Below are 72089 nucleotides of genomic sequence, written 5' to 3'. Positions count from 1 at the left end.
TGTTTCAAAATTTCATCAACGATATCTTCTCTGATTTTCTTGGTCGTTTGTGGTGATCTAGCTCGATGACATTTTGATTTATTCTGCCGATAGAGATACGCATATTATGCATGTTCGCTCAGTATTACAGAGATTACGTGATAACCATCTGTTTGCCAAGCTTGAAAAATGTGTTTTCTCTGTTCAGGAAATAGCCTTTCTTGGGTTACTCCTTTCTCGTGACGGTTTTAAAATGGACCCAGGAAAGGTGCAGGCTATCGTGGATTAGGTGCAACCCAGGGATATCAAGGCGCTACAACGCTTTTTGGGTTTCGCAAATTATTATCGAAGGTTCCATTAAGGGGTTCTCTCAAATTGCCAAGCCATTGACTGACCTTACATGGAAAGGGGCAGATCTGCAGAACTGGTCGCAAACGGCTGTCCAGGCCTTTCTTGAGTTAAAGGACCAGTTGATGTACGCCCCGGTCCTGGTACAGCCTGACCTCGAGGCGCCGTTTATTGTGGAGGTGGACGCCTCAATGCTGGGGGTGGGAGCTGTTCTCTCTCAGGGCCCTGCTACTCTGACTAATCTGCGACCATGTGCGTTCTTCTCCAAGAAATGCACTCCGGCTGAGAGGAACTATGATGTGGGTAACCGTGAATTATTGGCGGTAAAGTTGGCATTCGAAGAATGGAGGCATTTCTTGGAGGGTGCTGTTCACCGTATTACTGTCATCACTGATCATAAAAACCTCGCGTATATCGAGTCCGCCAAGAGATTGACGCCTCGACAAGCGAGGTGGGCTCTTTTCTTTTCTAGATTTCATTTTTGTATTACTTTTCGGCCGGGGTCTAAAAACGTGAGGGCAGATGCACTGTCTCGTAGTTTGGACCCGGTGTCACCTCCAGAGCCTCCTTCCTCCATTCTTCCGCGATGGGTGGTGGTCGCTGCCTTGTCATCCGAGTTGGAAGCTGAGGTCAGGGAGGCCCAGTCCTCAGCGCCATCTTCCGCTCCAGACACTAAACTGTTTGTCCCTTTGCACCTCCGGTTACGGGTACTTCAAGAGTTCCATGAGTCCGTACTTAGTGGCCATCCTGGAGTTACAGCCACTCGCAGGGCTGTTGCTCGACTGTTTTGGTGGCCATCTCTTCACTCAGATGTTGCTCGGTTTGTGTCTGACTGTGCTACATGTGCCCATGCTAAGGTATGTCGTAACCGGCCGGCTGGGGAACTGGTTCCATTACCTGTTCCTGAAATACCATGGACCCACTTGTCCATGGATTTCATTACGGACCTCCCTGTCTCAAATGGTATGACTGTGATCTGGGTGGTGGTGGATCGTTTTAGTAAACAGGCACATTTTGTTCCCCTCTCCGGTCTACCTTCTGCTGCGGCCCTTGCCAACCACTTTATTGACCAGGTGGTTCGGTTACATGGGTTGCCCCTGAATATTGTGTCTGACAGGGGGGTACAATTCATTTCTCGGTTTTGGAGGGCCTTGTGCAGGCGGTTGGGAATTGAGTTGTCCTTCTCGTCCGCCTATCATCCCGAGTCCAATGGGCAGACAGAAAGGACAAATCAGACCCTTGAGCAAATCCTGCGGTGCTTGGTTTCTGCTCAGCAGGAGGATTGGTGTACGTTTTTGCCCCTTGCAGAGTTTGCATTCAATAGCAGAGTCCATCAGTCTACGGGAACTTCTCCCTTCTTCTGTAATTACGGGTTTCACCCTCACTTCGGGACCTTCTCTAGAGTGGATTCGGGGTGTCCAGGGGCCAACTCCATCGTTCAGCATCTGGGGGAGGTGTGGAAGGAGGTACAGCGGTGCATCGTGACGGCTCAACAGTCCCAGAAACGCCAAGCGGACAAATGCCGTTCTCTGGGACCCCCTTTCAGGTGGGGGACAAAGTGTGGTTGTCCACTCGGAATATCAGGCTCAGGGTTCCGTCTGCTAAGTTGGGTCCTAAGTTTATAGGGCCCTATGAGATCATCGAAGTGATCAACTCGGTGGCCTTTCGGTTGCAACTGCCCCAGACCTTGCGTATTCCCAATGTGTTTCATACCTCCTTGCTTAACCCATTTGTTCCTTCGGTGGTGGATTCTCAGACCCCTCCGGCTCCGATACTGGTGGACAGCGAGGAGGAGTACGAAAATCAGCGTATTATCGACTCTCGTTGGGTTCGTAGTTCCCTCCAGTATCTGATTCATTGGAAGGGTTACGGTCCGGAGGACCGGTCCTGGGTGCCGGCTCGATCCGTGCAAGCCGATCGGTTAATTGCGGATTTCCACCGAAAGTATCCTGGGAAGCCTGGGGGTCCGGTGGCCCCCCCTTGAGGAGGGGGTACTGTCATGGTTCGCCTCCCTGTCCACATGGCTAGGGGGCGGAGCCTTCTCTCGAGGCTCACTTCCAGACCCTGGATGCCTTAAAAGCTGGCATTTCCAGTGAACCAGTGCCGGCTATAAGCTTAGCACTGCTTTGCCTGTGATTGCTGGTCCTGTGAGTGATATCCTGATCTGTCTGTTCCTGTGCCCCCGTGCCCTTGTCTGTGTTCCATCCCCTGGTCGTCCCTCCTGTCCTCTGTCCCCTCTCCTATTTCCCCACTCAGTTGCTTCCTCGGTACTGACCTTGGCCTGACTTTGACTCCGCTTTTGCTCGTCCCTCCGGTCCTGCTTCTGCCCGTACGGTGTTTGACCCAGCCTGTGTGACTATTCCTTGCATGCTCTGCAGCTCTGCTTCTCAGCTGTGCTTTGAGGTAATGCATGAGAACGCTGTGAATTCACTTCCTGGTTCTCATTGCTCTGTGTAGTGTATTATGCTACAGAGCTCTGGCTCCCCCTGGTGGCAGCATTACACCTGGATTTTCCATTGACAGTGAAGGTAACACCAAGCAGTGGGGGTAAGCAGCCAGTAGCTGCTTGGGTTACCCTTATCTAGCAATACAAAAAATGCAGCGGGAGCCCATATGTTTTTTTTTTTTATTATTTATTTAAATAACTAAAAAAAAATGGGCTTCCCTGTATTTTGATTGCCTGACATGACAGTGCTGTAAAAATAAATCATTAAAAAAAATGACGTAGCTCCCCGCAGTATTTTTGATTCTCAGCGCAGTTAAAGCAGACAGCTACGGGATGCCACCCCCATATGCCTGGCGATACCTTGGCTGGCAATCAAACTACAGGGAAGCCCATTAATTTTTTTTATTTAAAAAAATAGTTAAAAAATAAAATGACGTTGGGTCCCCCCATTTTTGATAGCCAGCCAGGTAAAGCAGACTGCTGTAGCCTGCAAACCACAGCTGGCAGGTTTACCGTGGTTGGGGATCCAATGTGGAGGTCAGCCCAGGCTCTTTTTTTATAATTATTTTATAAATAATAATTACAAAAAAAGTAGGGTCCCCCAAATTGGATCACCAGCCAAGGTAAAGCAGACAGCTGTGGTCTGGTATTCTCAGGGTGGGAAGGTCCATAGTTATTGGCACTTCACAGCCTAAAAATAGCAGGCCGCAGGTCCACTAGATGCGCCAATCCTGGCGCTTCACCCCAGCTCATCACGTGCCTTGGTGTAGTGGCGAATGGGGTAATAAATGGGGTTGATACTAGCTGTAAGGTAACCTGACATCAAGCCCAGCAGTTTGTGATGTTATGGCGTCTATCAGATACCCGACATCACAAACTGTCAGTACTAACAAAAAAAATAAACCAAAAGAAATGTATTTCAAAAAACATGCCCCAAAACATTCCCTCTTTCACCAATTTATTGTAAGGAAAAAAAAATAAGGGGGTCCCACGACGACTTTGGACCATCTAGAACAGGGGTCTCAAACTCAGCTGGGTGTATGGGCCGCATATAGAAAAAAAAAATGAGGGGGGCCGCATTATTTGCAGGACAAAGTGAACATTTTTAATGAATCCATGGTTTTTTTTCTATACATCTTGGATCACTTTTGTAAACATTTTTCGCTTGTTTATTATAACAAACGTGCACTTTTTTTGTTAAGTTTATATACAGAAAAGCATTTTTAATGTAAATAAAAAAAATGTCATGCTTTAGGATTTTTTTTTTTTTTTACATTTTATCACCTTCTTGTAATTGTTTTACAATTAGCAGCATCATATAGTAATCTTAGCCAAAATCTTGTAGTAATGTGCCCATGCTGCAGTAATGTCCCCATCCATGTGCCCTGTAGTAAGGTGCTCATCCTTGTGGTATTGTGCCCAGTAGTATAGTGCCCATCCTTGTGCCCTGTAGTATTGTGCCCAGTAATATTGTTCCAATCCTTGTAGTATTGTGCCCATCCTTGTAGTATTGTGCCCAGTAATATTGTGCCCATCCTTGTAGTATTGTGCTCATCCTTGTAGTATTGTGCTCTGTAGTATTCTGCCAATTCCCGTAGTATTGTGGCCATCCCCGTAGTATTGTGGCTATCCCTGTAGTATTCAACCCATCCCTGTAGTATTCAGCCCATCCCTGTAGTATTGTGGCCATCCCTGTAGTATTCTGGCCATCCCTGTAGTATTCTGGCCATCCCTGTAGTATTCTGCCCATCCCTGTAGTATTCTGCCCATCCCTGTAGTATTGTGGCCATCCCTGTAGTATTGTGGCCATCCCTGTAGTATTGTGGCCATCCCTGTAGTATTCTGCCCACCCTTGTAGTATTGTGGCCATCCCTGTAATATTCTGCCCATCCTTGTAGTATTGTGGCCATCCCTGTAGTATTCTGCCCATCCTTTAGTAATACGCAAACAAAACAAAATTTCTCCCCACCTTTCCTTCGTTCCCTGTGTGCCCACGATCAGTACTTGCAGAGTTTTGGATGCAGCATGCTTCAGCTGCGTCAAAAACCCTGCTATGTATGGTAAAAGCACAGTGGGCATGGGATTTCTAAAAACCCCATGCCCACTGTGCGTGTACAGCCCGCAGTGAAAACGGAACTGCGGTGTGGCTTCCAGAGGCCGCAGCATGTGAATTTATGCTGCGGAGTCGGAAGCGTCCTTCCTAGGCAGAGCACAGCGAGGAGACCGCAGCGGCCCGAACCCCTGATCGCAGGCACGGGTAGCTGCGGTCTCCTAAGGAGTAGACTTGTGGCCCCGCCGATCAGGACGCGCTGTGTCCAGCACGCAGCGGGTCCTGATCTTGAGCACGTACCTTACCTGCTTGTTGCGGCCCGTGACGATCGCGGCTCTGTGCTGAGGGTTGGCGCCGGCAGGAACTTCATGGCGGTGCAGCGCAGAGGAGCTGTGTCTGGACCAATGGCTGCTGCCTGCCAATCAGTTGCAAGGAAGTGACGTCGCTGTATGACGTCACCTCCTTGCATCTGATTGGCAGACAGCAGCAGCAAGTGGGATAGAACTGACAGCTCCTTGCGCGGCACCGCAGATGGATTCAAATGCAGTAAAGTTCCTGCCGGCGCCGACCCTCAGCATAGAGCCGCGATTGTCACGGGGTCTGCGGGCCGCAACAAACAGCCTCAGGGGCCGCATGCGGCCCGTGGGCCGCGTGTTTGAGACCCCTGATCTAGAATATGGGGGGGACATGCTCAGGGAACGTATCCCCCATTTTCTAGGAGTGCAGACCCTCCATGTCAGGAGTGTGGGTGCAATGAATCTGCACCCACTCTCCCCGGGTCCACAGCAGCAGAGTCCATGTCGTAACTGTTGCTACCAAAGCTGCAATGCCCTGCTCATGAGGTAAGGGCATGCCTAATCAGGAGAACTATTCTACATTTCCAAATATTGGTATTTGCTGATAATATTGCTATTCCACCTACAATATATTGGGGATGGGATCTTGGAGATGGAATACCCCTTTAAGTCCAGTTATCCAGTTGAATGAATACTAAACAACAGAGCTCGCTATTTAGACATGTTTTCTTGTGGCGTATAACGGACTCTCATGTTTGGTAGTTGTTCAGCAGGGCAACTATAAAATCAAATACCTCCATTTGGAAATATAGTATAGCTCTCCTGATCAACTATGTTCCTTACCTCATGAGCAGGGCTTTGCAGTTACTTACAGATGCATGGTTACCGCCACTCACTGTGTCTGAACACAGGAAGCTGAGCTGACAGCCGCTCTGTGCATGCGGCAGCGTCTATTGTGAAGGTTGTGAAGGAGGGTCCACGGGGGATCAACGCTGCACAGGTACCATGTGACACCGGGGAACACCGGTGGGGTTATAGGGGGTGACCTGGCAGGGCCTGGGGAGGAGTTTTCTGAATGCGGCCGGCGCGCTGCTGTGCGCGCGGCCATCTTGGATTTCCGGGAGAGGGTCGGGGGGGGGCACTTTGGTGACACCGGGGGACCGGAGGGGACCGGGAAGGAGATTTATCTCCCATCTGACATGTTTGTTCATGCCAGATGGGAGATAAATAATTTTTTACCGGCGCTGTCATTTACTGTAACGTGATCGTCGGTATACGGTGTATACCTGTGATCACGTGAGCGGGGACCGGAAAAACCGGCCTGGATTATGATCTCCAGGGTCTCCGCTACCCCTGGAACCCTGGGATTTTCTGACGCTGAGGGGCGCTATTCACTTATTTCTGCCTGCTGTTTATAAAGGGAAGATTAGAATAAGGCTACATTCACATGACCGATCCGTTTTTGCGGTCCACAAAAAAACGGTCCATTTTTTTCACGGGTGCATCCGTGTGGCATCCGTTTCCGTTCCGTATACGGTCCGTATGTCATCTGTTTGTCATCCATGTGCCTTCCGTTTTTTTTGCATACTGCAAAAAAACTGAAGGAGGGAAAATACATAAATTTACCCAGGATCCATAGCTTCAACCTACATGACGCGGTCACATGTTCACTCCAGTGCCATTTTCTATTGCTTTTCTAAGCGTAGAGTGCTCTGGTGATTTTCCTGTGCTTGTACACTTCATATCAGTCTTTTCTGTCATTATAATGGCAGAAAGACACATCATGTCTCACTCTCCTGCATTTTGTAATTTTGCACCCTTTGGTGCCTTTTATGTAGCACTAAGGGGTGCTTAGCATATGTATTTAGCCAAAAAAAAAATTAAAAAGAAAAATGACGTAGGGTTCCTCCTATTTTTGATAGCCAGCTAGGGTAAAGCAGACGGCTGCAGCCTGCAGACAACAGCTGGCAGCTTCACCTTGACTGGTAATCCAAAACTGAGGGAACCCCATGCTGTTATTTTAAATTAAATAACTAATTAAAAAAAAAAAACGTGGGGGTCCCCCCAAAATTGGATCACCAGCCAAGGTAAAGCGGACAGCTGGGGTCTGATATTCTCAGACTAGGGAGGTCTATGGTTATTGGACTCTCCCCAGCCTAAAAATAGCAGGCCGCAGCCACCCCAGAAGTGGCGCATCCATTAGATGCGCCAATCCTGGTGCTTCGCTCCAGCTCATCCCGTTGTCCTGGTGCGGTGTCAAACGGGGTAATATATGGGGTTAATACCAGATGTGTAATGTCACCTGGCATCAAGCTCTGGAGTTCGGGAGGTCAGGCGTCTATCAGATACCCGACATCACCAACCCAGTCAGTAATAAAAAAAAATAGATGACAAACACATTTTTATTTGAAAAAACACTCCCCAAAACATTCCCTCTTTCACCAATTTATTAGAAAGAAAAACAAATCCAGGTCTGCTGTAATCCAAGGGGTTCCCATGACGATCCATACCATATTCACTGTCCCAGTCAATGAAGAACAGAATGTTCCCTATTGGCTGGGAGAGCAATGCAGTGACCTGAGCTAACATCAATAGGTCAGCCCAGGTCACTGCAGGGGATGACAAGTGCTGCTGTCAGGAGCGAGGTACGTTACCTGCGGTGACGATCTCCTGCACTGCTGATAACAGAGCTGTCACTGACTTCAATGACCGCCGCCTTCACAGCCAAGTATCGCGGGAGCCTGACGTCACCGCTAGTCACAGTCTCGGGTGGGCAGCGAGAGGAGGGGATGTGATAAGCGGCGGCCGTGGAGGACAGTGACAGCGCTGAGGTCGTGAGGGCACGACTTCATCACCGCAGGTAAGCCGAGCGGGGTATTGTGTGCGGAGTGCGAGGTGGGTGGAGTCAAGCGGGGTAAAGTGTGCGGAGTGCGAGGTGGGTGGAGCCAAGCAGGGTAATGTGTGCGGAGTGCGAGGTGGGTGGAGCCAAGCAGAGTAATGTGTGCGGAGTGCGAGGTGGGTGTAGCCAAGCGGGGTAATGTGTGTGGAGTGCGAGGTGGGTGGAGCCGAGCTGGGCCATGTGTGCGGAGTGCAAGGTGGGTGGAGCCTAGTGGGGCCATGTGTGCAGGCAGCGGAGTGCGAAGTGGGTGGAGCCTAGCAGGGCCATGTGTGCAGGCAGCGGAGTGCGAGGTGAGTGGAGCCTAGCGAGGCCATGTAGCGCTGAGGACGTCAGTGTCGGGGACTGCATGGCTGGGGACAGGTGAGTGTGAGTGTGTGTGTGCGTGTACATGCCAAGTGCAGGAGGAAGCGGAGCCGAGCGGGGAAGTGTCGGCTCCCTGCACACGTAACCAGGGTAAATATCGGATACCCGATATTTACATTGGTTACCAGCTGACGCAGGCTGCCAGCAATGGCTCCCTGCACACTGTAGCTGTAAAAGCCCTGCTTTTGGTGATCGAACCGTTCTCGAACGTAACTCGAACTGTCGAGCTTTTAGCAAAAAGCTTGGGTTCGAGTTCGATCTTGAGCACCCCCTAAAATCACTCGAACATGAAATTGGCGAACCTCGAACATCGCTCAACTCTATTAATTAGAGACACACCTGTCTTTAATTAAAAGACCTGGATGTATTTTAAAGCACACCTGAACCAGACTGCTTCTTTGTGTAGCATTGTGGAAAAGTCAAAATAAATCAATCAAGATCAAGGAAGAGAATTCTGAACTTGCACAAGTCTGGTTCATTCTTGGGTGCAATTTCCAAATACCTGAAGGTACCTCATTCATTTGTACAAACACGTATATGCATGTACAAACAAGATGGGAATGTCCAGTCATCATACTGCTCAGGATGGAGACAGGTTCTGTGTACCAGAGATGAATGTGCTTTGACCAGATATGTGCATATCAACCCAAGAACAAAAGCAAAAGACCTTGTAAAGATGCTGGTGGAAGATGGTAAGAATGTGTCATTAATTATCCACAGTGAATAGAGCACTGTATCAACATGGGCTGAAAGGCCACTCTGCCAGGAGGAAGCCATTACTACAAAAGAAACATAATAAAGCCAGATTAATGTTTGCAAATGCACCCACAAACAGAGACCTTAATTTTTGGAGACATGTCCTGTGGTCTGACGAAACTAAAATTGAACTGTTTGGCCATAATGACTATCACTTCGTTTGGAGGTAAAAGGGAGAAGCTTTGAAGCCTAAGAACACCATCCCAAATTGAATCATGGGGATGGCAGCATCATGTTATGGGGTTGTTTTGCAGCAGAAGGGATTGGTGCACTTCACAAAATAGATGGCATCATGAGGAAAGCAAATTATGTGGCAATAATGAAGCAACATCTCAAAACATCAGCCAGGAACTTAAAGCTTGGCCGGAAATAGGCCTTCCAAATTTACAATGATCCAAAGCATACTGCCCAACTAGTTACAAAGTTGTTTAAGGATAAAAAAAGTCAATGTTTTGGAGTGGCCATCAGAAAGTCCTGATCTCAATCCTATTGAAAATTTATGGACAAAGCTGAAAAGGCTGGTGCGAGCAAGGGGACCTACAAACATGGCTCAGTTACACCAGTTCTGTTAGGAGGAATGGGCCCAAATTCCTACCAACTATTGTGAGAAGCTTGTGGAAGGATATCCAAAATGTTTGACCCAAATCATACAGTTTAAGTGCAACTGTACCAAATACTAATAAAAGTATATATGTAAATTTTGACTTTGCAGAAAGTAATAAAAATGCCTTAAAACATTCTATTCTCTCTCATTATTCTGGCATTTGTCAAATACAGGTATAAATAATTTTGGCAATCCTAATTTACCTACATCTGGAAAGGTTTATTCTGGTTTCTTAAGTACACGAAAAGAGAGGAGTGCATGTGAACTATTTCAGGAATAAGATGTTAAGGAGGCTATTTAAACCGCTCACCTGGAGAGGTTGTGCAACCTTCCACAAACTCGGTTAGAGCATTGGTTGTGGAGCTGGGCAGTACACCCAGACGCCAGTATGGAGATCTCCTCCTTAGCGCTCCCCAGGACCGTGCAATTATTCAGCCTATTCTGATTTCTTGTCAGATAGTGAGTAAAAACACGCATATGTGTCTTTTTAGATAGTGTATGTAAACTTCTCATTTCCACTGTATTTATATATAGTGGCATGTAAAAGTTTGAGCACCCCTGGTCAAAATTACTGCTATTGTGAACAGTTAAGCAAGTTGAAGATTAAATGATCTCTAAAAACCATAATGTTAAAGATGACAAATTACCTTTGTAATTTAGCCCCCACAAAAAAACAAAAATAATCTTTTAAATTTTTTACATTTTTAAATTAATAAAAAAAGGAAAATGAGCAGAAGTTTGGGCACCCTGCATGGTTAGTACTTAGTAGCACCCTCTTTGGCAAATATTACAGCTTGCAAACGCTGTTTGCAGCCAACCAAGAGTCTTTCAATTGTTGTTTGAGGCATTTTCCTCAATTCTTGCTTAGAAAAGTCTTCTAGTTCTGTGAGGTTCCTGACTCGTCTTGCATACACTGCTCTTTTGAGGTCTAGCCACAGATTTTCAATGATGTTCAGATCAGGGGACTGGAAGGGCCATTGTAAAGCCATCAGTTTGCGCATTTTGAAGTAATCGCAGCAGACCCGGAATTTCTTATACGAATTCCAGATCAGCCTATGACCAGCAATGACATATGGAGTCTGATTCTGAGAACGTTCTCAGAATGAAGCTCCATAAGAATCAATGGTCGTCAGATTACATTACACCATTGGATTACGCTGGAACTTCTAGGATTTTATTTAATCAATAAATTGGTGAACGAGGGAATGTGGGGGAATCTTTATTCCCTAACTGGATTACGTCAGACCTTCGGAGATTTTTTTATTCAATTAACTGGTGAAATAACGCTACATTTACCAGGTTAGTAATGGGGGTGTCTCATAGATGCCTAGCCATTACTAACCTCTGGGCTTGATGCTGTCAATTTACAGAAGACATCAACCACAAAAGTATTAGGGCATATGTGCATGTTGCATTTTTTTCTTGTGTTTTGGCTGCGTTTTAAACTGCACCGTGTCAATGACAAAATGCATGCGTTTTGCTTCCCCAACAAAGTCTATGAGAAGTCACAAAATTCCATTAACACGTTGCTTTTTTTTCGGCAGCGGTTTGTTTGACAAATATTTGTCAAAATGGTTGCATAAAAATAAGCAGCATGTCACTACTTCATTGCGTTTTGGTTGCATTTTCCACCCATTGAAATGAATGAGGTGTGTCAAAACGCAACCAAAATGGTTAGCTGAGCATTTGCACTTCATTTTGGTTGCATTTTGAGTGCGTTCTTGTTAACAAAAACGCAGGTCTCTCGGTCTCTCTCTCTCTGTCGGTCCCTCTCTATCGATCTCGATCTCTCTCTCTCTGTCTGTCAGTGTTGGTCTATCTCTCTCACTCTCTCTCTGTTGGTGTCGGTCAGTCTCTGCTGGTCTCGGTCTCTCCCTCTCTACCCCCTTCTCCCTCCTTCATACTCACCGATCTTTGATCACCAGCGCGGCACTACGTGACTGTCACACTGCTCCCACGGCTTCTCCTGCTTGTGAAAGTGCCAGCCGCTCATTAGGCTCATCTCGTAGTCACTGCTTCCCCCGCCCACCGGTGCCTATGTTGAAGTCAGAGGGACCCCTATGCTGAATAACAGCTGTCTCACTGCAACCAATCACAGTCGCCAGTAGGTGGCCTATATCGTGCAGTAAAATAAATAATTAAAACAAACGACGTGCGATCCACCCACAATTTAAACCCAGCCAAGATAAAGCCTCACACCTTCTGGCTGGTATTCTCAAACTGGGGAGGCCTATCATATTTAAGTTGCCCCCCTAGTCTAAAAATTAGCCAGCAGCCGCCCGGAATTGCCGCATCCACTAGATGCAAAAGTCTGAGGACTTTACCCGGCTCATCCCGATTACCCTAGTGCGGTGGCAATCAGGGTAATAAGGAGTTAATGGCAATTTTTTAATTATTTATTTAAATAATTTTAAAAAATGAAGTGGGGTCCACTCTATTTTTAATAACTATTCAAAGTAAAGCTGAAAGCTGAGGGTTGCATCATGCAGTTGTGTGCTTTACATGCGCTGGTTATCAATAATAGGGTGGACTCCATGTTATTTTTTTTTTTATTCTCTATCCACATTTATTTTCAGGGTGATTGCCCGAATTTTGCTTAAATTTGCAGCTCCTAGCCCTTACTACGACCATTTTACAGCCATTTTACAGCACAGAAGTTTGGGTCTCCATTGACTTATATGGGATTCGCAGTCCAGAGTCAAGTTCGGGTAAAGTTCGGGTTCTGAACTGAACTTTTAGCTAAAGTCCAGCCAAACCCGGTGAACCCAAACTTCTGTGGGTCTACTCATCCCTAGTGGAAAATCTTTTTCTTCCAATATACTACAAATTACAACCTGTTGCTGGATTCTAATCGAAAGCATGCCACCAAGGATTGAGGCCAGGTTGAAAGACAATGGTGGATTTACAAAATACTAACAAAATAATACAAACTAAAATTTAGATTTTTTTAGGAGCAAAACAGTAGCAATGCAGAAACATGACAAGAATCTGCATAACTAATAATTTGCTAAATAGGTGCGAGTCAAATTTTTGTATGCGATAGCCAAGATGATTGTCTATAAAATGAAGGCAGACTCACTTTTGAAACTGTAGTGGATGGTGAGATTAGGAGCCTAAAAGTCAAGAAAGCTCAAAACACTGTTACCCATTTGTAATTGTGAAATAATCTAAAATTATTTAAAGGGGGGGGGATAAGAAAAAACTATAGCTAAAATAATGTGGCTGCAAAAGTGTGAACACTCCCTTATAATTGTGAATGTGGTAGTATTCAAAATAAGCCAATCACAATTACACTCATGTTAAATAGTAGTCAGTACACAGCTATCAACATTTAAAATAATTCTGATTAACCCTAAATAAACTTCAGCTGTTCTAGTAGGAATATTATTACATTTTTTTTTTTTTTTGCTGTATTATACAGCAAGAAGCATGGTCTGTTAACAGCTTACAATACAGAAAAGGGATCTCATTGCTGAAAGTTATGTCCTGACACGTTGAGGACTCAACAGGATTCAACCTGTCAGGAGGATTTATGTCCCACTACAAAATCTGAGGAGTCTGTTCCAGAGACTGCTAGGGCACCATGCCTCTGATCTTAAATGGATATTGGGACAATAAACCTTTCACACAGCTAATCAAAGTTAATTAAGGATTCACTCTCTAAGCTCAGTGTTTGTTTATTTCAATGTCCTTTTATTATGCCATCCCTCTGCTCTGTTTGTGCATATATTTGTGTTTCTTCAGATATTTTTTCATACCATGCCTGAAGAAGGGACCTGAGATGTCTCGAAAGCTTGCTTTGTAACACCATTTTATTTTATTTTAGTTAGCCATTAAAAGGTATTACAACTACAAATTTCTCTCACTCAGAGCAATCAATCATTTTTCAACTGGCTAACGCGGTACCCAAACTTTTTCCCTTGTAACTAGTGTAGGGACAAGACACTGCTTGAGAAAAGGGCAATCCTAGGTTGCAAAGTGGGTACCCTTAAAAAATGCTCTGTGTCCACTCTGCACCATGGAGGTACTTGTTAAAAAACCTCTGCGTGACCACTCTCCACAAGGTTCTGATGGTGTACTTTATTTAAAAAGGGTCTGTGTAGCCACACTGCACCAGTCTTTGTGGAGGTATTCTAATAAAAGGGTTTGTGGGAGACTTTTAGTAAAGGGTTTGTGTGGCCACTCTGCACCAGGCTTTGTAGGGGTATTCTAATGAAAGCCTGTGATCGGGAATTGTAATAAAGGGTCTGTGTAGACCCCTGCAACAGGTTCTGTGGGGGTACTCTAATAAAAGGGTCTGTGGGCGAAATTTTAATAAAGGGTTTGTGTGGCCACTCGGCACCAGGCTCTGTGGGGGTACTCTAATAAAAGGGTCTGTGGGCGGAATTTTAATAAAGGATTTGTGTGGCCACTCTGTACCAGGCTCTGTGGGGGTACTCTAATAAAAGGATCTGTGGGCGGAATTTTAATAAAGGGTTTGTGTGGCCACTCTGCAGCATACTCTGTTTTGGCACTCTTAAAATTTTGGCTCTGTGGATGAACTCTTAAAACAGTCTTTGTGGGGGCACTCTTGAAAGTTTGGCACTATGCAGAAACTCTGACATCAGTCCCTTTGGGGGCACTTTTAAAATGTTGGCTCTGTGGGGAACTCTAAAAACAGGCTCTGTGGGGGCATTCTTATTCTCATTTACTTTCTATTTAACCATGATTTCTATGGTGACAAAACCCATTTAAGTAATTTCCCTTTCCAAATTCGTTTGCGGTACAATTGTCCTTTTAGTATCCCCATTTTACTTTGTTTTGCAGCCCCCTAGTCCTCACTACAATCATTTTAGAGCACAAAAGTGCTGGAACCATACTTTTAAAGTTAAGGTGTCGCAGGTTTTATTTAATTCTAGTATTACTGAAACACTGGGCGCTGCCATCTTTGATCTGCTGTGTGTAACGATAGTTACTCACCGCATTTATGGAGTGCCCAGGGCATTGGATCTCATAGTCGCGATCTGACCCCTAGAGTTAACACGAAGATCACCCTACTGTGAGCTGGACACGGCCCCTAGGCTGTCAAGATCACAGCAGAGGGAGGAGATAGGTGCCATCTTTGTGGCGCTTACTGTGTATGCTGCACTTTCCCTCTGTCACCAGGGATGTGTGAGTACTGGTAATGGGCCACCGCTGCTACCCTCCCCCCTGCTCTCGCCACCGCAACCCTCCTCCTGCTCTCCCCTCCGCCACTACCTTCCCCCCTGCCCTCCCTGCTGGTTCTGCTACTCTCCCCCTGCCACTCTCCCCGCTGCCGCCACTCCCCCCACCTCCACCTCTACCTTCCTCCCGCCGCTTCCCCGCAGCAGCCTCTCCCCCCGCTCTCGTGTGCTCACCTCGGGCCTCCGCTCAACAGAGCAGAATATACTGAGGAGCGATTTATATACGGGCGTGCGTGCGGCATAGCATTGCAGGTGTGAGGCAGAGCATTGCGGACGTGTCGTGGGCGGGGAGGACGCCGCCTCTGCTGCTGGTGGCTCGCTAATGCTCGGGTCCGGCGCTGCTGTGGCTGCTGCTGCTCGGTGGCTCGAGCGGTGGGCCGGATCCGGGGACTTGAGCGGCGCTCCTTGCCCGTGAGTGAAAAGGGTGGTTGGTTTGGGGGATTTAGTCCGTGACGCCACCCACGGGTTGTGGTGAAGATGAGCACCACCGCTGCTGGTGAGGGGGATCCCGGGAGTGATGGTAGGGAGCAGCTGGGATGTTGTTTTCCCCCTCCGTGGGTAGGGGTTGGTGGTCCCGGGGCCCGGTGGTGTGACAGGGAGGCAGGGTTGGTGAGGTGCAGGGTTGCAGGGGCAGCGGGGCGCGGTGCCGGATGGCACGGGTGTACTCACTCAGCAAGAGATGCACAAAGTCCTCGGTAAACCAAACGGCTGGATGGATGGGTCCCGCAGCTGGCTGCAGTGTCTCTACCTGGACAGGTGATGGCGGCTGTCTTTCCCTGCACCTTGATGTACTTGTTTGACTACGATGGATCCCCAACGGTAGTCCTCTCCCCGGTGTATGGATACCAGAGAAGCCCGTTTGCCCACAGGCGCTGGCCCTTGGATCTCTAGCCTTAGGCGGTAGCTGTATACCCTCACGGTGTGGGCGGTTGCCTTCTATCGGGTCTTTGGCTGTTAGGAAACCCCTGGGGTTCCGGTCACACTCAGATTTGACTATTATCGGCGGCTCCAAGCCTGGTCGGGGTCCGATGGCCCTGCCTGTGTGTGCTGGCTTCACTTCGCTCCCCAGTCGGTACCGGCGGGCCAACGCCCGACCCCGGTCCTACGGTTCCGTGTTGCTTCACCTCTCCTGCAGACGGCCACCACCGTCTGCCAACCTTGCTGTCAGTGCCTGGGCCACAAACCAAGACACACAAGTGTTTACTCCTCACACTTCAAACTCCAAAACTACTCTGACACTTTTCCCGCCTCCAGGCCTGTGATCTCCTCGGTGGGTGGGGCCAACCACTTGGCTCCGCCCCACCTGGTGTGGACATCAGACCCTGGAGGGAGGCAACAAGGGTTTTGTGTTTGGCTAATGTTACTGTCTAATGGGGGTGGGGGTGTTTGTGTGTTATCTGTGACGACCTGGCTAGTCCAGGGCACCACACATGAAGCAGAGCATTGTGGGCATGTGTGCGGCAGAGCATTGCAGGCAACAAACGTGTGCAAAGATTGTCTTGTCAATTCTACATGCGCCATACTGCTAGACTCCAATCTAAAAAGACTGACTGCTGAGAAAACATTAACCACACATTATTTTAAATATTATGTTATTATTTTAGTTCAGAAAAGATTTCAGTTTATATTTTAATTAAATTGTACACAGATAGGTGACATTAAAGATAAAAAAAGTTCTTCCTGATAAGATTTTCTCCACATGACAAATACTGGAATTGTAACACGTGTAGACTTCTAAGTGGTCTGTAGGAGCTAAAATTCTTAATGGTTGGTAGGGGATCAAGTACTTAGTTCTGTCTGCAAAATTCAAATTAATTTATATCATTTAAACAATGTGATTTTCAGGATTTTATTTTGGATATTCTATCTCTCACTGTTAAAATTAACCTACCCTTAAAATTCTAGACTGTTCATGTCTTTGTAAGTGGGCAAACGTACAAAATCAGCAAGGAATCAAATGATTATTTCTTTCACTATATATACATATATATATATATATATATATATATATATATATCTATACAATTTGTCAATCCCATATCCTGTCCTCCGCCATTAACTTGAGAACGGCGGCAGCTATAGGCATAGAAGTAGTGTCTAGGTATAGTAAAGTAGCAATGAAACCACCTATAGCGCCACCTGGTGGAAAACAACGGAGTTAGCATTTTTATGTTGAAAACGGAACGAGATAGCGGAAAAAAAGTGAATTACAAACTTGTAGGGCATCATCAATTCAATACGAATCGACACCTTGCATACAGAAATGCTATGATTAGAACGTGTAAAACTCACAAGGCTGCGGACGTGAAGCGATACCTCATGGAGACCTTCCTACAAATCATTGGGTATGGTGGCTGAGTGGAGTGGCCTCCACTCTCACCTGACCTGACCCCATTGGACTTTTTTCTATGAGGTCACAACAAACAGCAGGTGTATGCGACCCCTCCACCAACATTGCAGAACCTACGACAACATATCACAGATACTTGTGCAAACATGCCACCTACCATATTGCACAACATGCAGCAAGATACAGTATGGTGTCCAGAGTCCAGATGTGCATTACAGCTGACGGTGGCCACTTTGAGCATCAAAGTTAAATGAGCGCCATATGCGTGACCAGCAATCAATGTTTTGGGGGGGTCATGGGTTTCATATCATAGCATTTCTGTATGCAAGGTGACGATTCGTATTGAATTGATGATGCCCTACAATTTTTTAATTCACTTTTTTTTGGGTATGGTGGCTGCGTGGAGTGGCCTCCATGCTCACCTGACCTGACCCCATTGGACTTCTTTCTGTGAGGTCACAACAAACAGCAGGTGTATGCGACCCCTCCACCAACATTGCAGAACCTACAATGACATATCACAGATTGTGCAAACATGTCACATACCATATTTCCCAAAGTGCAGCAAGATACAGTATGCTGTCCAGAGTCCAGATGTGCATTACAGCTGACGGTGGCCATTTTGAGCATCAAAGTTAAATGAGCGCCATATGCGTGACCAGCAATCAATGTTTTGGGGGGTTCATGGGTTTCATATCATAGCATTTCTGTATGCAAGGTGACGATTCGTATTGAATTGATGATGCCCTACAATTTTTTAATTCACTTTTTTTTCTCTATCTCGTTCCGTTTTCAAGATAAAACAAGAGACATGGGGACTGCAGTATATACATCACAGAAGACATGGGAGCTGCAGTATATACATCACAGAAGACATGGGGGCTACAGTACATACATCACAGGACAGAGCTGGGTATAGGCAGCACTGTGGGGCATACACATGACTGGTTGGGACATAAAAAGCATTGGGGTTACAGGGAAGGATACACTTTACTGGGGAGAATGCACATTACGGGGGGCATACACATTATTGGAGGGGCATACACGTTACTGGGAGCATACACATTACTGAAAAGGAATACACGTTACTGGGGGTCATACACATTACAGGGGATACACATTACTGGGGGGACATAGACATTACTGGGGGGCATACACATTACTCGGGGGCTTACACATTAACAAAGGGGCATTCACGTTACTGGGGGCATACATTTTACTGGGGGAATACACATTACTAGGGGCACTTACAACACTCAGTGACACTGAGGCTGATGCTCCTCTCTTCATCTGGGGACAGGATCGCATTGCACACTAACTCCGCCCCCAGATGAACTTTGCTGCGTATGCATGCTCGGTGTAACAACCATACCGGCGTCCCTACACTGTCCTGTGCCTCCCATCGGCGGAGACGCCAGCACTCTCACCTTCCCAGCCACGCTGACCCATTCGTGGTCCCTGGTACTGTTCCCTGGAGGGTGTACACACCATGCAGGTTTCCTGGAAGTGTTCTTAGAGTGTGCATGCAGACACGCCCCTTTTCTTAAAGGGCCAGTACGCGGTAACCCAGAAGTACCTCTCAGCCTATTGATAGAAGGCATCATGTAATTAAGGCTCCCTCCCCTATAGGGAGCTGCCTGTGTAACGTGTTTCTAACTTTGCTAGTTCTCAGGTCCCTTGGTGCTGCGCTGCTGTTATTTTGTTGTGTGCTGTATTGCTGATGCTTTTCTGTGCTCCAGTGCATGAAGACTCTGCTGCTGCTGCTGCAACAGCTATCCATAACTACTACTGCTGCTGTTGCAGTTGTCCACATTCACCAGTCCTACCATGCGAGCTGCTTCTGCTGCTGCAACTACCCATCTCGGCCGCTGCTGTTGCATCTACCCATGTCGGCTGAACATACGATACTGGCTTCTGCTGCTCCCACTATCAGAGACTATTTGTGTAAATACCCATGGAGACAGCTGCTGGTGCACCGTACTTCTCTGGCTCTTGTCGGTTACCTACCTATCTCTATCTCCAGTGGCTTTAGCGATGACTAGTTGGTACCCATTCAGGACCTCTCCTCCAGGTCAGTGATCGGTGTCTTAGGTCCAGTTGATCCACTTACCCCTTGCTCGCCCCGTGATCATTATATTCGCAGTAGAAGTGCAGGTTTAAAGGGCCAGCAGTCAGCAAAATACAACTGGATCTGAAATGGAGGTGTATCCTCTTCAGTGATGAGTCTCACTTTTGTCTTGGAAGCAATGATAGCCAAAGATTGGTCTGGAGACTACATGGGAAATGCCATGAAGAGGCCTTCTCAAATGTGAAAGTTTACTAGGAACCGTTTCTCAACACAAGAAAACCAGGCGGCATGTTGCTTATGCTAATGTGAGCAATCTAGATGGCCTAAACGTGCTACCATGGCCTGCAGCAATTCTAGACTTGTCTTCTATTAGGCAGATCTTTCACATCATTGGTCAGCAATTGCGATGGGATCTGGCTGTGGATCTTGATGATTTACGTACCAAAGTGTATTTAGCCTGACAAGCCATTATTCAGACAACCATTAATAACCTTATATATTGCATGCCAAAGTGTGCAAGTGAATGTTTTTCTGAGCTTGACACTTAAAGTTGATATTGAATAAATAGAGATGTTTTGAAAATGTTGTTTCCATTTTTCTATCATTTACATATCTTTAACATGGTTATCAATAATGTTATTTTAATAATTCCATTTTTTTTCTTCTTGGTGTTTCAATATATACAGTGTATACTTTAATGTGAATACTAGGTAGTAGCCAATACTCTTTTTATACAAGTAGATGTACTGTATATTTAATGACAAAAATTCTTTTGACCAGTGCAAACACAGTGCACTTGTGAACAGTGCATTCCTGCATATACAGTATTCTATATATGCACTATTGCTAAATACTCATTTTTTATTGTAACTGGCATACATTTTAAACAATGTTCGTATCTGAGTGAATTTACCTTTGACCCTGTCATGATATACCATATTCCCCTCATTTAGTTCAAACACTTGATTAATGATATACTGCCAGAAATGTAATTATTAACAATAAATTAGTTACTTCTTGTCTTTATTGAAGCCTGATATCTACTGAAGCATGCACTAAATCATTACTTCCAATGATTTATGTTTTCATTGTTTTCGGTAGTTCACTTTGTCATTATATCTCAATTTGGAATGGGGCAAAAGGCTAAGTCTTAATAATTATCTCCTTTCACCAACATAGGTGGGGGGCTGGCAAAATTGATTTTCATGATCAGTATGCACGTGCTACACAAAGTAGATGTACAGGTGCCAATTTTCACAAGCAATCTAATCAGTAATGTACTTGAAACAGTAATACACTGTTGCCACTCAAGCTTTCTAAAGGAACTTGTTGCTTACAAGAAAAAGATGTAAGATGACCAGAGGTTGTATACATACTACATATCTCATTTTCTTGTCTCTTACACAAAGCAATAGTTAATTACCACCATCAATCTGCCAGCTATGGAATAATAGATTTCTTATTTCAACCATTTTTTGTAAAACTCTAAAATTTCCCAAGAAATCATTAGAGTAGATAAAGTGAACCTGTCAGCTGATATAGCTGACCAATTCATGGGTAGAATGAATCAGATACTGTTTGTATGATCACAGCCAAGAAAGTCTAACCCAGAGACTAAAACACAGTGGCGTTACAGAGAAAAACATACTTTAAAAGCCGTTTTTTTACTTTATTTGGTTTCTTGCGTACATTTCTCAGCAGAAGTATTCTCAGCAGAAGCTCTCCATTTACCTATTTCTTAAGCCCACTTCACATGTCCGCTTTAAAAAAACTTATCTGTGGCATGATCTACTTGACCATTTGTGTGTCCATCCATGTGTAGATATGTGTCATCGTGTGCTATCCATGTGCCGTCTGTTTGCACATGTGACTAGGGATAAGCGAATCTGAACACAAACTTTTGACTAAGTCTGGTAGTCTGGTTCCTGTTCAGGTTTGTCACCCAAATAAAGCTTGTTGAAAGATTGCAGAGCAGCCTATCGGCAAGTTTTTAGGCTCTGTGCACTTCTGGATCCATCACAGCAATGCCAGGGAAATCACAGTTAAAAAAAAGGGAAACAAAATAGTTAAAGCAGGACATACTTATAGTCTCAGCAGCGCAGCTGTTAAAATGCTTACGGGTATGCTCATTACATCTCATACATATTCACTGCTTTCCCCACCCACTGTCTGTGACAGCATCTGTGATTGGCTGCAGTCACACTGCCAGCGTTGCAGCGTCTTTTGTTTGCCCTCACAAAGGTTGCCTGTCTGAAGTGTAAAAATAAATAAATTTAAAAAATGACGTTTAGTGCCCCAGATATAGATACCCAGTGCCGATAAAGCATATGGCTACAGGCTGCAGCCCCCACCTGAGCGCAATATCTTGATTGTGTATCAATATAAGAAGGACCTCTTGCGGCAATTGTTAATTTAAATAAATTATTTTAAAAAACGGCGTGCATTTCCCCCCCCAATTTTGATACCGAGTAAAGATATCCACATCAATATTTAATCAAAACCACAGTGATGGTCACGTATGCTAATATGTCCGCGAACTACGACTTCAGTATGTTGCAGATCCAGGATCATTGTGGGACTTTGTTTACATTACATTGGATCAACAAGGGTGTTTTGAGGGTTATTAAAGGGGTGAAAAAGGGTGTGTGTATTTTATTTCAAATAAAGAACTTTTTTGGTGTTCGTGTTTTATTTCTTTTCATTTACATGATTAGTAATGAGAGTCTCATATATCCATCCCATTACTAATAGTAGGGTTTGATAGCAGCTGATAAATCACAGCTTATAACCCCTTATATTACCCTGATTGCCACTACCTCAGGGCAATCGGGATGAGCCAGGTGAAGAGCATACATTGTCACATCTAATGGATTAATTCTTTTGGCTGGGGGGAGGCCAATATCTTTGGCTTCTCCCATCCTGATAATATGATCCCCCATCTGTCTGCTTTACCCTGGCTGGATATCAAAACTGGGGGACCCTACATCTTTTTTTTACCCCTTTATTTTGATATCCAGCCATGGTAAAGCTCACAGGTGTGGACTGAAGCCGGTAGTTGCTGTTTTACCAGAGCAGGCTATCAAAATATGGCCGGAGCCTATGTCCATTTTTTAAAAATGATTTCTTTTTACAGCAGTATGTAGCAAACTCACAGATGCAGACCCTAATATCATGCCTCTCCTGGGCTAAAATTTCATAGATAGGTAGATACATAGATAGGATTTACAGCTATTACTCAAATAAATAAGAAAATGCATATAAAAATTGAGATAGTATATTTTTATATGCTAAGTATCTCAATTTTAATATGCATTTTCATAGCAATATTGCATGTTTATATTCCTATATTCATTGTTAACATAGCATAGCATTTCAGAGTGCAACTGTCTCTTTTTGTTATAATATATCACATGTTAAGTATGCACCTGTTCACACTTGCATGTTAGGAAGTAACATCAGTCTTTTTTCTTAGATTATGGGATCATGGCTTATGATTGAGCACTCTTTCACATCAGCCTTGAAAGATTTTATTTTTTTATTAGCAGATTCTCATACACCCATAAATTGGAGGTTTTTTAACTCAAACAGAGGCATTAGAGCAAAGTAGGGTCCCAACAATAAGAGATACGCCTTGACATTGGCTGTTGGGCACACATAAAACTGGCCTTTTTTATTTACTAAATATCTCGATTTTTATATGAATTTCTTATCAGTAATGCATGTTCATATTCCCATATTCATTAATATACAGTACAGACGAAAAGTTTGGACACACCTTCTCATTCAAAGAGTTTTCTTTATTTTCATGACTCTGAAAATTGTAGATTCACATTGAAGGCATCACAACTATGAATTAACATATGTGGAATGAGATACTTAACAAAAAAGTGTGAACCAACTGAAAATATGTCTTATATTCTAGGTTCTTCAAAGTAGCCACCTTTTGCTTTGATTACTGCTTTGCACACTCTTGGCATTCTCTTGATGAGCTTCAAGAGGTAGTCACCGGAAATTGTTTTCCAACAGTCTTGAAGGAGTTCCCAGAGATGCTTAGCACTTGTTGGCCCTTTTGCCTTCACTCTGCAGTCCAGCTGACCCCAAACCATCTCGATTGGGTTCAGGTCTGGTGACTGGAGGCCAGGTCATCTGGCGTAGCACCCCATCACTCTCCTTCTTATTCAAATAGCCCTTACACAGCCTTGAGGTGTGTCTGGGGTCATTGTTCTGTTGAAAAAGAAATGATGGTCCAACTAAACGCAAATCGGATGGAATAGCATGCCGCTGCAAGATGCAGTGGTAGCCATGCTGGTTCAGTATGCCTTCAAATTTGAATAAATCCCCAACAGTTTAACCAGCAAAGCACCCCCACGCCATCACACCTCCTCCTCCATGCTTCACGGTGGGAACCAGGCATGTAGAGTCCATCCATTCACCTTTTCTGCGTCTCACAAAGACACGGTGGTTGGATCCAAAGATCTCAAATTTGGACTCATCAGACCAAAGCAAAGATTTCCACTGGTCTAATGTCCATTCCTTGTGTTCTTTAGCCCAAACAAGTCTCTTCTGCTTGTTGCCTGTCCTTAGCAGTGGTTTCCTAGCAGCTATTTTACCATGAAGGCCTGTTGCACAAAGTCTCCTCTTAACAGTGGTTCTAGAGATGTGTCTGCTGCTAGAACTCTGTATGGAATTGACCTGGTCCCTAATCTGAACTGCTGTTAACCTGCGATTTCTGAGGCTGATGACTCGGATAAACTTATGGTGCCTTTACTCACAGTCTGTTGCAAACTGGTCACCCTAGGAAGGCTGGCCTTGACCATGGGTCCCATTAGTCCCAGTGCCGGTGTAGTGACCTGGTGTCTTCTTTCCCCTGCACCTGTCTCTGGTTGGTGGGACCAGGTGGCTGGAGCATCTGGGGGTCCCCTTCTGGTAGTCTCTCAATGGTAATCCGTATAGCCTGCTTTACACTCTGTATGGCATTGACCTGGTCTCTAATCTGAACTGCTGTTAACCTGCGATTTCTGAGGCTGATGACTCGGATAAACTTATCCTCCACAGCAGAGGTGACTCTTGGTCTTCCTTTCCTGGGGCGGTCCTCATGTGAGCCAGTTTCTTTGTAGCGTTTGATGGTTTTTGCCACTGCACTTGGGGACACTTTCAAAGTTTTCCCAATTTTTCTGACTTACTGACCTTCATTTCTTAAAGTAATGATGGCCACTCGTTTTTCTTTACTTAGCTGCTTTTTTCTTGCCATAATACAAATTCTCACAGTCTGTTGCAAACTGGTCACCCTAGGAAGGCTGGTCTTGACCATGGGTCCCATTAGTCCCAGTGCCGGTGTAGTGACCTGGTGGCTTCTTTCCCCTGCACCTGTCTCTGGTTGGTGGGACCCCGTGGCTGGAGCATCTGGGGGTCCCCTTCTGGTAGTCTCTCAATGGTATTCCGTACAGCCTACTTTACACGTTGCAATTTCGCATACGATATCGTATGCGATTTGCCACGCCCCCATCATATGTGCAGCACGTTCAATTTGTTGAACATGCCGCACAAACGATTAACCCCCGTCACACATGCTTACCTTCCATACGACCTCGATGTGGGCGGCGAACGTCCACTTCCTGGAGTGGGAGGGACATTTGGCGTCACATCGACGTCACGCGGTAGCCGGCCAATAGAAGCAGAGGGGCGGAGCTGAGCGGGACGTAAACATCCCGCCCACCTCCTTCCTTCCGCATTGTGGGCCGGGAGCCGCAGGAGGCAGGTGAGATCTGTTCATCGTTCCCGGGGTGTCACACACTGCGATGTGCGCTACCCCGGGTGCGATGAACAATCTGACGTTCAATTCGTCAGGAATGAACGACGTGCATGCGATGAACGGTTTTTCATTCAATGGCAATTGCACGTCGCTGTCACACGCTACAACGTACCTTACGATGCCGGATGTGCGTCACTTACGATGTGACCCCGCCGACACATCATAAGATATCTTGTAGCGTGTAAAGCAGGCTTATGACGGTAGCATGAACCCTGTGGGGTCAGAGTCTCTGGTCCTGTTCCCCGGTTCTCCCGTTGCTACTGTGTCCCGAACTCAAGGTCTGTGAGGTCCTTGATGGTCTCCTCACTGTGCAGATTTTATCAGGACTGCCTGGAGCGTTTGTCTGACTTAGGATTCTGTACCTCGTTGGTGCTATGGTTCCGGTAGTACTTCACAGTACTCCACCGGCAACCACATGCCTAGGCCCTCAGGTCACCGTCACACTCCTGTCAGTGCTTCCACTCGCTCATCCTGTCGCCGAATACTCTCTGACTCTGAAGGGTGCTTTACACGCTGCAACATCGCTAACGATATATCATCAGGGTCACGTCGTTAGTGACGCACATCCGGCGCCGTTAGCGACATCGCAGCGTGTGACACCAAGGAGCGATGATCAACGATTGCAAAAGAGTCAAAAATTGTTGATCATTGACACGTCGCTCTTTTTCATAATATCGTTGGTGGTGCATGCCGATGGTTGTTCATCGTTCCTGCGGCACCACACATCGCTATGTGTGACATCGCAGGAACGACGAACATCTCCTTACCTGCATCCACCGGCAATGAGGAAGGAAGGAGGTGGGCAGCATGTTCCGGCCGCTCATCTCCGCCCCTCCTCTGCTATTGGGTGCTGCTTAGTGACGCCGAGGTAACATTTCTATGACGCTGAACTCACCTCCTCCTTGAAGGAGGGATTAGTCGGCGGTCACAGCGACATCGCTGAAAAGGTATGTGCGTGTGACGCTGCCATAGCGATAATGTTCGCTACGGCAGCGATCACCAAATGTCACATGAACGACGGGGGTGTGTGCTAACGCACACAACATCGCTAGCTAGCGCTAGCGATGTCGCAGCGTGTAAAGCACCCTTAACTGTCCACTGTCTGCCCTTCCCACCTGGTCATCTAGTGGACTGGATCGGCTCCACCCCTAGGTGGCCATCCATTAGATCCAACCCTAGTCTGGCACCAGTCTTTGGGGAAATTGGGTAAAAACAGGGATTAACTGGAATGTTTTTGTTGTTACCAGTACTGGTCCTTTGGGTCCCGGGGGTAGGCCCTACATCGTGGTGGGGATGTAGTACCTTACAGCTCCCTGATGGCTTCAGGGGCACTACATTAACATTACTGCTGTTCAGGGTTATCGGGTCACCAGATGATTCTGGATCAAGCTGCGCTGCGTAAGACTCAGCACCTCTGAATATCGGTCACATCATTAAAATTACCACGCATCAGAGTTGCCAAGTCACACATAGTGCAACATGACCGGGAGTGATCTGGTGACCCGGCGACTCTGTCATTATCCATCTAGCTATCTGCCAATCTGTTAGCTATCTATCTACACATTTCTTTATCATTGCACATAATTAAAAATACATTTATTCTGGCCCATGTCACACAGAGAGCTAGTGATGAGCGAATATACTAGGTACTATTTGTTGCTTGCACAAATATTAAGCTATTCACAAAATATGTTACTCACCAAGTATTTTGGTAGTCGCCTCGTGAGATTAGAACCCATCCCAGCATGTTTGGAGCCTGATTTTCAGCTATTGAGCATGCTGGCATTGCCCTCCAAACACAGTAATGTCGTAGCCGTCCTTGTTGCTGGCATTTCTGTGATTGGGAGGCACAGTGAAAAAAAAAATGACTTACTGAGATTCCACATGGCTGTCACACTACTTCCAGGTCCACTCATTAGATCTCATACATATGCACTGCTTCCCCCACCCACACTCTTTGCCGGCATCTGTGATGACTGTAGTCATACTGCCGGGGTGTTAGCATCTCTGATTAGCTGCCCTCACAGTATTTGTCTGGGTCACCTAATGGCGCGCAAAAATAAATAAACAAATTAAAAAAATGTTGCAAGGTCCCTCTGTATATAGATAACCAGTACAGATAAAGCTAATGACTGCAGGCTGCAGCTTCCAGCTGTGTACGTTATCTTGGCTGTGTATCATATTAAAAGGGACCCCATTTATAAATTATTTAAATTAATAATTTAAAAAGAAGCTTGCAGTCCCCCCAATTTTGATATCATGCCAAGATAAAGCTGACAACTGAGCCTGGTATACTTAGGCTTAGGAGGCCCATGGTTATTGGGCATCCCCAGCCTAAAAATAACATCCACCCAGAAATGTCGCATTTGATGCAACAATCCCGACTCTTTATCCAGCTCATCCCAATTGTCTTGGCGTGATGGAAATCGAGGTATTATAAGGGGTTAACGATAACTGTGATTTGTCAGCTGTCATCAAGCCCTGGATTAGTTATGGTGAGGTGTCTATGGTTTCCCTTTTACTAAACCTGTAAGTCAAAAGAAAAGAAAACATGAATAGAAAAATCCTTTTTTTTTTTTAAATTAAAATTTAAATTTAAAACCCACTGCCGGATTGCCATGGGCCATGTCCCACAATCCAGCAGCGGCTTCCACTTTCACTGAGAGCAGCGGGGAGCCCTAGTGTGACCTTACTGCCAGATAGTTGGATTGCTGCCGCCACTACGGCAATTTGGCATCTGTGAGATTGGGGAGTTCTCAGCTTTTGGGACACCTGGAGGCTGTGAACTTTGGTAACAGATCACAGCTTCCAGATGTCCCAGCAGCTGGGAACTAAAGGAATGTTGAAGGCTCTCTTAAAGGCTTTCTTAAAGCCTCCTTTAAGGTTTCTGGGCCTCATAGCTGCCAAGAGACCTGGTGGCTGTGAGATCTGGTAACCTTTTGGTTACCAGAGATCACAGCCTCAGGGTTTCGTGGTAGCTGTCAATCCAGTAACTTTAAGGGAGCCTTTAAGAGAGCCTTTAATGTTCCTTGAGTTCCCAGCTGCTGGGACATATGGAAGCTGTAAACTGGTACCATATTTCAAAGCTGCCAGGTGCCCCAACAGCTGGAAACTGCAAGAAACTTAGCTCTCTTAAAGGCTCTAACAGCTGCCAGGTGACTCGGTGTCTGTGAGCTCCGATAACCGTTAGATTACCAGAGCTGACAGGCATCAGGTCTCGAAGCAGTTGTCAACCTGAAAACTTTAAGGGAGCCTTTAAGAAAACCTATAAAGTTCCTTAAGTTCACAGCTGCTGGGATCTCTGAAGGTTGTGATATGTTACCAATCAAATTCTTTCTTCAGAATTTCTTCTTCTTCAGAAAAAGAATGAGCATGTCACTTTTTTTCTGCAGGTACCTGCATTTTTTGCGTAGGCAATGGTAAAAAAACGCAGGGACCAACCTGCAGAAATAACGCATCAAAAACACATCAAATACGCATAAAAAATGCACAAAAACGTGGTAAAAGCGTTTGCGTTTTTTGGTGCATTATTGCTTTGTTTTTTGAATGCTAGTGCGCTAATCTTTCAGACTCAAGAAATTTCTTGAGAAAAATCCTTTTTCTCGTGCACACAGGGCCTAAAGGTCACTTTACACGCAGCGACATCGCTCGCACCTGTCCCCGTCTTTTGTGCATCACGGGCAAATCGCTGCCCATGGCGCACAATATGGCTAGTACCCGTCACACGGACTTACCTTCCCAGCGACGTCGCTGTGGCCGGCAAACAGCCTCTTTTCTAAGGGTTCGGTCCATGCGGCGCACAGTGACTTCACACGGCAGGCGTCTAATAGAAGTGGAGGGGCGGAGAGCAGCCGCATGAAAGACACGGCCACCTCGTTGCCGGAGGGCGCAGGTACGTTGCTGTTTGTCGTTCCTGGGGTGTCACACGTAGCGATGTGTGCTGCCTCAGGAACGACGAACAACCTGCGTCCAAAAGCAGCAACGACATTTGGGAAATGGACGACATGTCAACAATCAGCGATTTGGTGAGTATTTTACATTGTTAGTGGTCGCTCGTACGTGTCACATGCAATGGCGTCGCTAACGAGGCCGGATGTGCGTCATGAATTCCGTGACCCCAACGACATCTCGTTAGCGATGTTGTTGCGTGTAAAGCCCCCTTAAGGCTCAGCTCACATTTATCTTGCGCTCTATGCTGAGCACTTACAATGGGGTTTACGTGTAAATCTCTGAAATATACGGGATTCGGACAATACATCTGACAGAACATTTACTATAATGAAGCAGACGGAGTCACTTGGGTCTGTGTTTGCCTATGATATGATATGGTGTCTGTCTTTTTAAGTGCACATAAAAGAACAGTTGACCACAGGCTTATACACTTCTGAAAAGAAGGACTGACACCGCCAAACAGAGGTCAGACAGTCGAAAGTATCTCTGCTGCCTGATTGCAGTAAGTGGATACCCATAGATGAATTCCTAGAGGGGTGTAATTTCCAAAATGGGGTCGCTTGAGGGGGCAGTCTTCACTCATGGCACTTAAGGACTCTGCAAATGGAGTCTGAAAAATATTGTAGGAAAATCTGTGCTCCAAAAGTCAAGTGGCGCTCCTACTCTTCCAAACCCTGCCTTGTAGCCAAACAGTACTATAAAGCTATATATGGGGTATTGCCACGTTCAGCAGAAATTCTGTAGCGAATTTTTATTTCATTTTTTCTTATTGTCTCCTGTAAAAATGTAAAATCTCAGCTAAAACAACATTTTAGTGGTAAAAATGTAATATGTTTTCTTTACCGCCCAGTGGTATTAAATTTTATGAAGCACCTGCAACCGATTCTAGCAAATATGCAATATAATATGGCGCTCCTTCCATTCTGAGCTTTGCACTGTTCCTGAAAAGTAATTTACAGTATGGTATACTCAGGAGAAATTGCACTACAATGTGTTGTCCATTTTTTTCTTATTAGCCCTTTTAAAAATTAAAAACTTGGGGCTAAAACGACATTTTAGTAAAAAAAATGTAATTATTTTTCTTCACCACCGAATAGTATAAAATTATGTGAAGCACCTGTACTATCAATTTGCTCACTACACCACTAGATGAATTCATTGATGAGTTTAATTTTTAAAATCTCATGACTTATAGGGAGGTCTGCTTTCCTGGCACCTGAGAGGCTATGTTAATGTGACATGGCACTCTCAAGCCATTCCAGCAAAATTTAAATGACAATGTGGTGCTCTTTCTCTTCCGAGCCCTGCTGTGTACCCAGTCAGTAGTTTCCACCACATATGGTGTCTTGGTGTACTCAGGAGAAATAGCACAATAAACTGTATGATCCATTTTCTACGATTACCCTTGTGAAAATGAAAAATTTGGTGTTAAAGCAACATTTTTGTGGGAAAAATTCATTTTTTTTTTTATTTTCACGGCTCAACGTTATCAAATTCTGTGACGCATTTGCAGGATCAAGGTGCTCACCACATCTTTAGATACATTTCATGAGAGGTGTAGCTTCCAAAATTCGGTCACTTGTGGAGGGTTTCAACTGTTTAGGCAAATCAAGGGCTCTGCAAATGCAACATGGTGTCTACTATCTAATCAAGTCAATTTTGTACTCCAAAAATCAATTGATGAGAATATTAAATTCCATTAGAGAGACAAAAAGAAAAACTAGCATGGAGGATCCACACCAGGTTAACAGCAGCTCATAGATACATGATATAAAAGAGGAACTTGAGCAAAATGCTGAATAATAATCAATGTTTATTTAAGACAATATTATTAAGGTGCATAGTGCAAAACATAACACATAGTTAAGGACATATGATGGTATAGGAGGAAGATGGGGGACATAGTATATACAAATCAAATGCTGGGTACAGAGAAAGGGAAATGCTATAATCAAAAAGGCTCACATATTGCCTGACAATGAAGGTAAAGAAAAGCACCAGGTGAAAATCAGAAAGTCCCTAAGCAATTTAAGTATGCCTGTCAACAGGGTTTTGCCCTGAGGGGATATAGACCGTATGGCATGCTATGAGGGATAAAGTATTAGCACGTGGACTTAGATTATGTGTCTGGCAGGAGCGTGGCAAAAAATGTCCACCTGAGTCTGGTGGCGAAAAGGCCAGACGCACGTTTCGCGGCACTCTAGCAAATCGCTGGCCGCTTCATGCTTCTTCATTCATTCACCCTTTATGCTCCCCCATGATGAAGTGGCCAGAGATTTGCTAGAGTGCCGCGAAACGTGCGTCGGGCCTTTTCACCCCCGGACTCAGGTAAATACTTCTTGTAATGGGCATCTTTTGCCATGCTCCCGCCAGACACATCTAAGTCCAGGTGCTATTACTTTATCCCTCATAGCATGCCATGCGGTCTATATCCCCTCAGGGCAAAACCCTGTTGACAGGCATACTTAAATTTAGTTGGATGTGTAGTCCTGAAGGACCGCTGACTCCAGTGCCTGCTTCATCTGGACGTGCATCCGAGGACACACACACACAGCTGAAATGCATGGTGTCACAGAAACCAGTCAGGTGCCTGCACTACAATATAAGCTATAGGAAAAACAGAGGCCGAAAGCTTATGCAAGTGGTACCATAACTGGGGGCAGTGCATGACAATGATGTCATGCGCCTTGGCACACACTACAATGTTGGTTGCTGGTGCCTGCACGCTGCCTGCAAAGTGGGAGCAGAGGGAGGTGAGTACAATGTTTTTGGAGTTTTTCTATATGTGTTGGAGACAGAATGGGTACTAAATATACCAGGATAAGGACATATATACCAGGAGTGGTAACATATTTATCAGAATGGGAACCATATATACCAGGATGGGTCTCAGGATGGGGACATATATACAGTACCAGGATGGGTAACATATATACCAAAAAGAGGACATATATACCAGGATGGGCCCACCCAGGATGAGGACATATATACCAAGATGGGGCCTAGAATGGGGACATATATATCAGTATTAGTGACATATATACCAGGATGGGCTCAGGATGAGGACATATACAGTCATATGAAAAAGTTTGGGCACCCCTATTAATGTTAACCTTTTTTCTTTATAACAATTTGAGGTTTTGCAACAGCTATTTCAGTTTCATATATCTAATAACTGATGGACTGAGTAATATTTCTCGATTGAAATGAGGTTTATTGTACTACCAGAAAATGTGCAATCCGCATTTAAACAAAATTTGACCGGTGCAAAAGTATGGGCACCTCCACATAAAAGTGACATTAATATTTTGTAGATCCTCGTTTTGCAAAAATAACAGCCTCTAGTCGCTTCCTATAGCTTTTAATGAGTTCCTGGATCCTTGATGAAGGTATATTTGACCATTCCTGTTTACAAAACAATTCCAGTTCAGCTAAGTTTGATGGTCGCTGCGCATGGACAGCACGCTTCAAATCATCCCACAGATTTTCAATGATATTCAGGTCTGGGGACTGGGATGGCCATTCCAGAACATTGTAATTGTTCCTCTGCATGAATGCCTGAGTAGATTTGGAGCGGTGCTTTGGATCATTGTCTTGCTAAAATATCCATCCCCTGTGTAACTTCAACTTCGTCACTGATTCTTACACATTATTGTCAACAATCTGCTGATACTGAGTTGAATCCATGCGACCCTCAACTTTAACAAGACTCCCGATTCCCGGTGCCGGCATTGGCCACACAGCCCCAAAGCATGATGGAACCTCCACCAAATTTTACTGTGGGAAGCAAGTGCTTTTCTTGGAATGCCGTGTTTTTTTGCCTCCATGCATAACGCCTTTTTGTATGACCAAACAACTCAATCTGTGTTTCATCAGTCCACAGGACCTTCTTCCAAAATGTAACTGGCTTGTCCAAATGTGCTTTTGCATACCTCAGGCGACTCTGTTTGTGGCGTGCTTGCAGAAACGGCTTCTTTCGCATCACTCTCCCATACAGCTTCTCCTTGTGCAAAGTGCGCTGTATTATTGACCGATGCACATTGACACCATCTGCAGCAAGATGAAGCTGCAGGTCTTTGGAGGTGGTCTGTGGATTGTCTTTGACTGTTCTCACCATTCTTCTTCTCTGCCTTTCTGATATTTTTCTTGGCCTGCCACTTCTGGGTTTAACAAGAACTGTACCTGTGTTCTTCCATTTCCTTACTATGTTCCTCACAGTGGAAACTGACAGTTTAAATCTCTGAGACAACTTTTTGTATCCTTCCCCTGAACAACTATGTTGAATAATCTTTGTTTTCAGATCATTTTAGAGTTGTTTTGAGGAGCCCATGATGCCACTCTTCATAGGAGATTCAAATAGGAAAACAACTTGCAAGTGGCCACCTTAAATACCTTTTCTCATGATTGGATGCACCTGCCTATGAAGTTCAAAGCTCAAAGAGGTTACAAAACCAATTTAGTGCTTTAGTAAGTCAGTAAAAATTAGTTAGGAGTGTTCAAATCAAGAAATTGATAAGGGTGGTCATACTTTTGCACCGGTCAAATTTTGTTTAAATGCGGATTGCACATTTTCTGTTAGAACAATAAACCTCATTTCAATCCAGAAATATTACTGAGTCCATCAGTTATTAGATATATGAAACAGAAATAGCTGTTGGAAAAACCCAATTTCTTATAAAGAAAAAAGTTTAACATTAATAGGGGTGCCCAAACTTTTTCATATGACTGTATACCAGGATGGGGAACATACGTATCAGGATGGGGGACATGAATACCAGGATGGGCCTTGGATGAGGACACATATACCAGGATGGAAACATATATATCATAAAGGGGACTCAGAATGGGTACATATATACCAGGAGGGCCCAAGATGGGGACATATATTCCAGGATGGGCCCAGGATGGGGACATATATACCAGGATGGAGAACATACAGTATATACCAGGATGAGGGACATATATAAAAGGGTGCAGAACATATATACCAGGATAAGGACATATATACTAGTATGGAGGGCATATATGCCAGAATGGCAAACATATATACCAGGACGGGGCCTAAGATGTGAGACATATATACCAGGATGGGTGTTTTGCTATATTGTTTTAACACTAAGGTTCAGATACGACTTTAAAGAAGGCAATTAAGTAATTTTATTATAAAGGTTAATATGAAATACAAACTTAAAGGAAAAGTATGATATTGCGTACACTTTTGTATATTCAACATACAAAGGTTAAGTACAGTTAAATACTTACATCACCAAGGAGCTTTAGAACATCATCTGTCTAGAAGTCAGAGAAGCATGACATAGACAGAACTCCTGGAAATCACTGACCGGACGTCTCACAGTGCAGGTACATGAGCTTCTGTCTTTGCTATATTTCATCTGATCTTAAATAGAGGTTTGCACAAAAATTACAAGCCTTATGCGGGCTTTACACGAGATGAGCTATCGTGACGCATATCCGGTATCGTTCACGACGTTGTCTCGTTTGACACCTCCGAGCGATGCAGTATCACTAACAAATCATGAGTCGTGTACTCGTCGCTAAGTTTTAAAAAATTGTTTAATTAAAATGGCACCGGTTGTTCATCGTACCCGGGGTAGCACACATTGCTCCATGTGACACCCCGGGAATAATGAACACAGCTTACCTGCATCCCGCGGCTCCCGGTGGCTATGCGGAAGGAAGGAGGTGGGCGGGATGTTTACGTCCCGCTCATCTCCGCCCCTCCGCTTCTATTGGCTGGCGGCTGTTTGACGTCTCTGTGACGCCGAACATACCTCCCCCTTCAGGAAGAGGATGTTCGCCGCCCACAGCGAGGTCGCTCAGCAGGTAAGTACATGTGACAGGTGTTTCAAAACTTTGTGCGACACGGGCAGCGATTTGCCTGTGATGCACAAACGACGGGGGCGGGTACGATCGATCGTGAAATCGCACGATCGGTCGTCTCGTGTAAAGCCCGCATTAGAGTTAATGTGTTTTAGTCTTATTGGTCCATGCCCATTGATGGGCAGTCTTTGGGCATAGATGAACCTGAGATAGAACACACATCAGACAATGGGGTAATAAACCCACAGATTTCAAATCTCCCAAGAATACACATCAGATATTTGAGCTAGGTAAATCAGAGTTTCTTTTACAATGGATATCTTGTCTGTCTGTGTATATAACAAACACATAAAACATCAGATCGTTAAGCTAAGTAAATCATAACGTTTCTGTTACAATGGATATATTGTCTGTCTATATATTCAAGACGAACACACAGAAACCCTTAAGTATACACAAGATTTTGTAACCATGTACACTTTGTCTTTCTGAATCAACAATATGTTTTTAACTTAACATAATGTATGGACTCAAAAATAGCCATTTTTATATTTGCGATACAATGGGGAACATATATACCAGAATAGGAGACTTGTATACCAGGATGTGACACATATATAACAGGATGGGGGACATATATACCAGGATGAGGACAAATATACCTTGAAGTGGCCCAGGATGGGGGACATTAGTACAGGATATTGGACTTTACTATATAATGAAGGGGAAAATTTGGCAATTCCTATTATCTTGATAGGATTTAGAATGCTTCAAGGGCCCATACATCTAACCAGTATGCAGGGTGGGTCCAGGCTCAAACTTTACACAAGGGCCCATCGAACTCTAGTTACGCCAATGCCTAGCAGTATTGTTTCTAATGAAAACAAGTATACCTTGTTTACACATTGTATCAGTTATATATAGTATTTAGTAATCGGCTTGTGCTTCTTCTTCCCCTCTAGCTCCTGTGTTCTGATGCTGTTTCAGGTTACTGCATTGCTAAGGTAACTCACAAAAGAAGTGGACATCAGGACTGGAAGCATATATAAAGGGAAACCATCCTGATTCCTGACCTGTATTGCCTGTTTATTGTTCATTCCCTGTTCTGGCTTTTGTTTGCTGGTGATAACTGTATTCTTCAGATTATAAGACACCACTAAATATAAGACACACTGAGGCAAACAAAAAAAAAGCAAAACAGGAAAAATGTGTCATACTAGTGAAAGAAAACCCTGGGAATGTAAAAGAGGTTTTAACCAAAAAACAACTACTTGGATGATGTAAAAAAGGATTTAACCAAAAAACAAATACTTGGGTGATGTAAAAGAGGGTTTAACTAAAAAACAAATACCTGGTTTCTACAGTCGTTCTGTGCCGATAACTACTGTTACTAAGGTAGGCCTTGTCATAGATTTTCAGAAATAAGGGCTCTTTCAGACATTCATGCAATTTGGTCCAATTTTGAACATCAATGCTCTCCCAAGCCAAGCATGACATCTTCACACTTGTTTAAGGAGAGCCGCAGCCAGCCCATGCATTGTGATCCGACATTGGACCAAATTGCGAAAGAGCCCTAACAGACAAAACATTTAGGCTGCCATTTGTTGGCCATGTAGACAAATATTTTACATCTTTTCAGTTATAAAATTATTTTGAGATTGGTTCTCCTTGCTATTCTCATTTTTTAAAAGATAACATATGTATGCTTTATTACTATATATTAATTACAAATACAAATAGTTACATGAAATTTGTCATTATTTCTAGGCAATAACCTACTTGTTGCCTTAATGATATCACCTTGAGGAAGGTTTTTATTCTTGTCCGGTGGATAGCATCCTCATATAAAGCAGCATGGAGCATAACAAGCATCACATTGATCTTCTAATGGCTAACATCTATTATACTATCTTCCATATAATCTAAAACAGAAACATTAGCTCATGCAGCAGGCAAAGTTAATCTTGTTAATTGGGTCTCTCCTAAATAATCTCTGTTGAAAAAGTCATTTGCTTTTTTTAAACTTGCTGAATTTTTTTCGCCTAATTATACTGAGACAAAGAGAAGCAGTTTCCAGCCCTGATGATTTCCACGGCTTCACTCCTCAATGTGCTATTCAGTCAGGGCCAGGTGTGAAGAAAAGTATACATGGAACCAATTAATAAAACAATCCTGCTGGTTCCAACCAAAAAAAACAAAGTGCAAGATTAGAGCTTCACTTAGAAATTTGTTTCAGACTTTCCTGTTTGAAGCATTATTTCTAGGGTACAATAACTGGATTTGTTATATTTAATTAATTGAAAAGCATACGGGCGAACAAAACAATGATCCCTCTATCTGTACAGGACACAGAGGCATAAGAGTTGGTGATCTAATAGAGGCACTGCATAGAAACAATTGAGTATAGTACATGTTCCTCTTAGGGCACACTCATACTAACAAATAAAAAATTGATATGCAGTCTAGCCTAATGGCCACGTCACACACAGAGATAAATCTTTGGCACATCTGTGGTTGCAGTGAAATCATGGACATATTGTTCCATTTGTACACAGCCACAAACCTGGCACTGATTGTCCACAATTTCACTGCAACCACTGATCTGCCACAGATCTGCCACAGATCTGCCACAGATTTATCTGTGTGTGTGACAGGGCCTTAAGCCAAAATCAGGGATGAAGCCTACAGAGAGAAAAATGATGGGTCCTCTTCATCATGCTATTTACTCCAGAGGTATTGCAATTTAGTAAGTTGCAATATTTTTGCACAATTCAGAGGATACACTAAAATATTGTGAATTTTCACATTTTCACATCACTTCTGGTCAGTTACGCCCATACAGTCATAACATGGGCGGAATGGAGTATATACAATCATGCATGTCAAATTCATAAAAAGTTACGCCACATTAGTAACATAGCTTACTCAAAATGTACTCTAGTCCCTAACTGGAGTAATGTTTCTGATGGAAGTGCACAATATTTGTAAGATAAGCCTAATTCATTAAGAGACATACACCTCTTAATACATTAAGTGCATGTAGTAGGGCATGGGACAATAGTGAAGGGCAAGGGATTTATTCCGAACGCCCTAGCACTATACATAAAAGAATTGGTCTTGGCTAAATGTGTGGACTTCGGTAGTGTGGGTCATGTAAAGACACAGGCTGCATGCTGTCACAGTTCTTGGCTGACACTGAGCAATAAACAATCTAAGAGACAAACAGTTCTTATTCTGCAACAGTTGTTTACTAGACAAGATCAATACAGTCCCTGACCGAAGTTCTGTCGCTTATCCATGTTATGTTAATAAAAGCTTATAACCTGACTTTAAATTCATCCATTGGTTTCATAAATTACTCTATTAAAAGCTGAAACTCTCCCAAATTTGGTTTAGGTTATGAAAATAAAGTTGCTGCAAAACTGAAATATTGATCATTTAATGAACACAGAAAGGTCAGATTTTGGCAACACAAAAGTTTTGTCACCCACAAAAAGTAATGTGAAATTCAAACAAATAATTAACTTCTAATACAAAGATATGTTGCATAACATTGGTGAATTGGGTTGTGGTGCTTTTAGTGCCATATTTAATATATAATCAAGTACACTGAGCAAGTCGCCCCGTGAAGGCTGATGCACCGCTGAGGGGTGTTTCTACTGTGGAGGTTCCACGCATCTGATCTATTTTTGCACTGGCTTTGGAAGCATGAACCAGTTCTGGACTGAGGATCTGCTCAGGTGGGGTCACTCCTGCCATGAAAGCTGTCTTGTTTCTATGCAACCTGCTTGCCCTGTGAGACTCTCTAACCTCCTGGGTCTACTGTCCGCCTACTAGGCTTATGTGCATGTCTTTGACAAGAAAGCAGAATAAACTCTGCTGCCACACAGACAGAACAACTACCTATTGACTTACTCCCTGGGTCTACTCCTCCCCGTTTTTGTATTTACCCTCTGTCTCAGGTTGAGACTCAAGCTATCTCTGAGTATATAAAAGAGAATCTGGCAAGAGGTTTCATCCAAATGTCTTCCTCACCAGCTGGAGCCGGTTTCTACTTTGTCAAGAACAAAAAAGGGTCCCTATTGCCTTGTATCAATTACAGAGACCTCAATCACAGTAATGAGCAAATACTCGCTACCGCTTATAATGAAATTGTTCGACCGACTCCACAGTTCCAGGATTTTCTCTGAGCTTGACCTCCGTGGTGTGTACTACCTGGTCCCGATATGGTAGGGTGACGAATGGAAGACGACCTTCAACACCCGTGACGGCCACTATGAGTATTGGGTGATGCCATTTGGTCTTAGCACTGCCCCGGCGGTCTTCCAAGAATTCACCAACTACATATACCGAGATTTGCTCTACAGATGTGTGGTGGTAAACCTGGATGACATTCTTGTATTCTCACTAGACCTGCCTACACACAGGAGAAATGTTCATCAGGTACTGCAGAGGAGGACAGTTTATATGCCAAATACAAGAAATTCCTTTTTGAGCAATCCTCTCTGCCTTTCTTAGGCTACATTATTGTAATGCCCGTCCCCGCCAGGTCCCGAAGGGGGCGCTCTTTCTCTCACCTGCTCAGCCCCAGCGTGGCCCCCACATGCACTCCTGCTTCCAGCCTCCGGTGGCAGCGTCCTTCCTCTTACCTATCCCTCGGCTCTGCAGGCTCTGCTCCTGATTCAGGTTCTGCTCCTGGGTCTGCTGAAGCTTCTTCCTGCTTGCAGGCCACACGCAGGTCTCCAGTAAGTGATCTTAGGCTGTGTGCGAGGCCACGCCCCCTTTCTTAAAGTGATAGCATCCCATTGCCTGGAAGTGACCTCAGAGGTCACCTGTTACTTAAAAGGTACATAAGTTCACCTTCCCTGACAGATGGCACCCGAGCAATGCTGTTTCTAGTGTGTTGCTAGTACTCAGGCCCCTGTGTACTATTGTATTGTATCATTGCATCTGCTGCCCATTCCTAACCTGTGTCTCGTCCTAGTGCCATACCTGCTGTAGACACCACATCTGTGCCATACCTGTGCGACACCTGTGTCATACCTGTGTTGGACGCCACACCTGTGCCATACCCATGTCATACTTGCTGTGGACCCCATACCTGAGTCATACCTGCTGTGACGTCGCATCGGTATCATCTCTGTTGTGCCTCATCAGGAAACACCGGCATCAGACGTCTAAGAGACTGTTAAACCAAAAACAAAGATAAAGATCCATATCTGTCTAGAAATTTGATAGTGCAGATCCCACCATATTTGTCAAATATACAACCGAAAAAAGGTTTGTTCTGCAGGTGTAATTATTCAATAATTCATAAAGCATCCAAAATTAAAAAATCTACCCCATAAAAACATACAAAAAGCAATCTGGTGCAGTGTGGAACAGCCAAAATGTCCATCTAGATGTCAACCAGTTATGCAGCCCAAAGACCATGTTTTTAAAGGTAATCATAGGGTTGTTTATATTTATTAATACCCAGGGAGTTATTCATGTATATGTATTGACATCTAGATGAACATTTTGGCTGTTCCACACTGCACCAGATTGCTTTTTGCATGTTTTTATGGGGTAGATTTTTTAATTTTTTGTGAGTACCAGCAATAAATAAACTTGTATTGTAAATATAAAATATGATAACTTTTCTAACAATAATGGATGCTTTATGTCTAAGAGACTGTACCTGGCCTTAAGAGACTGTCGCTACTTGTCCTTGGCTGCCATGCATTTAGGCCCTTTGGGGAACGCACCACACAGTCCCTGTATAGGGGTTCACTGCTGGTCGCTTCCTCAAGAAAGTCCGGTGCACGGTCCAGTGGGTCCACCCCCAGACACTTGCCGCCCCTCGGTGAGGGTAACAATTATCTTGGATACTGGGCTGAGAATGGATCTGGACAAGTTATCAGCGGCACTGAAGTGGCCTCGTCCAGATCGTCTGAAAGCAATCCAGTGGTTTCTCCGCTTTGCTATTTATTATAGGCAGTTCAGCTCACAGTTCTCATCCATGATCTTTCCCATCTCATTCTTGACCCACAAAGGGGCAAATCCAAAAGCATTGTCTGCAGAAGCAGAAGACGGCTTTATCTCCCTCAAGTAGACCTTCTCTTTGGCTTCGGCACTGCATAAACGAGAGACTAGCACGCAGTTTATTCTGGAGGTGGATGATTCATTCTCTGGTGCCGGTGTAGTCCTCTCTCAGAAGTCAGTAACGGGTAAGACTGTAACTTGCGGATTCTTTTCCAAGGTCTTCTTTCCAGCTGAAAGAAGCTACTTGATTGGCATCCGAGAATTGCTGGCGATCAAATTGGCCTTAGAGGAGTGGCGGTGCATCCAGTCATCATCTTCACCAACCACAAGAACTTGGCCTTTTTCCAGTCGGCTCAGAGGTTAAACCCACGCCAAGCCCGGTGGTCGCTGTTCCTCGCCTGCTTTGACTTTGTTCTGCATTTCCATCTGCACTGCCCCCGTGCCAGCGGCTGAGCCGCTCGGATCCGGAAACGCGGTGGCTCGAGGGGTCTCCATACCCGGGGATTCGTGCGGACACTCGAGTTTGAAAAGGGGAGTATGAACAGGGGAGTTAGAAGTTCGTGAGGCCACCCATAGTGCGTGGTAATACGGAGTACCACCACTGCTATTGGGGAGCCCGGTGACGGTGGTATGGCAGCAAGGTGTTTAACCCCTCCGTGGGCAGGGGGTTGTGCCCCGAGGCCCGGTGGTGTTGGTAGTGACGGGGTGCTGTTGGGAAAGGAAAGGGTTTCTGCGTACTCACTCAGTCCAAGAAAACTGACACCAACAGCTTGTAAACCAGAATTTTGAGCACCACTGCAGCAGGGAGGGAGCACGCGTGGATCCATGCCCTTGGTGTTGCTTGTTAGCCTGTGGCCTTTTCCGTGGCACCTTCTCACTGATGGACCCTATAGTATGGAACTAATCAGGTCTCGCTCACCCGTATGGCTAACGGAGTGAGCTTGCTCTCAGGGTTCACGCTTGGGATTTGGTGGACTGTTCTTTGGGAAAAGTCCTATCCCCTTGTTGCGCTAGTACCCTGATTTTGAAGCAGGTGAGGGGTTAATCTTGAAGACTTCACCCCCGTCGGGTAAATTGTCAGGACGCTTGAAGCTACTTCCCGGCCTAGGGTCCACGTACCCCGTCGTGCCTTGGACCCTGCCCGGAGATGGCTCAAGGCCGCCGGCTGCCCTCCTCGGCAATCCGTGCCCCTTGGTACGATTCCCTGCGACCGGGGTTCCAGCTCCTACCAGGCCCAGACCAATGTCTGCCACCTAGTAGTCTCAAGGAGCCCTGCTCCTGACCTCCTCTCTCTTTCACCTCCAACACAACACTCCTCTCTTTTTCACTTTTTCACTTTCCCCTACCAATCCCGCAAGTGGGCGGCCCTATTCCCTTCAGGCCCCCCAATGGTGTGTCTGGTGTAAAGTGTTCCTAGGATTTTAACTGGCTCTGCTCTTAGCAACACCAAAGGACCAGTATCCGTAACCAAGGAGGAGTGGATACTGTGCAGAAGGGCAGATTGCACAATACCCTGTGATGACCTGATAGGCCAGGGCGTCACACATCCAGGTGAGAAGAACGTCAAGGCTGATGCGCTGTTACGGTTGTTTATGTCGGCCTATCAGGAGAAGGAACCTCAGCACATTATTGAACCTACTAGGATGGTGACAGTGGCTCCTATAGATGTGTCACAGGTTCCTCCCGGTAAGATGCTATTTTGTCTGGCCGGCCACTCAGGACTGAAGAAGTCTTGACAGCTGATCTTTCTGTCTTATTGGTGGTCTACTCTGTGACAAGACGTCCTGGAGTTTGTTTTGGGCTGTCCCTCATGCGTCTACAACAAGAGCCAGAAGAAACTTCCTGAGTGTCCACTGCTTCCTTTGCCCAGTGGCATCTGCCCCTTGACAGCATATGGAGGTGGACGTTATCACCAACCTGCCAAAGTCCTCCGGTTGCACAGATTTGCAAAAATCGCCCATTTCATGCTACTGACCAGATTGCCCTTTGCGCCAGTGCTCGCTGAGCACTTCATTTAGCATATCTTCTAGCTGCACAGTCTACTGCTCCACAATGTGTCTAACACACGTGTCCAGTTTACCTCGCGATTTTGGAGGGCCACCTGCAAGCTACTTAGACTTCTCATCGGCCTACCATCCACAGTCGAATGGCCAAGTGGAACAGGTGAATCAGATCCTGATGAGCTTCCTGCGGCATTTCGTCAAAGAGCATCACAATGATTGGGTCAAGTTCCAGACACACCTGGCCTTGACAGCCAGGAGATTAATCGTCCGATGTTACTTCACAATTGATCACTAATAGCTACTACTCTAAGCTCATACTTTTCATTAGGAACAGTCACCTTTCCTTTAGCTTGACCTCTCCTAGGGTGGGCAAGTCCCAACATTAACTCTGTCTGTCCCTGCTGTCTGTTACTGGGAGACCATAACCTTACACCTAAATTTTACATTTTTAGCACACTAACATTATAATACTCTGCATTATTATCACATCCTATATTACTCTATCTTATACCCTATGCATTATACCTCACATTATACATTACATTAGCAGTATCAACACTGCTACATGTTACACTATACATTATACATATCACATTATTAAGGCTTATCACACTCTATATCATAATACAATGCACATGACACATTACATATTATATACAAAAGAACTAAGACATTATTTACACTACAAGACATTGACGAGATTCTGAAATTGTTTTTTCATGACATATTGTAGTCCATGAAAGTGGTAAATTTAGGCCGATATTTTTTGCGTTTTATTTGTAAAAATTTAGCAAATTTGGTGAAAATTTTGAAAATTTTGCAATTTTCAAAATTTGCAATTTTATGGCCATAAATCTGAGAGATATGTCACACAAAATAGTTACTAAATAACATTTCCCACATGTCTACTTTACATCAGTTTTCGAAGAAAAAAAAATTCGTTAGAAAGTTACAAGGGGTCAAAGTTCATCAGCAATTTCAGAGTGAGCACTTTGAACTCCTGGGGGCTTCACAAAAGTTTATAATGTTGAGCCGTGAAAATAAAAAAAAAAAATGACCACAAAATTGTTACTTCAACCAGGTAGCTTTTTTTTCACAAGGGCATCAGGAAAAAATGCACCATAAAATTAATTGTGCAATTTCTCCTGAGTACGCAGGTACTTCATATGTGGTGGAAATCAATTGTTTGGGTGTACATCAGGGCTCAGAAGAGAAGGAGTGCTATATGACTTCTCAAACACACATATGCCGTGCAGTGATGTTCACACAGATGAGGTGCAAAAGCGACGAGGGATTGGGACGAAAAAAAAAAGTCCTGCCCAAAATTGAGCAGGGATGCTGATCCATAATGTGTATCCCGATTAGCGCTCGGCCGCTGCAGGACGCACGGATGGATGGAGTACAAAAAACTAAATGGGATACAGACACACAAAAAAAAAAAGTTGTGCCCAAAATTGAGCATGGATGCAGATCCGTGCTGTGCATCCCGATTAGCGCTCGGCCACACGGACAGATGAGGTCTACAAAGCGATGTGGGATACAGACAAAAAAAAAAAATATATACTCACAGGGCTAGAGTATTAGCAGGAGGATCATTGAACAGAGGAACTGCAGAAGTTATAGGCGGCAGAAAGATGGACTTTTATTACAGGAGCAGGCAGTAAGTAGACAGCCCTGCGAAAACCAAGGAAGGATGTCGTACGCAGAAGACCTCCTATGACCCGGTGGCAGCAGGCAGGGAACATCGGAGGTGGACAGCGGAAGTTGGGGTGAGGGATTGCAGATCGGCAGGCGTCTGGGGCAGATCGGCGGGTGTCTGGGGCAGATCGGTGGCGGGGGGGTCAGATTGGTGGGCGAGGGAGAAGATTGGCGGGCAACTATGGCAGGGTGTCAAATTGGGAGCGTGCAGGGTCAGCATTGGAGCGCGCAGGGGCAATACTTACAGCGACAGCAAGACAGGAAGCGGCGATCAGTCTGTGGCGGTGTGGTACTACAAGTACTATCAGGGCACGGCACTGACATGTTGGGGGAGGGCTCCCCAGGCCAAAACAAGCCTGGGGAGGGCGGTCACAACCAGGTCATACTATGGGGAGATAAGGTATGCACACCAGTGACTATGTAAGGGGAATACATGAAATAGCAGAAACTGCTGTGTGAATACTGACTTGAAAAATCCAATAGCTATATGCAAGAGTGAAAATGTGAAAAATGGAATCTGCATTACTGCCATGAACATATGAATCAAGAGAAATTTAGCTACTGAATTGATGAATGCAATAGAGCCCCAACACTACGCCAAAGTATTTCTCTACGTTGGGGTCCCTAGCTTGTGTGTGTCCTCTCATGCAGTTAAAAAACTTACCGTGTATGGGAAGCTGAGACCCAGGCTATTTATGCGTATGATATGGATTGGCAATAGGTGTGGTTGGGGAGGGTTCACAAACGAAAAACTACTAACAATAAGGAATAACGTTTGGAACACCATTCTAAGTCTGAACTGGGTGCAAAAACCTAAAAAAACATCACTATGGGGAGATAAGGCATGCACACCAGTGACTATGTAAGGGGAATACATGAAATAGCAGAAACTGCTGTGTGAATACTGACTTGAAAAATCCAATAGCTATATGTAAGAGTGAAAATGTGAAAATGGAATCTGCATTACTGCCATGAACATATGAATCAAGAGAAATTTAGCTACTGAATTGATCAATGCAATAGAGCCCCAACACTACGCCAAAGTATTTCTCTACGTTGGGGTCCCTAGCTTGTGTGTGTCCTCTCATGCAGTTAAAAAACTTACCGTGTATGGGAAGCTGAGACCCAGGCTATTTATGCGTATGATATGGATTGGCAATACATAGTCACTGGTGTGCATACCTTATCTCCCCAACCACACCTATTGCCAATCCATATCATACGCATAAATAGCCTGGGTCTCAGCTTCCCATACACGGTAAGTTTTTTAACTGCATGAGAGGACACACACAAGTTAGGGACCCCAATGTAGAGAAATACTTTGGCGTAGTGTTGGGGCTCTATTGCATTGATCAATTCAGTAGCTAAATTTCTCTTGATTCATATGTTCATGGCAGTAATGCAGATTCCATTTTTCATATTTTCACTCTTACATATAGCTATTGGATTTTTCAAGTCAGTATTCACACAGCAGTTTCTGCTATTTCATGTATTCCCCTTACATAGTCACTGGTGTGCATACCTTATCTCCCCATAGTGATTTTTTTTTAGGTTTTTGCACCCAGTTCAGACTTAGAATGGTGTTCCAAACGTTATTCCTTATTATTACAACCAGGTCATACTGCCCCCCTGCACACTGATTGGAGACCCGGTGGACAGCAGAAGCCGAAGGGAAGGATCGCACTGACCGCAGGAGAAGAGAATGTGTGCCGCCCCCGTGACAACCAATGGGCTGCTCGGACCCGGATCCGCAGTGGCTCGAGGGGTCTCCGGATCCGAGGCGGGGTTGCGCGGCTACCTTGGAAATAAAAAGGGGGGATTTGTGTTTTGGGGTGGTGAATGGGATAATGTTTGTGACGCCACCCACGGTGCGTGGTAATGGGAGAGACCACCACTGCTATTGGGGAGCCCGGTGACGATGTTGAAGCAGCAGAATGTTTTAACCCCTGCGTGGGTAGGGGCCTGGTGTCCCGAGGCCCGGTGATGGATGGAGTAGGGAACCCATCGGGGTGAAGGGATATTGGGTACTCACACAGTCCAAAGTCACTGATGCTGACACCAGGTAAACCAAACTCTTGAATGCTCTGTTTCTCTTGGTTGAGCATGCTGGGTCCGTGCCCCTTTGGTGTTGCTGGTTGGTCTGAAGCCTTGTCCCTTGGCACTGTGTGTAACTTGGTGCATCCCTTTCACCTAAGACTACTCGGGTTCCACTCACCTGCATGGCTAGCAAGGTGAGCCTGCTCTCAGGGTTCATGCTTGAGATTTTCTGTACAATTTTGGGAAGTCCTATCCCCCTTATTGCGCTAGTACCATGATTCTTGAGCGGGTGGGGAACGGTTCCTGAAGACTCCATTCCCGTTGGGTGAATTACTGGGCTGCGTGAAGCTACTTCCCAGCCTAGGGTCCGCGTACCCCGTCGTGCCCTGGCCCCTGCCCGGTTGTAGCACAAGGCAGCTGGCCTGCTTTCTGTAGCAGCACTGTACCCCCAGTCACTACCCCCTGCGACCGGGGTTCCAGCTCCTTCTGGCCAGGCCAACGTTTGGCCACTGGGACGGCTACAGGAGCCCAGCTCCACAGCGTGACCTGCACTGTCACCGCTGTCTCACTGCTCAACTCTACTCAACTACTGACATCTCGGCCCTCCCTCTTCCATCCCCCCATCTGGGTGGCCCTATTCCCCTCAGGCTGCTCAATGGGTGTCTGATGGGTATAGTGCAGAGTGTTCCTCAGGATTTATGTACACCTGTTGGTAGCAACACCAAATTGACAAGACCCCTAACCAAGGAGGAGCAGGTACCATGCAGAAGAGCAGGTTGCATGGCACCCTTGTGACAACCTGATAGGTTAGGGCGTCACAAATGCAGGGGGGCAGATCGGCAGGCATCTGGGGCAGATCGGCGGGCGAGGAGGCAGCTCAGCGAGCAGCTGTGTCAGGGTGGCAAATTCAGAGCGCACAGGATCAGCACGGGACCGCGCAGGGGCAATACTTACAGCGGCAGCAATATCAGGAAGCGGCGAACGGGTGACGGCGGTGTGGTACTACAAGTACAGTCATATGAAAAAGTTTGGGCACCCCTATTAATGTTAACCCTTTTTCTTTATAACAATTGGGTTTTTTGCAACAGCTATTTCAGTTTCATATATCTAATAACTGATGGACTCAGTAATATTTCTGGATTGAAATGAGGTTTATCGTACTAACAGAAAATGTGCAATCCGCATTTAAACAATATTTGACCGGTGCAAAAGTATGGCCACCCTTATCAATTTCTTGATTTGAACACTCCTAACTACTTTTTACTGACTAACTAAAGCACTAAATTGGTTTTGTAACCTCATTGAGCTTTGAACTTCATAGGCAGGTGTATCCAATCATGAGAAAAGGTATTTAAGGTGGCCACTTGCAAGTTGTTCTCCTATTTGAATCTCCTATGAAGAGTGGCATCATGGGCTCCTCAAAACAACTCTCAAATGATCTGAGAAAAAAAAGTTTATTCAACATAGTTGTTCAGGGGAATTATACAGAAAGTTATCTCAGAGATTTAAACTGTCAGTTTCCACTGTGAGGAACATAGTAAGGAAATGGAAGAACACAGGTACAGTTCTTGTTAAACCCAGAAGTGGCAGGTCAACAAAAATATCAGAAAGCCAGAGAAGAAGAATGGTGAGAACAGTCAAGGACAATCCACAGACCACCTCCAAAGACCTGCAGCATCATCTTGCTGCAAATGGTGTCAATGTGCATCGGTCAACAATACAGCGCACTTTGCACAAGGAGAAGCTGTATGGGAGAGTGATGCGAAAGAAGCCGTTTCTGCAAGCACGCCACAAACAGAGTCGCCTGAGGTATGCAAAAGCACATTTGGACAAGCCAGTTACATTTTGGAAGAAGGTCCTGTGGACTGATGAAACACAGATTGAGTTGTTTGGTCATACAAAAAGGCGTTATGCATGGAGGCAAAAAAACACGGCATTCCAAGAAAAGCACTTGCTTCCCACAGTAAAATTTGGTGGAGGTTCCATCATGCTTTGGGGCTGTGTGGCCAATGCCGGCACCGGGAATCTTGTTAAAGTTGAGGGTCGCATGGATTCAACTCAGTATCAGCAGATTCTTGACAATAATGTGCAAGAATCAGTGACGAAGTTGAAATTACGCAGGGGATGGATATTTCAGCAAGACAATGATCCAAAACACCGCTCCAAATCTACTCAGGCATTAATGCAGAGGAACAATTACAATGTTCTGGAATGGCCATCCCAGTCCCCAGACCTGAATATCATTGAACATCTGTGGGATGATTTGAAGCGTGCTGTCCATGCTCGGCGACCATCAAACTTAACTGAACTGGAATTGTTTTGTAAACAGGAATGGTCAAATGTACCTTCATCCAGGATCCTGGAACTCATTAAAAGCTACAGGAAGCGACTAGAGGCTGTTATTTTTGCAAAAGGAGGATCTACAATATATTAATGTCACTTTTATGTTGAGGTGCCCATACTTTTGCAGCGGTCAAGTTTAGTTTAAATGCAGATTGCACATTTTCTGTTAGTACAATAAACCTCATTTCAATCCAAAAATATTACTCAGTCCATCTGTTATTAGATATAAGAAACTGAAATAGCTGTTGCAAAAACCCAAATTGTTATAAAGAAAAAAGGTTGACATTAATAGGGGTGCCCAAACTTTTTCATATGACTGTACCATCGGGCACGACGAAGACATGTTGGGAGAGGGCTTCCCAGGCCAAAACAAGCCTGGGGACGGCGGTCACAACCGGGTCAGACCGCCCCCTGCACGCTGATGGAGTGATTGTGCGTCATAGCACAATCACTCCAATCAGTGCTGCAGGGGGTGGGGGTGCAGTGTCTGCTGGTCTCCAGCTATGATTTGATGCTGCTGCATCACGTCATAAGCTGGATCTCACAGAATCGCACTGTTGGGGGCATTTTTTAGCCCAAAACAGTGCAATAGCTCTGATTGGCAGTTTACTTTCAATTTCATTTTCAACTGCCAATCAGAGTTGTCATAGCCACGGGGGGGTAAAGCCACCCCCCTAGGGTCGACTACAGGTCCTCACGTACCTGCAGCGCTGGTGACATTCAGTGACCCTGGTCACCAGCGCTGCAGGACCGAAATCCCGCCATGACTCAACGTTGAGTCAAAGGTAAAGAAGTCACCAACTTTCATGACTCAAACGGTGAGTCAAAAGTCAGGAAGGGGTTAAAGCGCACCAATCACCAGGATTTTACTGTATAAGCTAAAGACAGTGGTATATTGGCACTATCATGCTGATTCTATACATACCTTTAGTTGTCAGCTCGGATGTATAGTTTTTGAAACACAAGCAAGTAAATCTTGTGAAATGAATAGTTTTTTGATTGACAACAGCTGCAGCAGCTAACAGCTGGGGTGGGGTTTGATAGTGATTCCCGCTCCCCTCCCTGTTCTTCCTCCCCCTATCTATTATTTAAGCTAATTCCATTATAGAGGTGTTTTAGTAATGGTTGTTGCTATAAATCATGGTGGCTAGAATTACCTTGCCGATGTCATACCCATGTGAATAGAAGGGGCGAGGTTTCAGTCAACATAGCTGATACTAGGAAGCAATATTTTTTTCTGTCGGCTGAGACGCCACCCTTCCGGTCCCATGGGTATGACGTCAGCAAGGTCCTTCTAGCCACCATGATTTTTAGCAACAACCTTCTATAATGGAATTAGCATAAATAATAGATAAGGGGAGGACAGACAGGCAGTGGGCAGGAATCACTATCAAACCCCACCCCAGCTATTAGCTGCTCAGCATCTGCTGCCAATTAATAAACTGTTCCTTTTACAAGCTTTACCTGCTTGTGTTCCAAAACCTATACATCCGATCTCACAAGAAAAGGTATGTATAGAATCAGCCTGATAGTGCCAGTATAGCACTGGCTTTAGGTTATATTGGAAAATCCTGGTGATTGTTGCGCTTTAGACTAGCTTGCATTAATTTTAATGAATAGCCTCTTTGGATTCATCATACCATTTGCATATTTTTTGCCGAGTTTGTGTCGACACTTTTTTTTGTTTGTGCCATTAATTTTTTCTTTTCTGTTTCTTTTAACCTCTTAATGACCACCAATACACATTTTTAGTGGTGGTCTATTCAAGATACTTATTACTCAACACTGATGATTAAGTAAATAGCGCAATGGAGATCACGTGGCTGTCAGCTGTATATGACTGCTGACACCACGGACATTGGTCCCAACTGGTTTTGTAACCTATTGGAGCAGATTAACCCCTTAAATACTGCTGTTAACATTGGAATCTAAGTGGTTATATGGGGGTTAAGATTGGCCCCCTGCAAATATAATCGCGGGTGCTGATCGTTGCCATGATACCATGGTGTCATCTGATGATGCAACGGTACAGTGACTTGTAAGACCAAGCCATAAGCTTGGTCTTAGGCCTCTTTCACATGTCCATTAAAATCATGCACTTTTTTCACGGACATATCAAAAGTGCGTATTGCCCTTGGTGAGCCGTGTGTATGGCACACGTGTGTTCTCCGTGTGTTATCCGTGATAACACACGGAGAACAGGAACTTTCTACTCACCTGTCCCTAGCTTCGCTGTCCGAGGCCCTTCAAATGAAGCATGGTGCCCGCAATCAATTTCAGCCAAATTTGCTTTCCAAAATTCAAATATTGCTCCTTCTGTTCCAAGCCCTCCCATTTGTCCAAACAGAACTTTTTTACTACATTGGTGATATTGCCGCATTCATAACAAAGTGGGTAAAAAACTGTTGGTCCACTTTTTCATGTTACCTCTTGTAAAAGTGTGAAATTTGGTGTTAAGCAATATTTTTGTGAAAAAAAATGAAAATTTTCAATTTGACAACCTAATTTTATGAAAATCTGTTAAGCACCTGTGGGTTCAAAATGTTCACTATACCCCTGGATAAAAAAGTATGAAGGGTCTAGTTTCCAAAGTGGGATCACTTGTGGGAGGTTTCTGCTATTTAGGTACTTCAGGGGCTCTGCAAATGTGACAAGGTGCCCACAATCTATTTCAGCCAAATTTGCTTTCCAAAATTCAAATATTGCTCCTTCTGTTCTAAGCCCTCCTGTTTGTACAAACAGAACTTTTTGACTATATGTGGGGTATCGCCGTGCTTATAAGAAAAGGAGTAACAAATTGTGGTGCCCCGTTTTTGATTATACCCTTTGAATCAGAATAAACCTTTCCTGCTTTAGTTAAATTAGGAACCAAAATCATTTATATTTGCCAAATTTACTGAATATCAACGTAAGAACACAATGCAGATTCATAAGAAGGACTTGTTACTTAATTGGTTAATTGAGAAAGCAAATATATAAAGAGAAAGGAAGCCTTTGTCATTTTTATATATATATATATATATATATATATATATATATATATATATAAATATATATGTGTATATGGAAATTTTTAGGTGTTAACTGGTAAAGATCAAAGGTCCCTTTAATCACTGTCATCAGAGCAGGGCGACTTCCGTGTATGTTTCTCATTTGTTTAGGAGGAAGTGAACTGTACCGTATTTCTGAATACTGTTAAACTGCATTGTAATTTGTTCCAAATTTTACCGAGCAATTCTGCCGAAAAATTCAGCAACAATATGCCATGCCTGAAAATACTGTAAGAAAATAACAGTTTAGTAGAGTATTCAATAATCACATTATTGATGCATTTCCATTTGTTAAGAGGCACTGCAACAAAACAGACAAATGACAATATCTCAGTTAAAAAAAGCATCATTTACAAACTGACAATTGAAGATTTGCTCCTTCATGGACCTTTTTATTTTTTTAAATAACATATATTTACATTATAACAATGCAAAATATATATATATATATATATATATATATATATATATATATAGATAGATAGATAGATAGATAGATAGATACGTAGATATGTATTTTTGTTTTATATATATTCAGTATTTTTCTCAATATTCTGCACCAGTATTTATAAGCTGAAACCAGAGGTGAATTTAAAACACAAAAGAGTCCTGCCTCTTTCTATTACAGTGTTTATCTCTATGTTGGTTTTGGTCGTGGTTTTGGCTTACAAATACTGACTAAATACTGACATCTGAAAGTGGCCTGACCATAAATGATAAAAGGTCTACCTGCCGCTATTACCTAGATGAAATCTCAGAGAATAAGGCTAGGAATACAGCACAAAGTTCGATTTCTTCTAAGCACTAATGGGAACTCAATGAAAGGTTTGTTATTTCTTCTTCAGAGCGCGGCACCGAAGACACATTTAGCTCCAAAGAGAATGGAGATTTTAATTAATCTATACTTTGCCCTGAAAGAAAGAATGAGAACTTTAACTGAAACAAGTGGGTTCAAACAGATCACACATCTCAAAGTAACATGCACAGAGAAAAATAAGCTAGACAAGAAGACAATGCGCAGGTTTAAATAAGAATAATACATAAATCATGGAATATTTTTTACCCTGGTTTCACTTGGATAATATAGTTACGCAGTTACATAGTTAAATAGCTTGAAAAATGATCTAGGTCCATCAAGTTCAACCTTCCTCCACCCATTACACATTTCATCACTAAAATATCTATAACACAAAATGTTATGTGTACTGAGCAAATCATCCAGCCCTTTCATAAAAGCTGTTTAAGGCTATGTGCGCACTAGAAATTGACTTTTTCTCAAGGAAAATCCAGACCCTCTTAAAGAATCCTGCACCTGAGGTTAAAAACCACAACGAAATCCGCACATGGTTTTGCCACGGTTTGGTGCGGATTTGCCGCAGATTTGCCGCGGTTTTTCCGCAGGTTGGTCCTTGCGGATTTTTACCATTATTTATGGCAAAAACCGCAGGTACCTGCGGAAAAGAAGTAACATGCACATTAATTCCGCAGTGGAAAATCCGCGGGTAAATCTGCAGGTATAAAAAAAAAAAGTGTGCGCACAGCATTTTTTTATACCCATAGGTTTTGCTGGGGAATGACTGCAGCAATGTTAGACTTGCTGCAGTAACGTCACCCAGTTCATCAGAAGTCATACCCGGGTTTCCACGGTATGACCTCTGATGACCCAACGCACTCTGGCTTAAAGTGCAGGGCTGTGTCCTGCACCCCGCTAGCACTTTAAGGCCATGTGCGCACGTTGCGTTCAGTAACTTGCAGAAATGAACGCATCCTCTGGCAGAATTTGTCATTGTCAAATTTGGTTTTGACCACATAAACGCAGGAAATACGCTAGCGTATTTATAGCGTTTTTGATGCGTTTTACCGCGTTTTACATGCATTTTCAGTGCTTAAATTGAGATGCGTTTTCAACACAAATACACAGCTAAATAAAGTTTGAACATTGAAACAGTAAGAAAAAAGTTAAAAAAAAATAATAATAATTTTTAAATCATACACTATAATGATAATTTACCGACAATTAATAAAGCCATTTAATAGTTATGTTCATAATAAAGTAAAAGTACTGTTTAACTCCTTCTTTAATGTCGGAATGGATGTGAGGGCATTTGGAAACCTCTTGACCTCACTATAATGCCAAAAACGCATGCTTTGATTTTGTCAAAAAAGCATGCGTTTAGCATCAAAAAAGCATGTAAAACGCTAGAAATTTCTTTTAGGATGCATTTTGATCATTCTCATTGACTTCAATATTAGCAAAACACTGCCGAAATGGCAAAAACAATTGACATGTTGCTTCTTCAAACGTAGAGAGTTTGACAAATTTTTGTCAACAAAAACGCTGCGTTTTTAAATGCATCGTGCGCACAAGAAAGCCCTATTTTCCATAGACTTTGCTTGAAAATCAAAACCCTGCAGCTCAAAATGCTATGGAAACGCATGAAAAAATGCAACGTGTGCACATGGCCTAACAGTGACAGTTACTGCATGGAGGTGCGGCTGCCCCACACTCCCCACATGGAATTGTCACTGTTGAAGGGCTGTCGGGGAGTGGGACACAGCCACACACTTTAATAGTAACAGTGCCGACATAGAGGTGCGGGCCGCCTCGCAATCCCCGGATGGCATTGTCAGTGTTGAAGGACTGGCAGGGAGCTGGAGTTGGATGTGCAGGTCAGTTTTTTGGATATTTGTAGTGAGTCTTTCTGGCTGAGCACTCCGCCCTAAGGCCTGGCTGTGTTCATAATCTTTAGAGCAGGAGCCTAGCTGCCCATACATGGAGGTTTGTAGTACAAATAGTGGCATTTTGCCCAGACATGGATGTTTTTAACCTAGATAGTGGCATTTAAGTTAGGTTACCAGATTACAGAGATTACCTTGCCGTGTGTTTCCAGGCTTACATGCATTGGCCAATACATAAACTAAATATCTCTCTTTTCCATTAATGTAGTACCATATTTTCCCATATACATTCTTGGCTTTTCAGTGTGCAGCTGTATGCATTTTATAGTTACAATGTTTTTTTAGTTAGCACCTGTTCACATTTGTCGGATGTGAGGGTCAGTTTTTTGGATATTTGTCAGTGTTGAAGGGCTGGCGGGCAGCAGGACCCGGCCCCGCAGTTTAACAGTGGCAGTGCCAGCAGGGGGCCAGCTGTGATCAGTGGTGACATCACTCAGGGAAGGAGAACCATGGAAACCTTTCTGCTGTGACCGTAACTTACCTAAGTGACATCACCGCTGATCAAGAGTGGCCCCCTGCCGGCACTGCCACTGTTAAAGTGCGGGGCCGCGTCCCACTCACTGCCAGCCCTTCAACACTTACAATGCCGTCCGGATAGTGCCGGGCAGCCCGCACCTGCATGTTGGCAGTGTCACTATTAAAGTGTTGGCGGTTTGCGCCCCGGACTTTAACAGTGGCAGTACCAGCAGGGGACCACCCGCCATCAGCATTTTATTCCAAATAAAAGATTTTTCTCAGTGTTTGTGTATTACTTTTTACTTATAGGATTAGTGATGGGGGGATCTCATAGAAGACTCCTTCCCATCACTAATTGTAAGCTTGATGACAGTTGTATGCTGTTATTAACCCCTCATTACCCCAATTGCCACTGCATCAGGGCAATCAGGAGGAGCCGAGTAAAGCACCAAGCTTGTCGCATCTAATGAATGCGACAATCTCGGGCAGCTACAGGTTGCTAGGTTTAGGCTGGGAGGCCTAATAACCATATGGACTCCTTCCAGGTATGACAACATTTCAACATGCCCCTATCACATGATAAAGGCATGTTAAAAATTCAGTCCGACGTTTCCAGCCAGAATAAACATTATTTTTCTAAGTCCACATGGGCATGGAGTTGTTTATAATAGAAGGGGGACTTGGGGTGAGAACCCCAGATGGGGGAGTGCAGGGGGAAAAGCCCCCTCTTGCATAATTATGGCGGACCCCCATCTTGGGGTGTTACTCCCAGACTCTGCTTTGTATAAACAACTCCATACCTATGTAGACTTAGATTAATAATGTTGCTTCCTCATATTAGCTATGTTGGCAGAGGCCTTTGCTGAAGTCATGCCCATCTGGTCACAAGGGCAGTACGTCAGCAAAGGTCCATTTTGCTACTGCGATTTAGATAATACCATAGCAGATGTAGACATGCAGACCCGGAAGCAACAGCATGGCCGGTGAGTACACAGCAGTGTGTATGCAGTGACAGGAGGTCATCGGAGTATCTAATGAACTCAGATGACCTTCTGAAGACATCAGCACTACCAGGTATTGTGGGGTTGTCATCAGTAGGTCATCCAAGTTAACAGTATAAAGGCTTGGGTTTGGATTTGGTTCGATAAAGGCTCCCGAGCACACGCCTTGCTCGGCTTAGTGAGCTGAGCCGTGGGGGTTCACTCATCTCTAGTCTCAGCTTCCCAGGACTCTTGTCAGAACCAGTAGCCCATGAGGATGTCAATCATAATGCAGTTCAATTGAAAAGAAGGCTGTGGAGGCTCAGGGACCTTCCCTAATGGAGAACAAAAAGTAGGGTAGGAAACAGTCCTGATCTTGGCCATCCTTTTTCACCGCCTTCACCCAGGACATGCAGTTTCACCACAGCAGTCACCCATTGTAATACTATTGTATGAACTGAGGATTTCGATTGAATTAGGGCAATGACAACCAGAGACAGGTTCTTGGTGCAAAGAAGTTTTATAATATGCAACCAACAATATGTACACAGGAAAGAACATAAACACAGTAAATACCTGTCAGGTTCGGAGCAAAGGGGAAATCCCAGGACCTCGCACCGGACTCCCCCAGGGAGGCCACCAGGAGCGAACCCCTATACAGGGGCTGTCTGGCGATCACCCCAGAAGGCCTAAATGCGCAGCAGCCGGGACACGGAAGGGCAACAGGTTATAGTCCAAAAATGTCCGTACTGGATGTGGAACACGGGTCCTAGGGTGGATATGTACCGGAAGGGACCGGGCACAAACGCCAACCAGAGACGGCAGACAGAGTCCGGGACCAGCGAGGGCACAGCTTGATGAGACCAGGTGGAGTCCAGGGCCGGTGTCAGGTGATTCACCAGGATCCAAAATAGCAACCAGGAAACGAGAGCAGCAGGGCAGGAGTAGACAGGGAGCAGTATACTCAAGCAACTAAACTAAGCTTAGGGGCGGGCTTTTAAACAGATGAACAGGAAGTAGGGCAACAGAACAGAAAACTCCATGTTAACAAAGGGCAAGATCCTTCAGAAGCAAACTGGAAATCCCGGAACACTGACACCCATGCTCCTTGGGAACCTTGCAAGCACTTGCAACACAAATTGTAGTGTTTTTACTCACTTATATGGGCTTTACACGAGATGATATATCGTGCGATATATCGTCGGGGTCACAGTTTTCGTGACGCACATCCGGCATAGCGCACAACGTTGTCTCGTGTGACACCTCCGAGCGACACAGTATCGCTCACAAATCGTGAGTCGTGTACTTGTCGTTAACTTTCATATCGTTTATTTTCATGGGTGCAGTTTGTTCATCGTTTCCGTGGCATCACATGTTGCGCCGTGTGACACCACGGGAACGATGAACACAGCGTACCTGCGTCCCATGGCAGCCGCCGGCTTAATGGAAGGAAGGAGGTGGGCGGGATGTTTACATCGCGCTCATCTCCGCCCCTCCACTTCTATTTGCCGGCTGCCGTGTGACGTCGATGTGCACCGAACGTCCCTCCCACTTCAGGAAGTGGACGTTTGTCGCCCACAGCGAGGTCGTCCGGAAGGTAAGTGCGTGTGACGGTGGTTAAACAAGTTTGTGCGCAACGGGCAGCGATTTTCCCGTGACGCAAAAACGACGGGGGCGGGTACGATCGCTTGGGCTATCACACAATAGATCGACTCGTGTAAAGCAGGCTTAAGTTGCGGTTTTAGGTAGGCACATGGAACTTTTTCAGTAAAATCTCCGGGCTGCTTTATTTAAACTTCCTAAACAATTCAGGATACCATAACCAAAAACAGCCTTTTCCGGCACAAAGGGAAAACTTAAAGACAATTGTTGGGAATGTCAGTTATGCTTTTGCTGCTGTGAGGCTCCCTCTTGTGGCCAGGAATGGTTTGGTCAGAGACCAGGTGTGTTGACAAATGGGCATTTCCATTGCTAACTCTCTGCTTATTTAAACCCTGGTCTGATAGCAGGCTATACCGGATGTCAGTTGTTCTTTGTACACCAGCCTGCTTCATCCTGCTCCAGACCACATCTACCCCAGATAAGTGCTTGGCTCTTTATTTGTTGTTTGGTTCTTTTGCTCTTATCTGAGTTTGTCATTTGCTGTGGTTGTTTTCAGTTTATTTGCATGCAGGGATCTTCCCTCTCAGTTGCTTAGCAGGGAAGCTCCCTGCAGCTATGTTTGGAGTATTGCTCCTATTAGTCCATGTGTTTGTTGATTCTTGAATTTGTAATGATTCCTGCTTTCTGTTCATTGTTATGACAAGAGCGCCTGGTATAGGACGGAGTTGAGATCTAGCGATCTGAGGGCTTTTTGTACTATCAGGTTTTTTGATTTTTGCAGGGTTTTTCTCTGGCGACCATTAGTCCCTTTCCTATCCTGTCCTATTTAGTCAGTAGGCCCTCACCTTTTGCTAATCCTATCATCTGTCTGTGTATTGTGTTTTCCTATATCACCGCAGTCTTTGAATGTGGGGGGCTTGCTATTCTTTATCTATTTTCTGAGGCAGAGAGTTATTCATCTTTCCTTCCTTTAGGATAGCTAGTTCTCCGGCTGGGTTCGCGGTGCACAGGATGTTAGTTCACCCCTCGGCTACTTCTAGTGTTGATGGTTAGTAAGGGGATGGCGGCCAGATTAGTTGCCAATGCTCTTGTCACCTTTTACCAATGATTTATGGTGGTCTTCCATGGTTCCGGATCATAACAGAAAATAGTCTATACATTAGAGAGGGTTCATCCACTCGCGTTAATGTCCAGCTCTTTGCAAAGACAAACAACACTTGCAGTCTGCACCCCTCTACACACACTGAATGCAACAACTGGTCTCCATTTTACCTGCTGTATCATGCCTCATGGTTGGATATATGTGAGCAGTCAATCCCACCCACCTCTCTGACTAAAAGGCCCTTACACGCCCTATTAATTATTTCAGCACTATACGTTCTAGAGCCTATTTCCGGCTTATATCACCAAGCCTACCAACCTCGATAAGACATACTGTATTTCTCCTTGAGGACCTGTCTGGTTGCCATGTTACAAAATGCAAAAGATAAAACAAGAAATTGACAGCTGAACGTAATTGTTGTATGTTTGGACTAATGCACTTTATGCATCTCAGGAACATATTAATGCATGCACACCTTAGACCTTATCAAAATATGCTTACATCATTTAGTCTTTAACCCCTTTATGACCAAGGACGCACTGGTACGGTGAGCGGTGATCCCTGCACATGTCTGCCGATTTGAACAGCAGACATATGAGGCTAACAGGCGCGGGTAGATCTGCGATCCCCCGTAAATGTTAATCCCTTAGATCACGCGGTCAAAATGTGACAGCATGATATCCAATCCACCCTATCCAAAATCCCCCTTTTTATTTCGAGAGGCCGCGCGACCCTGCCTCGGGTCCGGAGACCCCTCGAGCCACTGTGGATCTGGATCCGAGCAGCCCGTCGGCTGTCGCGGGGGCGGTACAATAACAGGCAATAAAAATAGAGCATTCACACAAAAATAATATGATTAAAAACGCCAGCTCAAGACACAAAAAATAACCCATCACCGAGACTCAGATCCCAACAAATGAGAACACTACGGGTCTCCGAAATAGGCTCAAAAAGCTTTTTCTGGACAAACTCCTCAATTTTTTTAACACCTCAGATAAAAGTAAAAGAATACATGTTTGGTATCAACAAACTTGCACCGACCTGAGGCATCATACTTATACATCAGTTTTACCATATAGTAAATACGGTGAAAAATAGCCCAAAAACAATGGTGCAATTGCACTTATTTATCAATTTCACCGCACTTGGAATTTGTTTCCCATTTTCCAGTACACTATTTGGTAAAACTAATTAACTAATAATTTAATTCAAAATACAATTCATCCTGCAAAAAATAAACCCTCATATGGAAATATTGACGGAAAAATAAAAAGTTACGGCTCTCAGAACAAAGGCAGGAAAAAATGAAAAAGGAAAATGGGGGTAAGGCATGTGTCATGCCTCACGATTTGATCCAGCCATCCTGTGCTATGTGATCGACTTTCTTCTTTGCTGAGCCATAGTAGGTTCCATCTCTGTCTATCTGAGTGCAGATTATCTTTAACCTTTGTTTCATTCTTTTCGATCAACAGCTGTTTTCAATTGTCATTTAGACCATTAACATTATGGGTGCAGCTATGTGAGAAAAATACACTCTTCTATGCCATTGGAACTCCAAATTAATAAGATAATTTTTACAAGCGCTTGGAGAAATCCAAATAGAGCACACAGCCTCTGTGGTGCACTGAAAGTTTCTGCTTTGTTACATCACGTGAAAATGCACTACTACAAAGAAAACATGAAAATGTGAAAAAAATTTATGGGAAAAAAACGAGTTAAAATTGGCCAAGTTTAATTGAGCCCAGTTACCATGCCAAGTTACAACTCTCAAGTAAGAAAGCCATGGACCCCATAGGGGGGAGGGGCGACATGACCAGAGGGAAGGGAGGGAGTGAGGGGTTAATAAAGTGAATTAAAGGGCATTATGGGCCCTTTTAGGGGATTGGTGGAATAGGGTCACTGTAGGGTGGGGAGGGGGCTAGTATATAAATTATAGGGGAGGGGTCTTACCTTCCTTGTGACTCTGGACTGCAAAGGATTCCCGCCCACCCGCCCTTGTGTTTTGCGAGTTCGTTTGGCTATGTTTTGGTTTGTTTTTTTAAAAAAAAAAAAAAAAAAAAAAAAAACAAAGAAAACAAAATGAGAAAATGGAATGATGCAGTTTTTTAAAAAAAAAAAAAAAAAAAAAGGAATACAGGTTAGAAAGAGTCGTATGTTCTGTCGCAGCAGCGGGGGTAGGTCTGGTCCAGAGGCGGTTGTAAGGGATTGGTGGCTGGACTGAGAGGCACTGTCTTGGTATGGTGTCTCCGGGTTCCGGTAAATTGCAGGCACGGGGTTCTGCAAAGTTTGGGGGGTATTAATCCACGGGGTGATTAATACCTCATCTCTGGGTCGGAGTGTTGCGGCCAGGGATATTGGTGGAGGAAGTGGTTTCTGGACCGGGCCTACATGGGGTTACATGTACAGTTATTATTTATGTGTTACCTATTATTGGTTTGGGGTCGCCCGTTGGACGGCGCCCCCTTGTGTTAGAATGTTAATAATAGGTAATAAAGGCTGCTGTGGCCAATTTGTTTAACCAAGTCGCATGCAGTCGGTGTATTATTTATTAGGTTAAGTTGGGTATACTAACCATCACGACCGGAGAATCCTTCCTCAGTGGTCAGGTCCTAATCTAAATTTCTGCCTCTTTTCGTGTCATTCCTGACCTCTTTTGGCATCGTAACTGGGCTCAATTAACCTTGGCCAATTATATTTGCAAAATAAATCATTTTTTCCCATATTTTTTTTATCACATTTTTCATGTTTTCTTTGCAGTAGTGCATTTTCACATTCCATTGTTCACTATATACATCTCTTTGCTTTTTTCCCCTCTCTCTACTTGTGTGCAGCTGCTATTTTGATATTGTGGACATCTAGACCGCACAGCTATGGTCCCTATCTTTGGAAGTGGCAGATATCAAGCTGCACCAATAACATGCACTTTCCATCGCTACAGAGATTTCAGCCCTTCCGAAGATTTCTTATGAGCCTAAGGTAAAATTACCAGACTGCTTTGACTGGAACCGTAGTAAGTTTTGATTTTTCTTTCTTCATGTAAACTGTATTTTCGGCTCCATCCTGTTTCCTCTGAAGAACGTCAATAAGTGGGTATTGTTCTGTCTTTGCTTCGTGGGGATCCTTAGGATTGGGAATTTACTTTGCCTGAGAATTCTCCAGTTCAGTCCTCTGTTAATGCTTTTTTTCTGCTCTTGGTCTCAATTATGATGGTCCTGATAAAGTTTCAGTTAGTGAGACTATGATTCAAAACTTGGTTCAGGAAAAGAACAGATATATGCACAAGCCATAATTTCAGATTCTTAGAACCTGCATCTTTACACATTAAAATCCCTTCTTCTTATTCATGAGAACAAACAAACAAAAACAAGCAAGTGCACGAAGTTCACTTCCCTCATTGGACTCTCTGTAGGCCCCAATTTGCATAGGTTCGCCTGTGTCTACTGAATGAAAGGTGACGTCACTAACACACTTTTAAATGTGCCTTTATCCCTTTGACGTGTTTCCAAACAGCCAATAACATAGCTTTATTCAGAGACAACAGGAAGAGAGTATAAGCCATTATGTTTTTAATCTGGCTAGAAAGTTTCTGGCAAAACTAACTCCAAAGAGCTGGGTCATTTCACGAGGTCTCCACTGCCCGATGTCTGAACGAGACACCAGATAGTTAGGTAATAGGAGGCTATTCTTTCTTGCAATAAGTACTTTACTTTTTCCATTTTGTATTCATGTTTTCACACTTTTGAATCTCTTCACATTTTCCTTTTTTTAGAGCTATATTACTGTGCATATCTCTCTCGTTTCTAAGGAGGTACAAGGAACACTCAACGGCCTTTTAGGCAGCGAGGTTTGTGTTATCAACTCACAGTTTGCTGTTAGGGTTATTCTAAACCGCGCAGGTGCCACCAGGGATTGTGCATCTAGGAACCTTAAGCGGGCTTTACACACTGCAACATCGCTAGCAATGTCGCTGGTGAAAGCACCCACCCCCGTCGGTTGCGCGTCACTGGCAAATCACTGCCCGTTGAAAACAACATCGCTAACACCCGTCACAGATACTTACCTGCCTAGTGACGTCGCTGTGGCCGGCGAACCGCCTCCTTTCTAAGGGAGCGGTTCGTGCGGCGTCACAGCAGCGTCACTAAGCGGTCGCCCAATAGAAGCGGAGGGGCGGAGATGAGTAGCCGTAACATCCCGCCCACCTTCTTCCTTCCTTATTGCCGGTGGCTGCAGGTAAGCTGTAGTTCGTCGTTCCTAAGGTGTCACACATAGCGATGTGTGCTGCTCGGGAACGACGAACAACCTGCGTCCTCAATAATCAACGATTTTTTGAAAATGACCGACGTGTGAATGATGGACAATTTGGTGAGTATTTTCCATCGTTAACAGCCGCTCATTGGTGTCACACACAATGAAATTGCTAACGATGCTAAATGTGCATCACGGAATCTGTGACCCCGGCGATATATCGTTAAATACGTTGTTGCGTGTAACGGGTCCTTTAGTCTATAAAGGAACCAGTTAGGTCAGATGCAGTAGTTTAGAAATATGCCCACTTTTCCCATGTGAGTTACCAAATCTGCATAACAACAGCACCACTCTAGTATTTTTTTTTAGTATGAGGGCGGCGTCACACGGGACGATATATCGGGCGATCGCATGAGCGATCGCACCCGTCCCCATCGTTTGTGAGTCACGGGCAATTTGTTGCCCGTGTTGCACAAAGTCGTTAACCCCATCACACGTACTTACCTCCCGAACGACCTCGCTCTGGGAGGCGAACATCCTTTTCCCGAAGGGGGAGGGATGTTTGGCGTCACAGCGACGTCACACAGTGGCCGCCCAATAGAAGCGGAGGGGCGGAGATAAGCGGGACGTAACATCCCGCCCACCTCCTTCCTTCTGCATTGCCGGCGGCCGCAGGTAAGCTGTGATCGTCGTTCCCGGGGTGTCACACGGAGCGACGTGTGCTGCCACGGGAACGACGAACAACCGGCGCACAGAAGGAGGAACGATTTTATGAAAATGAGCGACGTGTCAGCGAGAAACGATAAGGTGAGTATTTTTGCTCGTTAACAGTCGCTCGTAGCTGTCACATGCTACAATATGTCAAATGATGCCGGATGTGTATCACAGAATCTGTGACCCGGACGACATATTGTTCGATATATCGTAGCGTGTGACGCCACCCTAAGGCTGGTGTTACATAGTCATAGATTCTCTCATGTGAGAGAATCTGGCCAATTATGCAAATGACGTGTAACTGAAACTCTGATCACAGTTTAAGCAGAGTGTCATTTACTGTGATATGATTCTCTCACATGCGAATATCGGAGCACAGGTAAAAAGAAGATGGAGAACTCAATTTCTACATTTTCTCCAGTCTGTGTTGGCATAAATTGGACTGCACTCTGATTACATTCGAGTACAGTCAAATGTTTTGCACACACCCATAGAGTTTAATAGGAGAGTGCCATCTGATATACACCGCCAGTCACAACCTGCAGCATTTTGTTTTTCTCAGAAAAAAAGTGTGGTGCCTCTGAGGGTCCAGTCGCCACAGAGGTACTGCACCTCAGCCAGAGGTGTGTACCCCATTCCCTAGTAAGGAGGAGGGCACAGGCCGTTGTTCACACATACACTCTTAAGGGGGCTTTACACGCTGCGATATCGCTAACGATTTATCGTCGGGGTCACGGTGTTTGTGACGCACATTCAGTGTCGTTAGCGACATCGCAGTGTGTGACACTTATGAGCGACCTTCTACGATCGCAAAACTGGTAAAAATCGTTGGTGTGGAGAGGTCGTCCAAAAACCAAATATCGTTGTCTGGTGAATAGCGATGTTGTTCGTCATTCCTGCGGCACCACACATCGCTATGTGTGACACCGCAGGAGCGACGACCATCTCCTTACCAGTGTCCACCGGAAAAGAAGGAAGGAAGGAGGTGGGCGGGATGTTACGTCCCGCTCATCTCCGCCCTCCGCTTCTATTGGCCGGCCGCTTAGTGACGCTGCAGTGACGTCGCTATGACGCCGAACGCACCTCCCCCTTGAGGGAGGGATTGTTCGGCAGTCACAGCGACGTCACTGACAAGGTATGTGCGTGTGACGCTGCCGTAGCGATAATGTTCGCTACCGCAGCGATCAACACATATCGCACGTACGACGGGGTGGGTGCTATCGCTCGCGACATCGTTAGAAATAGCTAGCGATGTTGCAGCATGTAAAGCACCCTTTAGTATAGCTACACCACTTCAGGCCAGGGTTAGGGCAAGATCGCTCCTAAGGGAGAGCACAGCACCGTAGCCAGTCTGGAGGTGGAGTTAGTTAGTGGGTGAAACACAATAGAACGAAGTGCAGAACGAAGTACGATACATAGAAGAGAGGTCCTGAGGACTGGAGCCGGAGGATCTCGTCCTAGGACAAACACGGTGGAAGATCAGAAAGAAAGGAAGAAGTGGTCCCCGAGTCACATCCACATCCGACATACCGGTGTGGAGGGATTAGGCCGCAAAGGGGAACCGGCCCATAGACTAATGGAGAACAACCAGGCTCAGCTAGCAAACCGGAGGCTGAGGTATCTTCATGTGCCGAAGCTGCAGCCACACACGAATCCACTGAAAAGGTGACCACAGAGGGTTAAGGGATAGGGCAGAGGAGCCTCCCATACAAGGCCCATGGACAGCGGCTTGAGGTACTGTGTGTGAAGCGTAGGGCAGGAGGGCGAAGCCAGCGCAGGAAGATGACTAAGAAAGGGATACAGAAAGGGACATTGGTTTTGTGCCTCTGAATTACCTGGGGATCGACTGGATCCTTTCACTGCAGGACTCAGCACTCCAAGGGTAGTATTTGACTGGCCAGCCGTGATAATCTGGAACTGCCAACTGTGACTAAAAGAGCTAATGACTGCATCCCGCTGTGTCCTGGATTCATTGTCTGCGCCGCCAGCACCGCGCTATTCAAAACACTTCATCGGCTAACCACTGCCTATGGCTGCCCTGGTGCCCATCTCCACCTGTGTCTCATCCAGCAGCGTCAGCCATACCTGGCTGAAGACCACAGGTGGCGTCACGATTCATTATCTCCTGTTAATATTCCCCTTTTCAATTAAACGACACTGCCAGGGTCACGGAGTCGGTCCCTGCCGCCGTGACCTCCCCAATACTGAACCGGCCGGGTTCTGAGTGCCCTCAAACGGCCCTGGTGGGCGTGTCAAAAGCGCTGGTCAATACTGTGCCATAGTATAACATTTGAGCAAGTGCTATTCGATAAAACATCGGATAGCACTCGCCCAATGTATATGTGTGAGTGAGCAGTAAGAGCAGCGGCAGTGCCCTTAGATTAAGAGTACTATGCCAGTGTTGAAAAAAACAATGCTGGAGTGGTGCTTTACATAACAGAAAGACGATATTTTTCCCTGTCTCAGTATAAAATACTACTGCCAGTGTGCTATCAAAAAAGCAAGTAGATTAACAAGGACCAAACTAAATATAAGTGCATATCGCCAAATTGAAATGTGGACAAGTTTATGCAGGTTTAAAAAGCTTATGCCCCATTCCAATTTCAAATACTAAGGAAGTACTGTACAAAACTTGTGGATTGAGTTTTCAAAACCAATCCACACATAGCAAAGCAAATCAGCATAAACATGCACCATGATCTGTATCAACATCTGACAGATTTAAGCAGATTTACCTTTATAGCATACTATATAACACAAAATGTAAGAAAACTAAATATATATTGTGAGGTAGCGTGGTCGGCTGCGTAGCAGAAGACACGGGATCCAGGCACCAAGGGTCACAGCACACGGTTTATTGCACAAATCACAAGTCCAATACAGCATACACTTGATTCTCCGGCAGATACTCAGGGAGTTGTGTTCACTCCCTCACACACTAGGCGACCACGCCCATCTTCCTGTTCCCTTTTAACCCTCCTTTCAGCCTGTAGGGAAACAGCATTAACCCCGGAGTGGAGTTACTTTCTATCATGGAGTGAGCACAACCGGGGCGAGACGTACCGGCCGTCATAGATAACCCCGGTCACAGTCTCACATACCCCCCCCTCAGTTCAAGCGTGCGGGGTTGAACTCCCGCCATCAAACACGGGCCGCGGGACAAGGCATCGGCGTTGCCCTGCAACCTACCGGCCCGGTGTTCAACCGTAAACCGGAAGTTCTGCAGAGAAAGGAACCACCGGGTAACCCGGGCATTCCGTTCCTAGGCGGACCTCATCCAGACCAGCGGAGAGTGATCAGTCACCAAGCGAAACTGCCGTCCCAGCAGGTAATAGCGTAGGGACTCCAAGGCTCACTTGATCGCCAGGCACTCCTTCTGCACTACGCTATAATTCCGCTCGGGAGGGGTGAGCTTCCTACTTAAGAAGGTGACGGGGTGTTCCTACCCCTGAACCACCTGAGACAGCACTGCCCCCAGGCCGACCTCAGAGGCGTCAGTCTGTACTATGAACTCCTTCCGGAAATCAGGGTTGACCAGAACGGGCTGTCCGCACAGGACCCCCTTCAGGGCCCGGAAGGAGTCCTCGGCCTGCGGAGTCCAGCGCACCATGACGGACTTCTTGCCTTTGAGAAGGTCCGTCAAGGGGGCCGATAGTCCCGCAAAATCCTTTACAAACCTCCTGTAGTACCCCACAATACCCAGGAAAGCCCTAACCTGCTTCGTGGTCAGGGGTCTAGGCCACTTCTGGATCGCCTCTACTTTGTTAATTTGGGGCTTAATCACTCCTTGGCCTATTACGTAGCCCAAGTAGCGGGCTTCCGTGAGCCCCAACGCACATTTCTTGGGATTGGCTGTCAATCCGGCTGTTCGGAGCGCGTCCACCACCGCTTGTACCTGTTCCAAGTGGGTCTGCCAATCGGAGCTGTAAATAATGATGTCATCAAGGTACGCTGATGCATACGCCTGGTGGGGTTCCAGCACCAAGTCCATAAACCTCTGGAATGTGGCCGGAGCGCCGTGTAACCCAAAAGGCAAGACAACATAGTGGAAGAGACCCTCCGGCGTAACAAAAGCAGTTTTCTCCTTTGCGGACTCCGTCAGTGGCACCTGCCAGTACCCCTTGGTCAGGTCGAGCGTGGTGAAATATCGCGCCTGTCCCAGCCTATCAATGAGCTCATCCACCCGGGGCATGGGGTAGAGATCGAACTTGGATACTTCGTTCAATCTCCTAAAGTCATTGCAGAACCTTAAGGAGCCATCGGGTTTTGGTATTAGGACAATAGGACTAGCCCATTCACTCCGGGATTTTTCGATGACCCCTAGTCGTAGCATTGTCTTCACTTCCTCTGATATGGCTTGTCTTCGAGCCTCCGGTACCCGGTATGACTTCAGGCGTACCTTCAGGTGAGGCTCGGTGACAATGTCATGTCGTATCAGACTTGTCCTACCAGACATCGGGGTTCTGCTGAACCAGCCGTTTGGCCTCTCGCCTCTGTTGCTTGGTGAGGGCTTCTCCAATCCTTACTTCCGGTTCGTCCTCTCCGGAGGGCGCTGGAGCCGGGGTGGAACAACCCGAAGAGGAGGGAGATGGGGAAAAATCAACCATTAGGCTTTCCCGTTCCTGCCAAGGTTTTAATAGGTTGACATGGTATATTTGTTCAGGTTTCCGCCTACCGGGCTGCAATACCCTATAGTTGACCACCCCGACCCTTTCCTTTATCTCGTAGGGGCCTTGCCACTGAGCCAGGAATTTACTCTCCGCCGTGGGGATTAATACCAACACCCGATCCCCGGGTTTAAAGGTCCGCACGGTGGCTTGTCTATTGTAGCGGCCGCTTTGCGCGGCCTGAGCCTCCTGTAAATGCTCCTTCACAATTGGCATGACCGCACTTATGCGGTTCTGCATTCCTAAAATGTGTTCAATCACACTTTTATGGGGGGTGGGCTCCTGCTCCCAGGTTTCTTTTGCCAGGTCCAACAATCCCCGGGGATGTCGCCCGTATAACAACTCAAAAGGCGAAAACCCCGTGGATGCCTGTGGCACCTCTCGGATGGCAAACCTCAAATAGGGAAGCATCATATCCCAGTCTTTCCCGTCCTTTGAAATCACCCTTTTTAGCATGGTTTTCAGGGTTTTATTGAAACGCTCGACTAAACCGTCCGTTTGAGGATGATACACAGACGTACGCAACTGCTTGATCTGGAGTAGCCGGCATAGCTCTTTGGTCACTTTAGACATGAATGGGGTCCCCTGATCCGTAAGGATCTCCTTGGGCAACCCCACCCGGCAGAACACAGCAAACAACTCCCGAGCTATAAGCTTTGCTGCAGTATGTCTGAGAGGTATTGCCTCGGGATACCGGGTGGCATAGTCAACGATCACTAGGACGTGTTGGTGCCCTCGAGCGGACTTTACGAGGGGCCCCACCAGATCCATCCCTATCCGTTCAAAAGGGACTTCTATAATGGGTAAGGGCACTAACGGACTGCGAAAGTGGGCCAGGGGTGCGGTAAGCTGACACTCCGGGCAGGTTTCACAGAACCGTTTTACCTCCCCAAAGACCCCGGGCCAATAGAACCTTTGCAATATTCGCTCCTGCGTTTTCTTGACCCCTAGGTGGCCACTCATCAGGTGTTTATGAGCCAAGTCGAGGACCCGCCGGCGATACGGCTGGGGCACCACCAACTGCTCTACCCCCACGCCCCTTATTTCATCTACCCGGTAGAGTAAATCCTGCTTCAGGGCGAAATGGGGGTACCTTACCTGGGCACCGGGTAGCTGTGCCACCCCGTCAACCACTGTCACCCGACTCCGGGCATGTATTAACGTAGGGTCCTGGAGTTGGGCTGTCCAAAACGTATCCGGGGACGCCTCCAACTCCGGGATGGGCTCGACCATCTCAGCCTCTCCTGCCAATACCTCTAGGGGTGACCTATCGGGTTCACACTCTGTCCCTATCATGGTGACCCCTACGGCAGGCGTCCCGGCTTCGGGATTGTCGGGCTCAGGTCCCGGACGGTCCAATACCTGAAGGGACTTAGGAGGCCCCTTCCATAGAGTCCAAAAATACGGCAGATCCCTTCCTAGGATCACGTCATAGGGAAGAGAGTTCATAAGTCCCACCTCATGTTGCACCTGTCCGCAGGGTGCTGTGATGGTGACAACCCCCGTGGGATAGTCTCGTCGGTCTCCATGTATGCAAACCACCCCCACGGTACGTCCTGTGGCCTTTATGTTAGCCCTTAGGGTTGATCGCACAAGGGTCACTAAGCTTCCGGAATCCAACAAGCCTGTAACCGGACGTCCATTCACCTGTATTTGGCACAAGTGGGGCTCAGTCTCCGGGGAGACAAGGTCCGCGGTATATACCGCCTGAGCATACATTGAACCCCGCCGTGTAACCCCACAATCCATGGGCTCCGTGGTGAGTGGACACTGGGCCTCCATATGTCCCACCCGCTGGCACCGCCAACATCTAATAGGGAAGGATACCTCCTTGACGAGTTGTCGTTTAGGGTACACAGCCTTCCGGACCGCAGGGACGGCGGGCGCGACCTCAGACGGGATGGTAACGGACTCCCGCACCGGTGTCAGCGGTGGGTCCTTGGCCCGAGGCTTGGAGGGGCCGGACCGACGGGCGGCACGCAAAGTCTCAGTGTCCCGTATCAAGTCCTGCGTAGCCACATGCCGCTCCACCAGACCTACTAATTGGTCCAGGGTACTTGGGTCGCCCTGTCCTACCCACCGTTGAATGGTGACGGGTAAGGTACGCACAAAGCGATCCACCACTACCCTTTCCACCATTTGCACAGGGCTCAGAGTGTCAGGCTGCAACCACTTCTTTACCAGATGCAACAAGTCATAGGCCTGGGAGCGTACGGGTTTGGCTTCCTCATAGAACCACTGATTTACCCGCTGAGCCCGTACATAGGTATTCACCCCCAACCGAGCAAGTATTTCGGCTTTCAGGGTCGCATAGTCTATGGCGTCCTCGGTACAGAGGTTCAGGTATGCTTTTTGGGGCTCCCCCGTCAGATAGGGCGACAATACCTCAGCCCACTGGGGGGTCGGCAGCTTTTCCCGCTCGGCCACCCGCTCAAACACCGCCAGGAACGCTTCCACATCCTCCCCCGGGGTCATCTTTTGCAACGCTTGTCTCACCGTTTTCCGGACGCTGCCGTCGTTACCCGGTCCCGGGGTTGTTGCTGCCGGTCCGGCACGGATCGCCTTGGCCAGGAGAACCATCTGTTCTTGATGTCTTTGTTCCTGCAATTACAAGGCTTGCTGCTGACGTGCATTGGCCTGAACCAGCTGCTTTAGTATGTCCTCCATGGCGTTGGCCCAGTGGGTTCACTAAATATCTCTGCTCGCCCGGTAAACATAACACTGGTATTTCGGCGTCATGCTTGAGTCCCTACCCTGCATGTTTTGCGGCTTTTTTTCCAGCAACTAAACATGCAGGGATTGCCTGCCGATCAAGGAAATGCCATAGCCATGTTGGCTACTGGCATTACTGTGATTGGCCGGCTGCATTGCATAATCAGGTTTATATAAGACCCAGTGACGCCATGTTTGGCACACTATATCCAAAAATAGTGTAGGGGGAGGTTTTCCTGGAGATGGGACAGTGTGCTTTAGGCGGGCTTTGCACACTACGACATCGCAGGTGCGATGTCGGTGGGGTCAAATTGAAAGTGACACATATCCGGCATCGCATGCGACATCGCAGTGTGTAAAGCCTAGATGATACGATTAACGAGCGCAAAAGCGTTGTAATCGTATCATCGGTGCAGTGTCGGCGTAATCCATAATTACGCTGACGCGACGGTCCGATGTTGTTCCTCGCTCCTGCGGCAGCACACATCGCTGTGTGTGAAGTCGCAGGAGCGAGGAACATCTCCTACCGGCGTCACCGTGGCTTTCGTAGGAAGGAAGGAGGTGGGCGGGATGTTTACATCCTGCTTATCTCCGCCCCTCCACTCCTATTGGCCGCCTGCCGTGTGACGTCGCAGTGACGCCACACGACCCGCCCCCTTAATAAGGAGCCGGGTCGCCGGCTAGAGCGACGGTCGCAGGGCAGGTGAGTGCATGAGAAGCCGGCGTAGCGAAAATTATCGCTACGCCGGC

Source organism: Anomaloglossus baeobatrachus, chromosome 1 (assembly GCF_048569485.1).
Source record: "Anomaloglossus baeobatrachus isolate aAnoBae1 chromosome 1, aAnoBae1.hap1, whole genome shotgun sequence".
Taxonomy (NCBI): domain Eukaryota; kingdom Metazoa; phylum Chordata; class Amphibia; order Anura; family Aromobatidae; genus Anomaloglossus; species Anomaloglossus baeobatrachus.
The sequence above is the reverse complement of the archived record's forward strand: the minus strand, read 5'-3'. Positions refer to the sequence as shown.